At 40.3% G+C, this 72,089-nt stretch overlaps 1 protein-coding gene across 2 annotated transcripts; it reads left to right on the top strand.

Annotated features, from left to right (window-relative positions):
• Positions 1–13,908: 13,908 nt before the first annotated feature.
• Positions 13,909–56,935, top strand: NECTIN3 (nectin cell adhesion molecule 3). 2 transcript variants are annotated; one of them, XM_081859726.1, is made up of 8 exons: positions 13,909–14,218; positions 23,609–23,947; positions 31,809–32,105; positions 33,211–33,328; positions 36,739–36,890; positions 47,669–47,807; positions 49,557–49,641; positions 55,187–56,935. In XM_081859726.1, exons 1-8 carry the CDS (start codon positions 14,044–14,046, stop codon positions 55,358–55,360), a joined length of 1,479 nt encoding a protein of 492 aa, XP_081715852.1. In that variant the 5' UTR covers positions 13,909–14,043; the 3' UTR covers positions 55,361–56,935. The 2 variants fall into 2 exon arrangements, with proteins under 2 accessions (XP_081715852.1, XP_081715851.1); XM_081859725.1 differs by lacking the exons at positions 47,669–47,807; positions 49,557–49,641; positions 55,187–56,935 and adding an exon at positions 42,309–45,132 and having other exon boundaries at positions 13,917–14,218.
• Positions 56,936–72,089: the final 15,154 nt, after the last annotated feature.

Raw genomic sequence — 72,089 nt, forward strand, 5'->3', positions numbered from 1 at the left:
CCTCCTTCTTTTGGTGAAAAACTAGCTTGCTTCTCCCTTTCTGTGTTTTACTATCTCACCCCCCTAAGCAAGAAAACTTCCTGCAGATACCCACGCCTGCAATTTACTCCTTGCAGAGTGTGGATATCAATATGCTTTCTATTCTGCCTTTTGTGTGCACGCCCAAAGGGCAAGACATGAGATGCAACAGAGTCATGCAGTAACAGAGATGATAGCATAAAATTACAGGCTGCTCATGGCTCAAATATCCTCAAGAACAGTTAGAATTATGAGTAATGTAGCCTTCAGATTATATCTGTAGAGTTTTAGAGCTGGGTTTATAACAAGTTTCCCCAACCTGGTTTCCAACAGGTGTTGTGCAGCAGAGATGGGGAACCTGTGATCCACCAGTTGTTGTTGGACTACAACTCCCATCATCCATGACCGTTGGCTAGTGCAGAGGTCAACATGGTGCCCTCCAGATGTTACTAACTACAACTCCCATAATGTATTATTATTATTAAAAATTATATGCCGCTTTGCTTTTAAAGGGAAATACCCAAGTAGTTTCCAAGAATGAGCATTAGCCCAACAACATATGAATGCCACTACATTGGCTACCCCTGCTCTAGAGGGCCTCAGATTCCCCATCCTTGCTATATAGAAAGTTTTCATCTTCCATTTCTAATGTTGGATGCTCCCACCTTGCATTTTTAAACTTCGGTAATTTTTCTTAAATTTTGCTGAAAGGAGCAGTTAATACAGTTGTGCCCATGTGTAAGCCATGGGAAATGATGATAATCACTATATTGTTTCTTCGAAGTTCCCACCTTTTTATTGTATTGCTGATTTTATGATGAGTGCTTAAAATAGGGTAAAATCTAAAATATAGGCATTCAGTGCCTCTCTAATCCCAAACCTCTAGCGTTTCCACTGCCATTAACATTCCTTTTCCTCTTTTAATGTCTTTGCTTGTTCACATCTTAGCTTTTCTGTGAGCACCAGTTATGGTAGCATGATCGTGGGTTCCATCTGAGGGCTTTTCAGGGTTATATATATCAGTTCTGAGTATTGAGACTATGGTGACATTTGAATCATATTTGAGTCTTGAGAATATGGTGACATTTTAGATGGAAACAGGACTCATTGCTTGCCATACCACTTTAATGAGTTACAATGAAGTGTTGTGGATCAGTGGTTGCCAACTTTTTTATTTTTGCAAGTACAGCGGTACCTTGGGTTACAGATGCTTCAGGTTACAGACGCTTCAGGTTACAGACTCCGCTAACCCAGAAATAGTACCTCGGGTTAAGAACTTTGCTTCAGGATGAGAACAGAAATTGTGCAGCGGCAGCGCAGCAGCAGCGGGAGGCCCCATTAGCTAAAGTGGTACCTCAGGTTAAGAACAGTTTCAGGTTAAGAACGGACCTCCAAAATGAATTAAGTTCTTTACCCGAGGTACCACTGTATCACTTTCTTTGTATGAGAGAGTGTCACACTAGTGTGCACTACATTGCTTATCAAGCCACCTTTCCTTGAGAAACTCCCTAACTTACTGACATGCAGGCCCAAGTGTACAAACAGTGCTTCCCCCTAAGAAACAAAATGCTGGAACTCACTGCTCCACTCGCCAACCCATACGCTGACGCCATCTTGAAACCAAAATCACGTGACACCAACTTACAGAAAGATTCAGATTGTTTCCCCTTCTCATTGCCTTCGCTCATTAGCGGGCAGCAAAGTGTTCATGTGCTGTTCTGGGCTGCTGTTTCATACCCTCGTTTCTTTGCGCGAAGCTTCCCAAGCAGTGTTACTTGGTGGGCACACCATGCGGCACAGATTTCCCGCATTGCACATGGCCATGGCAGCAGCCAGCAAGCACCACCTTCCCCTTCTGGCCTGCACCCGGCATCAGCCTGGCCTGTGTTACACAGGCGCCCTCCAAGGGGCAAGTCTCGATGCATTTCTGCATCACGAGGCAGCTGGAGTGCCCCTTCCACCCTACTGCTGTGCATGTGTCGCTCTTTGGCTAAAGCCAACCACTCGGAGGCTGTGGCTTTTGTAAACAAGTAGCACTATCACCATCAGGAAGCTGACCCACAGTGGCACCCACCTGAGATGCGCCAGAACTGCATTTTGGCACATCCAGTCAGAAAAAAAGCCCTGCCTACAAGTAATCTGCTGTTATCCAAGCCTTTCGCAGTGTCCATCCATGATGTAGGATATTCAGTGTAGACCCTTCAAACCAATGTCTCTGGAATGAATACTTTGTCATTTGAAGGAGTCTGCCAATACAAGTTTGGGTAGCAGAGCTTCCAAAGATCTCTTGCTGAAACCTTAAGAGCTTCAGCCAATCTAAGGGAGCAATACTGAACTAGATGAACCAGTGTAATTCAGCTGATGCAGCATGTAAAAGTTCAGTGCAGTGGGAAATCAATGCACGTAGGATACCCATCAGCATGCAGAAGTCTGCCCAGGACATTCCTTCCGTAAATGTGGGTTTCCCCACCCACAATCCTTTCTGCAGCCCTATCCCCCACTTGCCCTCTTTATTCTCCCCATATCCCAAATCATTATTTGTTCTCTGTATCACCAAAGGTCTCTCTGAACCCTATATCAACCCCACCTCCCTCTTTCCACCTTTTCTTACTCTACTGGTTTCTCTCTCCCACTTCCTCTCTTATCTATGCTGCTTGCGGAATTCAGTGGCAACCACACGCAAGGCTTTCGGTCTCCCAGTAATGTGAAGGAACATCAGCCATGGTGAGCTATGCATGGACTGGGGGGCAGCAACAGGCTGGGGGAAAATAGTACTAAGTCCACTACTCACTTCCGTGGTGAGGAAGAACAATGGAGAAGGTGGTGTTCTCCCATGCACACTTTGAAGAACTGAGATTCCCACAAAGTGGTGGGAAAGGACTACATATTATGAATTCTGGAGGCCACAAATGGTCCTGTTGGAAGTTGCAGTTGGTCCACAGGTCTTGCCTTTTGCAGGGCTGTTCCAGACAGCATCAAACAATAGATATTCACTGGGCGAGGAAAAAAGGGGAGATTTAAATTTGATTTACTTATCAATAGTCTGGCAAATCATCTTGTTCTTTCTAAGATCAGGTAAATCTGTGGCTTGGGAACTAATTCCCAACATTCCACTTTCACATAATCATAATAATCATAGAAAGCTTTGAAAAGAACGAATGGTATATAATATATTCCATAGTGGAATACAAGGTTCGTATTTGCACAAAATATTCATGAATGTTGCCAAATAAACTCATATTTAGTGAGAATGTGCCAACCATGAGATTGTTTTGTCTTATAAATCACAAACGGTCCCCAAGCAGAAGCAAAGTCAGATGGGTCCACATCATCCCTAGTGACACGTATTTTATGAGTCAGTTTTTTTGAAATGGCAACGAACATGACTTTTTAAAACCATAGGCCCATAGATCTTAGCTATTACCATTGCAAATTATGATTACAGCAAGCCAGGAAAAAGAAAAGGTAATCTCTGTGTGGTGGGGGGGGGGGAGGGCAGCTGAATAGTGTAGAATAGTGTGACATCTGAACTGAATTGTTAGCATGATTAACACAATGGGTGAAAACCTCAAGATGTATACCCCAGAGTAGTGGAAATCTGCACACACCATTTATGTGATATGTTAAGCACTGTACAGTCCTTGTCGTAACTAACTAATAAATGTTCCAGGTTCTTCTAACACAGCAGTAGCACTGATGTTTAACTCTTGTTGAGTGTAAGAACGCAAGCTGGGTTATAGACACTTTAAGAGCCATTGCTAGGTTAGAGTTGTGGCATTTTCCAATTCCAAATAGAGACATAATAATCTCATAATATTACACTCCCAAACAATGTCTTGCTGTCTTGCCTTTATAGCCTTGTTCTTAACTCTTAATAGATATGCACATGCACGAACAAGAAAACATATCTACATATTTAATACTTTTGTATAAATAGGTGCATATCATTAACTGAAATTAATGCCTGTAGCCTTTTCATGTATAAAACAGTCACGGTGTAAGGTATAGTCACACTGTACATCATTTCTAAAGCCTTGCACATGCTTCACACATATTTGGAAGAAATGCCTGTGGAGATTGCTGCAGTCCTGCAAAGCTGTGCGCTTGTGTTTCTAGTTCACATGGAATTATTACCTGCACAGTCACGAGGATGCTCAAGCCAGAGGATAATCACACTGAACAAATTCAGTAGTACTACTCCATCTGTAATTCCTGATTGGAATCCAGAATTTATTCCTCACTCCCCATTGGTTGGCCAGGGAAGGAAAAACCTGCAGGCAAAACAACCCATCACCTGAAATGTACAAAAGAGGGAAAGAGATAGAACCTACTCGCATGAGACGCAGGCCTTTGACCAGGACTTGTAATCTCAGTAACAGTTGCTGAGATCAGACTGCATCTACAGGAAGACAGAGAACATGGAAACCTACCTTATACCATCAGACCATTGGTCCCTCAAGCTAGGTACTGTCTACACCAGGGTTCCCCAAACTTGGGTCTCCAGCTGTTTTTGGACTACAACTCCCATCCTCCCTAGCTAGCTGGACCAGTGCTCAGGGATCATGGGAACTGTAGTCCAAAAATAGCTGGAGATCCAAGTTTGGGAAACCCTGGTCTCCACACTGACTGGCAGTGGCTCTTCAGGGTTTCAGATAAGAATCTTTCCCAGACCCACCTGAAGATGACAGGGATTGACTCTGAGATAGTTTGCATGGAAAATCCACTAAATTAAGATCCTTCATACACAAGTTCTGTGGAAGAGAGCCCTCTTTGGGTTCTACAAAAGAAACCTCTTAAGGAGTCTAATTCTTCCTTTTGGTCCTTGCATTGCCTTTCACACCACCATTTGACATGCCCCCTTTAAACAACAGTCTTAAAACAGTTTGACATGGTCAACAGAGCACCTGTTCATAGGTAGATTTATTTGCAGACAGGCACCCAAGCCACTGCTTCAAGCACCCCATTTGTACTTGTATCTTTCCCCTCATTTCTGTTCTGTTCTAATATTTACATATGCAAACTTGAAGCATTCATAGATGAATTTGCTTGGGAGAAGTGCATGTTAAATCTCTCTCTCTCTCTCTGGCTTATCAGTTAACCACGGGGTGTATGCTTCTATGGTGTTTTGAATAAGATTACTGTGTATGGTAAAAGATATGCAGGTAGTATCTAGCACTGTATTATACTTATCTGTGTTAATTTTTTCTGCTTTCTCAATACGGAGTATTCCTCTCTTTCTTATTTCTTCTTCTGCTGCTATATGACCTTTTTCATGTACGAAGTATGAATTATTGTGTTGCAGTCTGTTATAATTCTTTCACAGTCTTCTCTCTCTTTCTCTATATATAGAGAGAGTTCGCCAGAGGCAAAAGGAAGTTATAAGTTCTTTGTTTCTTTTTAATAAGTCACTTATATTACAAAACTGAAGTGAGTACCAAAGTCATTTTGAAGCAATATTTAACCATCACTCCAAAGCCATCAAAGTGAGAAAATCAGTTAAGGCTGATGCTCTAACTTGAATTCACAGTGAAAGAAAATAAACACCAGATGCTTGGGGGGTGGACGTGATATACAGAATTAAAATTATACACACTATTACACAACAACTACTGCTGTGTTGATCCCAGAAGATAGAATGTTGACTTGCTCAAATGGAAATGAACAAACACCAAGTATCGTAATGAAATACATAATAATGAGGGTTATCACCAAAGCATTCGCAAGGGCAAAGTCGTAGCTGAACCCAAAACAAAAGTTTATGAAATAATCACAGCATCAAAGGGGCCTGAGAAGAGGGGTGCCCTGTTCCTATTTGTAAGCATAAATGGGGTTGCTGGTGGAAGAGTACTATAACAGAAGCCAACAGGTGACAGCTCACTTTGGAAATGCTGATACCCTACTGGGGCAGGAGAGGAAAGGGGATCAGGCGTGGGTTGTTTGGCTGTAAGTTATGGCCAACTGGACCGTCTCTCCACCTGTTCCTCCACCAGCATCCCATCATACTAAACTGTTCTTGAAGAGTAGATAAGAAAATAATTTAAAATACAATATGTGCAGTAAGTTGCAATACCATTATCAATTCAGTGATTACAGTTTATTCAAAATAGTCATTTCCCCAAAGGGAAGAAAATGACTGTCTAAATGGCTTGGATAATAAGACTATGATTCCATAAATTTACAGCCACTGAACTCACCTGTCCTCTGAGGTGGGAGAGATCTTTCACTTTATGTTGGGACCTGTTCCAAGTTCTCTGCTACGTGCGGAAAAGAGACCAGAAGGGTCAGTCTCTTACTTCATCCTGTAGTCCAGTGACCCTTGGAAACAGTGAGAATCTCTGTTGATGCTTCCATGTGTCTCCCAAAGCAGACAGGAAGTGAGACTGAAGCCTCCTTGTTATCCTCCACTCCCCTGTCCTCTGCGGATACCAAAGAGTTAGAAGAAAGGCAGGATTTGTCTCTCACACCCAGCGTAAAGGGACAGAACACTCCCATGTCCACATTCTCTGCAGTGCTTGAGAGAACTTGGGGAAGGGGAGAGGTTTCTGACTTTGAGATGGCACATAGGAGCAGTGATTCCCAGAAAGAGTGATGTGGTTGCTACCGGTCATTTGGCAGCTACATTTGTAGACCCCTGCCATATCGCTAATTCTCTACTGTACTCTAAATGCATGTATAGTACAATCTTATAGGGACACGGGTGGTGCTGTGGTCTAAACCACTGAGCCTCTTGGGCTTGCCGATCAGAAGGTTGGCGGTTCAAATCCCTGCGACCGGGTGAGCTCCCATTGCTCTTTCTCAGCTCCTGCCAACCTAGCAGTTCGAAAGCACACCAGTGCAAGCAGATAAATAGGTACCACTGTGGCAGGAAGGTAAACAGCGTTTCTGTGCACTCTGGTTTCCGTCACAGTGTTCTGTTGCACCAGAAGCGGTTTAACCATGCTGCCCATGACTCGGAAAGCCGTCTGTGGACAAATACCAGCTCCCTCGGCCTGAAAGCAAGATGAGCACCGCAGCCGCATAGTCGCCTTTGACTGGGCTTAACCGTCCAGGGATCCTTTACCTTTTACCTTACAATCTTGTACTTTCCTACTGAGTTTTACTGATTTTCCATAAGGTTTTTCCCCCAGATTGCAGCTCTTAGAGTGGCTTTACAAGAATAAACCTTTAAAATACCAAACCCTAAAGTATGCCTGTTATACAATCCCAGCATAAGACTAACGACCTGGATAAACGAAAGGGAGTTTGCGTGCTTATGAGAAAGAAAATAACAGATACGGCATCAAGCCACATTTTGCAGGAGAGGATGGCACAAGTGAACCAGCTCTGTCTTTGGCCACTATCTGTTATGGTGGTGGCCTGACCAGAGTCTCAGAAGCCTAAGTGTTCTTGCAGCGGAATGGATGATGTTGCCTTAGGTTGGGAATAGGCATCTGTTCCAGTGTTCCTTAGTAGGTTGCTCAAAGCCTGGCTAAAATAAAATATATTTTGCAAATTTGGAAACTGCAAACATACAAGAATAGGGAAGAAATAACAAAGTTTGACTAGCTTTTGCTCACAATTTAACTTCACTGCCATCCTAAAGTTAAATCTGTCCCAGAAACATTCTCTGTGCTCTTATAAATATGTGTTTTTCTCACAATTCTTAACAGAATATTATTTAGTGACAAAATTAATTACGTATTTGAAGGCTTCTTTAAGTCACATCACAGAGGCCCCATTCAGATTGTATGGCTTCCAGCATAGGTGCAGAATTATGGCAGCTAACAGATTGAGGTTGAATCCTGACAAGACAGAAGTACTGTTTTGGGGGGACAGGAGACGGGCGGGTGTGGAGGACTCCCTGGTCCTGAATGGGGTAACTGTGCCCCTGAAGGACCAGGTGCGCAGCCTGGGAGTCATTCTGGACTCACAGCTGTCCATGGAGGCACAGGTCAATTCTGTGCCCAGAGCAGCTGTTTATCAGCTCCACCTGGTACGCAGGCTGAGACCCTACCTGCCCGCAGACTGTCTCACCAGAGTGGTGCATGCTCTAGTTATCTCCCGCTTGGACTACTGCAATTGGCTCTATGTGGGGCTACCTTTGAAGGTGACCCAGAAACTACAACTAATCCAGAATGCGGCAGCTGGGAGCAGCCGCCAAGACCATATAACACCGGTCTTGAAAGACCTACACTGGCTCCCAGTACGTTTCTGAGCACAATTCAAAGTGTTGGTGCTGACCTTTATAGCCCTAAACGGCCTCGGCCCAGTATACCTGAAGGAGTGTCTCCACCTTCATCGTTCTGACCGGACACTGAGGTCCAGCACCGAGGGCCTTCTGGCGGTTCCCTTGCTGTGAGAAGCCAAGTTACAGGGAACCAGGCAGAGGGCCTTCTCGGTAGTGGCACCCACCCTGTGGAACACCCTCCCACCAGATGTCAAAGAGAAAAATAACTACCAAACTTTTAGAAGACATCTGAAGGCAGCCCTGTTTAAGGAAGCTTTTAATGTTTAATAGGTTATTGTATTTTAGTGTTTTGTTGGAAGCCACCCAGAGTGGCCGGGGAAATCCAGCCAGATGGGCGGGGTATAAATAAATTATTATTATTATTATTATTATTATTATTATTATACTTAAAAGTTCTTCCATGTAAAAAAACAAAACCCCACAGACCACCCCCCTATGCCACATTCATAGAAATTAGTACACTAGGGAGAAAAACAGACAGCTTGGCAATTTTCAAGGGTTAGTCATATGCTAAAGAAATAGCATCCACACCTGCAGTTGGAACAGGTATAGTCTCAACACACCTGTATCATTTTATTGTTCTGAATATGTAGACTGACTCTTACAATAATAGGTTATTTAAGAGAAAAGGAACAAACTACCGTAACTTTGGCAGCTGAAAAACCCTAGACCTTGATTCATAAAACCTTAATTTAATGTGTGTGTGTTTTCTATAAGCTGCCTTGGAAGAGCTTTTAGCTTTGAGAGGCGGCCAACAAATAGCTCTGAAACATTTTTAGATTTGAACTGGATTCAAAATCCATACCTGTGTGTCTATGGGATGTATACTTTCAGTTCTACCAGGAGCTACGGGGTAGGAGAAAAGGCCAACTAATAGCTGCGGTGTATTCCAATTTACAGCTACCCCATGGCCTGTAACTTATGTTATACATCCTGAAATCACTGAGAACTCCCCAGCACTTCACACTGCAGACTCTTCTTCGAGCTCTCTACCTTTTGCTCTTCAAGCACAGCATGTTCCAAACAGGAAGGAAGGAATAATGCAGTTTGGCCTAAAGCTGCTCCTGCTAGGAGGTGCTTTTTCTTTGCCTGCCTACGGATCCTTTATGTTCTTTGCTCCATTTCAAGTCAGGATTTTGACAGAATTGTCGGAAGTAGCAGAATCTGGCTAAGACAAAGGCCACTCCTTCATCAGCCACATCAAGGTCTACCTAGTCTGGCACCTTGTTCCTAGCTAGATGTTTCCGAGAAGCTCAAAAACAGGTTTTAAAAACAAAGAAAGAAACCAGCATCCCTCTGGCATTGCTTGTCCTCAGCATCTGATATTGACTATTTGCTACTTTTGCCTTGCAGGCTTCATTTAAAACCCATGGCTGATAGCCACAATAAATCCATTATCCACATATTTGTTTAATACCAGGTGTTAAGGATACAATCCAAAGTACATTTACTAGGAAATATAGGGCTGTGCACACATTACCATTTATGCTACCTCTAGTATTTGAAGCAGTGGACACACAATATTCGCCACAATCCATATCTATCCTTAGTTTCTTGAGGAATACTGCTGTTGGATGCGTTTCCCCTCACATCAGCTTCCATCCAATTTGAAAACATATTCTTATTCTTTATTGAATTTAGATACTGCCCTATACCCAGATGTATCAGGGCGGTTCACAGAACAAAATCAATACAAATCCACAAAATTCATAATCAGAATAAAAACAACAAACCAATAACCCTGTCAAAACCCCCCACATTTTTAAAGGGCATAGAATGTTAATAGGATCAACCAAAGGCCTGGTTGAAAAGGAATGTTTTTGCCTGGCACTTAAAGGTGTATAATGAAGGCACTAGGCGAACTTCCCTGGGGAGAGCATTCCACAGACGGGGAGCCACTGCAGAGAAGGCCCATTCTAGTGTTGCCACGCTCCAGACCTCTCAAGGAAGCACACGAAGGAGGGCCTCAGAAAATGATCTCAGGGACCAGGTAGGTTCATATGGAAAGAGGCGGTCCTTGAGGTATTGCGGTCCTGAGCCATTTAAGGCTTTAAAGGTCAAAACCAGCACTGTGAATTGGGCCTGAAAACTAATTGGTAGCCAGTGCAGTCAGACCAAGATTGGTGTAATATGCTCATGGCCACTGAATTCTGTACTAGCTGAAATTTCCAAACTGTCTTCAAAGGCAGCCCTATGTATAACACATTACAGTAATCTAACCTTGAGGTTACCAGAGCATAGACAACAGTAGTTAGGCCATCCCTGTCCAGATAGGGACATAGCTGCGCCACCAGCTGAAGCTGATGGAAGGCACTCAGAGCCACTGAGGCCACCTGAGCCTCGAGCAACAGCAAAGGATCCAGGAGTACCCCCAAGCTACGACTCTGCTCCTTCAGAGGAAGTGTAACCCCATCAAGAGCAGGCGATCTCTCCCCCATCTGGTCTAGGGAACCACCCACTAACAGCGCCTCAGTCTAATCTGGACTGAGTTTCAGTTTGCTGGCTCTCATCCAGTCCATTACCGAGGTAAGACACTGGTCCAGCACTTCCACTGTCTCATCTGCAGATGTAAAGGAGAAAGAGAGCTGAGTGTCATCAACATACTGCTGACAACGTACTCCAAACCTCCAGATAACCCCACTCAATGGTTTCATATAGACATTAAACAATGTAGGGGATAGGACTGAGCCTTGCAGAACCCCACATTGAAGGTTCCATGGGGCGGAAAAGCATTCCCCAAGCAGCACTCTCTGGGAATGAAATTCCACCGCAAAGTGGTGCCAACCATTTAGGCAACATTCACTTCATAGGGAAGCTGAGGCAGCCCTTGCACATGTGCAGAAGAAAGCTTCATGAATAGGATTTGGGGGCTTACAGATGGGGTGAAACCAAACAGGTAATGCATATCAGGTGAAAGCATCCCTGCCTCCTATCTGGTGTGAACAGTAACATGCAAATGGAACTTGAAACACAACAGGGGGGAAACAACTTTGCTGCATTGTAAACTGGGATGCAGGTGGCGCTGTGGGTTAAACCACAGAGCCTAGGGCTTGCTGATCAGAAGGTTGATCAGAAGTGCATGTATAGTACAATCTTATAGGGATGTGGGTGGCGCTGTGGTCTAAACCACTGAGCCTCTTCGGCTTTCCGATCAGGAGGTTGGGGGTTCAAATCCCCGCGACAGGGTGAGCTCCCATTGCTCAGTCCCTGCTCCTGCCCACCTAGCAGTTTGAAAGCACATCAGAGTGCATGTAGATAAATAGGTACCGCTCCGATGGGAAGGTAAACGGCATTTCTGTGCGCTGCTCTGGTTCGCCAGAAGCAGCTTAGTCATACTGGCCACATGTACGCCGGCTCCCTTGGCCAATAAAGCAAGATGGGCGCCGCAACCCCAGAGTCGTCCATGACTGGACCTAATGGTCAGGGGTCCCTTTACCTTTAAGCTGTTAATGTGTGCATAGTCATAATTGAATCAATGGGACTTACTAAGTAAAGGTGCTTGGATTTGGGCAGTAAATGACAGAGAAAACATGCTTTGTGACCTGTTTGTTCCTTTAAAAATGAGAAAGTTTGCCAAGTTGCACAGAGACTTGATAATAAGAATATCAAACTATGTAGACAGTGATACCCAATAAGCAGAAATCCCAATATTGAATCACATTTGTGAAAACACACTTATTTAGCATCCTCAACAGGTAGTTTGTGTTCAGTTTAAAAGATTGTATATGAAAACAGAAAAATTACACAATTCAAAAATTGATTTTGTTAACTCTCTCAGTTAATTTGCTCTTCAGGATAATAAAGCTAAGCAAGTTCACATAATTGGAAACTTAATTCTTATTTACTCTAACATGATTTACAAACCATGCTTTTACAAAGTACCATTCAGATTCTCTTAATGTGTAGTACATACATATATACACTATTCTCAAACTTCTCTTCATCCTTGCTGAAGTAACATCCCCTCAACAACTGTGTTTCAATGACAGTTTTCTTCAAATGCTCTGACTGAGATGCTGAACCATTTTATTGGAGCCAAAAGAACCTCCCCAGATGAAGAGAGTATTGCAAAATCAGGTTCTTAATATCTGCAAGCATCTCCATCCCACACTCAAGATCTGTTCATAAACATCCTTCTGCCTTCCCTTCATCTCCAAAACCATTATTTGCTAAAGAGATCTGATTGGCTAAGAGGATTGGGAACATGATACCCTGCTTTTCACTGGTGCCAGTTCTAATCTGTTTCCACAGTGCAGCAAGGAATGAAGTTTACGCCCATCCCACATCTTCAATGGACTGTGCAAAATGAGTTTTGTTGCAGTTTTATTGGCAGAGGGCAAATGCCCACATCCTAGAAATGACCACAGAAACGGGCAGTAGTAGTTGGGATGCAGGTTACAGAAGGAGAAAGCTTCCGTACCTTCTGTCACTTTCAGAAAAAGGCTGCAATAGATGGACAGGGAAGTAAAGGAAAGCTTGCACTGTCACTACCTTCATTAACCCCCATCTCCCCGCACGCTTTGAACGGATGCAGAAGGTGCAACTGCTGCAATTGTCAAGCCCGTATCTTTCACCAGCAATTAAATCTGCTGATAAACAAGCATTTAATTTTCCAGTAACTGGTTGCCACATCTAACTTTGTCAGGTAGCCTGTAACCTTTCCTCCTTCATTCCGGGTCACATGTCCATTTCCATTCACGTCCGAAAACTCTAATTCCAAACTACTTTTTCCTTTCGTGGTTGCTGATTTTATTTTATTTTTTAAGCGGCAAATGGGGCGGGGAACGAGGGAGGACCAGAAGGTGAACCTACTGGTGTTAACAGTCTCCTGCTGCGTCGTTAAGCGCTCCTGAACTCAGGTGATTATTTGGAGCCATGCCACGGTTGGAAGAAGAAGATGATGAGGATGAAGAAGAGTGTCGGGTATTTGCTTGCTCGCTGACGGTCGTTTGCAAGACAACCCTGTCGCCTTTCCGTCTCTTGCTGTGCTCCTGGTGCTTCTTCCAGCTGGTCGGAGGAGGAAGAGGATTCTCGGAGGGTCCTAGCGTGGAAGGAGAAAGAGCGGGGCTGGCAACGGTTTGCGGACGGAAAACCAGCAAGCCTGTATTTTTCACCAGGCACGAAGGACTTAATAACCACCCAGAGTAAAACTGGCAGACGAGTCAAAGGAAGGTAGAGAAGGGGAAATCATGGAGAGCAAAAGGAAACTCAATCGTGGTTAGAAGCAAAGAAAAAGAAAGAAATGCTACAGAGGAAAGGGGGGTGGGTAGGGAAAAAAATAGAAATGAAAGTATAAAAAACAGAGTGAGAAACACTGATTATCTCTCTCTGCCCCGCCCCCCGCCTCTAAAACCCCCCTCCTAATTTGCAAGTAGGGAAGGGGAGGGGGAGGAGCGGCATGTACCACTAATTCTCAAAGAGAGGGGGAGGGAGCCATTGTGACATACCCTCCGCTCCCACCTTCCCGCTCCCGGGTGCCCTGCTTTCTCGTTGGAGGCGTCGAGTCGTTGAGACCGGGGACGTCCCGTCAGAGAAAGGCCTTCAGGGAAAGAGAAGCACAAAGGAGGGGAGGGACCCGCGCTCTCAACGCCCCTCCCCTGACGGTCGGAATGGTCCGTCCCGTTCCTTCGGTGGGAGGAGGAGGAGGAGGAGGGGCAGCGGGCGCGACGCCTCCCCGCGCAGCGACACACGGACCCGGCGCTGCGAAGGGAAGGAGGCGGAGGAGGAGGCTGCGCTGCCGAGCCGTAGCGGCGGCGGTTGCTGCTGCTGCTGCTGCTGCTGAGAACGGAGCCCCCAGCATGGCCGGGTCCATTGTGGCGGCGGACGCTCCGCCAGCTCCTCCCGGCCGCCGCCGCCGCCGCCGCTGCTCGTCCTCTTCCCCTCCATCTCGGCTCGGTTGCCGCCGCCGCCCGGCTGCGCCCGCCCTGCCCGGCTTGCTCTCGCTGGGCTTGCTCCTCTCCCGCGTCTGCTGCGGTGAGTCGCCGCCGAAACTTTTCTCTTTTTTTCCCGCGAAGGGGGCGGCGGCTCCTCTCCGGACCAAACCAGTTCCCTCTCCCCCTCCGTCGTCCGAGCGCGGGGCGCGAAGGGGCCGCCGCTGTGGGAGGGACGGAGGTTGAGAAAGAGCGAGCGAGCGAGGGAGGGAGAAGTGGCGGGCGGGACTAAGGGGAAACTTTTCCCTCAGCCGCTAGTCGGGAGAAGTTGCGTGTCCGGTGGAGGCGAGGTGGGCCAAGCCGGAGGCGAGAGACCCCGGCCGGAGGCGCAGGGGCGGCGGGAGGAGGGGGAGTGCCTCGCGTGTTTTCTCTTCATGAGGGGAAATGGAGGAACCCACCTCGGGGGTCCTTCCCTCCCCCACCCCTTTTTCAACATTTCGCGAGGGGAGGGGGGCTGGAGGGTGAGCTTATTCGGTGTGGGGGGGGCGGTTGCTGCTTCTGGGTGTGGCGCTCGAGGGGGGCTTCTTGTGAAGGGGGGGGGGCGCGAAGCCGGGCAAGAGTTGGGGGGCGTCGAAGAGCAAGCGATGTGTGCGAGGGTGTGTCTTGTCTGCCGCTCCTGTTCCTCTGCTGGGATAAATACACATACACAGAGGCTTTCCGAGCCCGTGGCTGCGCTAGCACGATCAACCTCGCCATCCGTTACAGAGGCGGGAGGTTCCCCCCGCTTCCCCGACTTGTCTCCGGCCGGCGGGAGCCTCGAAGGCCCGCCGCTCTTTTTAATAGTTTGTGTGTATTTGTGCGTTGCCAACCCCGCGCATCTGCTATTCCGGGAGCGCTCCTCTGCCCGGCGGAGAGAGTGAGCGTGTGTGTCCCGCCGCCTTGTTGTGTTTTGTTGTCGGCGCTGTTGCTGGGAGTTGGAGCTGTTGGGATTCCACTTGTCACTTGGAGCCGCCGCCGCCGCCGCCGAAACCGTTACGTCCGGCATTCTGGGAGCTGCGCTGGCTGGAAGCTGCTCTCGCTCGTCTCCGTTCTGTCTCGGCTGATGACGGGGCAGCCGTGATTTGTGGGCAGGACAGGCCGATGCCATGATGTAGCTGGCCGCCGCCCTTTTAAATGCACCCCCTCCGGGTCTCTCTCTCTCTCCCATCCCATCCCGTCTTAGGGAAGCCCCTGACTTCAAAAACAACTGGTGTGCTTTGCCGGAATTGGCCAATAGCCAGTTTGATGGTGAGCAGCAGGTGCTGAAGCAAATGTGAATCTGTGGGGATGGCTTATCTTGGAACCACTCCTTTCAGGGACTGTTTGTAGAATCCTAGAGTTGGAAAGGGAGCACAGGGGTCATCTAGTCCAACCCCTGTAGAGTACTCTATAAGGAGAGTCAAATCAGCTGAGTGCTCCACTCATTACACAGCCACAGCCATTAACAGAGTCTTCCAGACTCTGATATACACCTGAAGATAATTGTAGGGTGGTGCAACAGATGCTTGTGGATTTACCAGAAAAGTGGTGCGTTTCATCCATGTATATACATCACTTCATGTCTACCTTAGTTTGTGCAAAAGCCAGAAATCCTATAGACCTCTGACTACTATACTTTCAATGCTAGTTTAATACATGCTTTTTAAAATTATCTTTTATTTGCAGGTGAGGTGCTTAATAGCTATTTGAGATAATTTGCTCCTAGAAGATCCACACTTTGTCCCTAAATTCCTCCTGGCTGCTTTCAAAGAAGGTGTTTAATGTTTGGCTCTAAACATTTCCAGGTGCTAGATATGATTGTAAACAATTATATTCACCTTCTTCAGTGTTATGGTATGCCACCATTTCTGCATGATATCTCAGTGAAAATTCCATTAAAGACAGCAGGTTTCAGTTGATTTGATCTTTTTTAACTTAGAATTATAGAGTTGGAAGGGACTCTGAGGGTCATCTAGTCCAACCCCCAGCAGTGCAGGAGTCACAACTAAAGCAACCGTGACAGATGGCCATCCAAGCTCTGTTTAAAAACTTCCAAGGAAGGAGAGTCCTCCACTTTCCGAGGGAGTCCGTTCCACTGTTGGAACAGCTGCTATTGTTAGGAAGTCCTTCCTGATGTTTCGTCGGAATCTACTTTCTTGTAACTTGAAGTCATTGGTTTGGGTCCTACCCTGTGGAACAGGATAAAACAAGCTTGCTCCATCCTCCATGTGACAGCCCTTTAACTATTGGAAGATGGCTATCATATCTCCTCTCAGTCTCTTCCTTTCCAAGCTAAACATACCCAGCTCCCTTGATGGTTCCTCATAAGGCTTGGTTTCGGACCCTTGATCATCTTGAGCACCCTTCTCTGCACACGTTTCAGCTTGACAGTCAATATCTTCTTAAATTGTGGCACCAAGAATTGGACACAGTACTCCAGGTGTGGTCTGAACAAGGCAAAATAAGAGCAGTACTATGACTTCCATTGATCTGGACAATATACTTCTGTTGGTGCAGCGTAGAATAGCATTGACTTTTTCTGCTGCTGCATCACACTCTTGATGCATGTTAAGATTGTGGTCAACTAAGACACAGATCATTTTCAGGTATGTGTGCTATACAATCACCTGCATCCCTTTTTCTCATTCTAGATAGTATTACTAGTCATCACAGCTTTTTCCAAAATTGAAAGCTGAGGAGTTGGCTTATTTACAGCTCTTCATCTGAAGATTTTTAAATCTTCAACAAAAGGTCTAATGTAATGAGGTATTCAAGTTCAGCTATATAAGTAAACATGAAATATTTACAAATCACCATAATATTACAACATTAATCGGAAAAATTAACACACACTGGCTCATCCTCCTTGAATCTGTATTTAAGACTATCTGTGAATTAGAGGTTGGTAATGTGACATTTTTAGTCCTTTAGCAGGTACCAAGAGTGATAAGTTGTTCAATATCAAAATATTAATAACGTAACTATCATTTTAAGTTGTGCACATCTTTGAATTTTGTGGTGGTGTTCTTGGCTCAAAACTTACCAAAAGTGTTTTGAAATGTGTATTTTAGAAGAAAGTATGTTTAGAAATTCATACACTGAGGTAAAATACACTTATGTATGTTGTGATAAAATAGGAACATATAGCTGAACTCATCTGCACAGATTCCCCCTCCCCAATTCAGTGATAGACAGCATAGACTCCTGAAATGCATTTCAGTCATGAAGGGAATGGAGCTGGGCTGGATAAGGACCTGCTGAGTCCTAAGCTGATCCAGGTACTGGCCCAGCTGGCAGTGGATCATATATGTCTGCTGTGTCAGCCTGGAGATGCTGCAGTGACAGTCAGCATTCTTAATTGAATTCATGAGGACTGCAACGTTGTTGTGCCTAAGATACTGAGATGTGAACCATCTTGTCTGGGGTTTAGATCTTGTCTCTACCATGAACTCAGTAGATGACCTTAAGCAAACAACTCTTGGCCTTGGTCCCCATCTGGTATGTGGCTCTAGTAAAACTTGCCTACATTGCAACCGTCTTGTAAATACCACTGACAAGAATATATGTATGTAGTACTCTGAACACACTAAGTAAATCCTAAGTTAGTATTTGTCCCAGACATATGCTTTAAGTTCCTTGAAGAAACCTAGCTATTGAATCTGTAATGTTTTGAATTACATATTGGAGATGATGAGGCATTAAACACTGAAGAATCGGGGAAAGCCAAATTCAGATTTTTGAGGTATTTTAGTAAAAGATTTACTTAGTGAAAATTCTCTGCAGACCATGGCATGTGGCCAAATGTAGTTCTTGTTGAATGAATCCTTGTCATATCTGTCAAGGTACTTAGAATATTTCAGTAAAAAATTAAGAGAGCCATATTCTACAGGATCTTCCTCTCTTCCTTTATATTGGCAGCACTGAATATTTTAATGATGGGCATGAAAATGAAACTAGTTTCATGTCTATAATTTTCAGGAAGAACTTTGTTCTTTCCTATCATACTTTTTAATCCTGGAAAGTCTTTCATATATTTATCAACACAAATTAGTCTAAGGACTCATCAGTAGCTCCAGGTATTTTTGAATGATACTGATTCCTTCCAATCAAAATTTTTGGCCCAGTGTTGAAATGGAACCTACTTTGGTTGCCCTAGTGGACCGCTTGTGCTGGGAAATAAGAAAAGAGAATGTAAACTTGTTGATTTTCCTGGAGCTCTCAGTGACAGTTGATGGCATCTCATAGGATTTGTGTAGGAGGGGACTTTTTTCTATACATGGTTCCACTGATTTCTGGGGTTCTTGCTGCAGAAGGTGATGCTGGGGGACTGCAGATCTGCCACTGAGGTGCAGCAGAGAGGATCTTGTTTCCCATGCATTTCAGTATCTATATGAAATGGCTGAGTTAGTCCAGAGACACTTTGCTGAGCAGTGTGTTGGTAACACCTAGCTTTTTATCTCTTCTTTACCTTGGAGGCTAAGGAGGCAAGGAATCTTGAAAGTTTGAGTGTGAGACTTGATAGGATGTAAAAAAAATGAAACTTAATCCAGACAAGATGAAACTGTAGTTGAGTGGGATATTTTTCTAAATCTGGATTTAGGTGATACAGATTGTTCTGGACATGGTTACACTCCCCCTCAAGGATTGGGTTCATAGTTTGGGCTGTTCCGTGACCATCATATTTGTCCTGGAGGCTCAGGTGACATCAGGACATAGGAGTTCCTTTTACTAGCTTCAGCAGGCACATTAGCTGTGATAAAAGTAAAGGTAAAGGTACCCCTGCCCGTACAGGCCAGTCTTGCCAGACTCTAGGGTTGTGCGCTCATCTCACTCTATAGGCCGGGAGCCAGCGCTGTCCGCAGACACTTCCGGGTCACGTGGCCAGCGTGACAAGCTGCATCTGGCGAGCCAGCGCAGCACACGGAACGCCGTTTACCTTCCCGCTGGTAAGCGGTCCCTATTTATCTACTTGCACCCGGGGGTGCTTTCGAACTGCTAGGTTGGCAGGCGCTGGGACCGAACGACGGGAGCGCACCCCGCCGCAGGGATTCGAACCACCGACCATGCGATTGGCAAGTCCTAGGCGCTGAGGTTTTACCCACAGCGCCACCCGCGTCCCTATTAGCTGTGATACTTCCTGGCTAAGTCGAACCTCACCCATCAATAATGCCCTAGTAACCTACAGATTATTGCAGAAATGTGTGATAAAAACAAAAACGTGATACAAAATGCTAGTGCCTAGCCTGGGTTGTGTGATTAGAACAGATGGTTGGAGTCTTGTATTATCTGTGCTTTGTTTCTAGGCTTAAGGTGCTGGTTTTAACTTTTAGAGCCCAACATGGCATTGTGACAGGGTGTCTTAAGGACCATTTTCTTTATTTGCCATCACTCTGTTCAACACCTGGGCCTTTGTGCCAGATGCCATTGCCAAATAAAGTCCAGTAGGCATCTACTAAAAGCAAGATCTTTGATAAGGGCTACCGTATAGAATGCCCACCCCAGAGATTTGCTGGGTCCTGTTTCTGTACTCCTGGCTGTAAACCTCCTTTCAGTAAGCTGCAGCTTGTTGTGGCTTGTTTATCTGATGTGCTTTTCCCGCTTTGTACTTCTTGTTGTATCATATATTGGTTTTATTTTGTGAGCGGCTTTGATTTTTATTCCTGATAAGGTGGGATATACATTATTAAAATAAACAGATATATCTGGAGTTTTTGGCTGTCAACCAAAGCTGCTGCAGGATAATAATTTTGGTGCTTATTTTATTTAAATGATTTATTATATCCTGCTTTTAAAATAAATTATTAAGCAGTTTGCTAGAATGAAATATGTATGCTAACATTATAATGCATACATATATAATATATGTATACAAATTTAGCATTAATATCAGAATGAAACAGGTGGTACCATTAAAGTAACAATTATAAACTGCCTTCTAGAATTTATTTTAAAGGTTTCAGCATCTTTCTCCAAATAGAAAGGGAGGATGTTCTGTATTACATTGAGTGAGAATTTCACCATTTCCATGCCACCACCAAGAAAGCCCCATTCTTGCACTCCTCCACACTGAATATATACAAAAGGCAATCCAAAGAGTACAGCCTACAGTAGAGATCCTAACATCAGGCAGGCTCATATAAGTGTGTGAAGATATTTAACTGTGTCAGAGTTTAATACCTTAACTTTAGATTGATTCTGGAAACAAATAAGTAACCAGTATAACTGCTGTAGGATTGCTGCGCTATGCTCTGACCATCTCCCCATATTTTGCACCTTGTGAGAGGCAGCCTTGTGAGAGAAGAGCTGTAATAGTTTGGTCTGGGCGTAGCTGGTGCACAGGCCAAATCTGCCTCTTCTAGACAGAACCATAGATTGTAAAAGTTGCTACTGGACACCAGCACCACCTGGGCATCCAGGAACAAAGAAAGGTGCTTCTATATCCAGTACATGGCATAGTTAATAATTTCAGGGGGATCACAACCTAATCTGAGACAGGATGTACAGCTCTTTGCAGACTAGCAGAACTTCCAGCAGCAATTCTCTGGATTAAATTTAAGTTTGTTCACGGAAGTTGAGCTGGGCAGGATGTGGTAGATAGTTTTCCCTTGCTAGCTGAAAATATGGCAGGACTTGAAATGATGTGGCAAAGTTAGCAGCCATCACATTGATAACCTTACCCAGCTTCTAGTGGTGATGAAAGCAAGGGAGGTAACTGTTGTGGGAGGCTACTTTAAGTTGGAAAAGTCTGAGATAATTGGGTTTCCCCCTCTTAGCTTTCCCCAAAGGCAAAGAGAGTTCAAATTTGAACACTCCAGGAAAGAGCCTGTGGGGAAGAGTATTAGGAGATGACAGGAGATAACTGTGACCACAAGAGGGCAATCCTGTCTAGGCAATCTGGTTTAGAGAGTTGGGGGTTTGTTAAAACGCTGGAAGGCAAATAGTTAAATAAATAAAAACAGCTGACTGTTGATGGTTAAGGGATTTGGGCTTGCACTTTGAGAGTGGCTATATAATAGCTATTCTGCATTGGCCTTCTTGCTTACCAAAACTACTTCTGCACACTGACTCAGAGGTTTGCATCCCCATCCAGCCATGAAGCTCACTAAGGTGACCTGGGGGCAGACACAGCCTCTTAGTCTAACCTACCTCACAGGGTTTTTGTGAGGAGCTCCTTGAAAGAAATGTGGTACTGTATATAAATGAATTCAAGTAGAGCCTGAATGCTGAACCTGGTTCCTTCACATGGAGTACAACTCAATCTAAACAAGAGAGTGTTACTCAATCTAAAGTCAGGTTGTATACCCAAACATCAGTCAGGTTTATCATAGCTAACATAACTTTTGTCTTGTATGAATTAGGTAAGTTTTTGTTGCTTTGGCCCATATCTTTTTCTTCACAGTTTTAGAACTTCTCTCCATCAAATTCCTGGAAGACTATAACAGAGTGAGCAAGATGTGCCATGGTCATACTGACCTCTTCCATTAGTTTAATTAGGGTTGCCATGTTTCAAAAAATGGTTGAGATTTTTATTTTTGCCAAAGTTGCTGAGGTCAGTATGTAGTATGTAGGTCAGTAACAAAGATAAGAACCCTGGTACCTGGCTGGAAGGCACATTGGAAGGGATAATTGGTCTCTTCATTTAGAAACTTGCGCAACAGGGTCACCATTACTTGTGTGACAAACTTAGATTCCCATATGGGAGCTAATTGTTATAAATAATAGTCTAACCTCTGCTTCCTTCAGATTTAGATTGAAGGATTCATTTCAAGGATACATGAAGAAAAACTATTCTTCTAGTTGACCTAATAAACGAATAGGGTTCATCTTTTTAATACTGTGTAGTAATGATGCTCCCTGTATATATGCAATGATTCTAGCAAGTTGATAGTCATTTCTTAGTTGCCAGACCAGGTTTTCAGTTGCTATGGTGATTTTCCAGCATTCAATTCTCTGGTAGATGAAGTCAGTGTTACTCAGCTTTATATTTTAAACTTCGTTCTCTCAATTTTAAAGTGTTTCCGACCACAGTCATGTAAATGATTTCATATTTCAGATCACAAAATGTTGCTTCCATTGAGATGAACTTAAAGGCTCTTGTTCAAAATATGGCTTGAGGATTGTGAACGTTATCTTTAAGTTACTTTGCAGACATATAGTGAATTTTTTTGAGTTAAATGCTGTTAAGCATGAATGCATTTTGCTTTTAAGAACTACTTGGGATGGAAGTTGGCATGATCATGCAAGTCTCTTTCAGTTTCAGTGGAGAAGTTTAGTGTCCTGTCTTATCAAGTGGTGCAAGAAGATGTAAACTTTCTGGTACCTCTTGTTATAACATCCCTGCTTTATTCAAACCTTTGCTGCTGTTTTAAATGACCACTTTCCTCCCTTCTCATGCCTATGGTGTAGACACTGGTATTGTACAATCTGCTTTCTCACCCTGACTTCAAACAAATCTAGAATTGTGATGAGGCACTACAAATCTTCCAGTGGGGCTTTGTGTGCACATGTGTGTGTGTGATAAGAAATTACAACTCTACTATGTACATCAAATAATTCCATATCAATAGTTATGTAAGGGAACATAAACAGTACGGGCACTTAAAATCATTTCAAATTAGATCTAATGTTGTCTTGAAATTTTGTGTTCTAGTAGTTATTAGATTTATGAAAGAATGGGATTTATAATCAGCTCAGCTCTCTTTATGTGATACAGAGTATGTTAATTTTGTTAGAAAAGATATAATCCATATTTTTGTACACTACTGGTGTACATTAGATCTGGTATAACCAGAGATTTTCAGTTAATTGCTATTTCTAGCTTTGCTGCTGCAAATAATGTCATCATAATCTCAACATCTATCTCATTCAAAGCACCTTTTATGCAGGCAGAAAACATGGGTTCAAAGCTGTATTGTATCAATTGCTATCATTTAAGCCACAGTTTAGTGGTATGTGGATGAGCCTCAGCAACTACCTTTCTCTTGCAACTTGGTGGGGATTAGTACTTTTGCCAAATTTACCTCTGGTTTCAAAGAATCACAGATTAGCATTATATGCAAACCAAGAAACAAACAATGGGGAAGGGTGCCCAGGGGAGGAATGCATTGCAGCAGAGAGGGAGAAAATCCATTGTGCAAGCCAAAGTCTGTTGCATGAGCAGAGCAGATCTTCCCTGAACACAGAAGTAGTCTGCAAATGTGTGTAGGTACCAGTATCCCAGGAAAGTATGGTAATGTTCAAATTTATGTCATCTGTACTAAACTTTTTATTGTAATATATCAAGCAAATCATTGCTAAAATTCCGGATAAAGGTGGTAATTTTGCTATGAGAAATTGCAATTAATAGCAGCTAAACTTTCACAGTGGTAAAATACATATGGACTCCATGATAACAGAACAAATTTTCACACAAGAATAATGTGTGATGCAGAATGACTCATATTTTGTTCTCTTTCTGCTTTTTCCCCACCTTCAGGTGCCTTAGCTGGACCAAAAGTTGATCCACGTGTGAGAGCAGTATGGGGGAAGAGTGTTACACTGAAATGCATAATTGATATAAATGAAACATTAACACAAATTACATGGGAGAAAATGCATGGAAAGACTCCACAGACTATTGCTGTACATCATCCTGATTATGGATTTTCCGTTCAAGGAGAATATCAAGGAAGAGTATTTCTTAAGAATGCCTCACTTACAGATGCATCAATCATCCTAACAAATATTACCTTCTCTGATTCTGGAGAATATGTATGCAAAGCAGCTACATTTCCTCTAGGAAGTTCCCAGTCATCAACAACTGTAACTGTGTTGGGTATGCTTATTTTTTATTTATTTTGTAGACATTCTACCTACATGTTTGAAGATCAGTATTAAAACTGGAGTTTGCTATATGTGTTTCAGCACAAGAATTGTCACTTTTGTTTCTTGAAAGTCCTTGCTTTGTTTAGAAAATCAACTAAAGCAGTGGAGATTCAACCTGGTAAAACGTTTATCTTCTTGGTCTTTTGGCTATTTCATACCTCACTGTGTTTCAGTTAAGGTGGATTTTTTATTCCATTGATTAAAGTTTATGCTCCTTGTAAGCCACATTGGAATCATTCTTGAAAAAATACTGTATAATATATACCTAAATATATCTAGATAAACTGGTTCAGCATTATGAAAATGGTAATGGCCAATGAGGTTTCCTGAAAGACCATTTGATTACCATTCCTGTCTGCCCCTACAGTAGAAAGCTGCAGAAGAGGGCATTGCATGGGAGCTGTGGACCAATAATAGTTTCAGTATACAGTGGTACCTTGGGATGAGTAGAACGTAACACGTGACTGTGTGGGTTGCGTTTCGCCGCTTCTGCGCATGTGCATGATGTCATTTTGAGCGTCTGCGCATGCGCGAGTGGTGAAACCCAGAAGTAACACACTCCATTACTTCCGGGTTGCCGCAGAGCGCAACCCAAAAATACTTAACATGAAGCTACTTCAACCTGAGGTGTGACTGTATGTACTGTTTCCATGTATATTTGCTTCCATGTATACTAGCTATCTCAAAACACTTTACGTCAAATCTAATGGGCTTTGTTCATTAATTTTAAACTGGTTTCATGGCCTCTGACTGATTTTTTGTTTGTTTGTTTATAATTATTGCCTCTTAGTTTTTATTTTTAATTCTGTTTTACTGTATTATAGTTCAGCTCATTGACTTGGAATACCTCAGAATGAAGGGCTGTTTAGACATTTTTAAAATATATAAATACTTCTACCCCCTTGGTAACAAATTGTCTACTGAGCTGATGATTTGCCATTACTTGGTGATATTTTCACACATTCTCACTAGGGGGAACGTGACCTTGTAGCTTCTTCAATGAATAGAGAAAATATGTTTTATTATCTGACGGATTTGTCTAGAATAGTTTTAGTTAGCTAGGTATTCCCTTGATTTAGGTTTGAATGCTATTGTCTGGAAATGGAACATTCAGTTGGATTGTATTACAAAATTCTGCGAAGTTGCAGCAATTAGTATTGTAGCTTAGGAACATAAGAAGCTGCTTTATACCATGTCAAACTATTCTTCTATTTAGCTTAGTATTGTAACTGTGCTGTGTGATAACTAACTTTAGCCCCTGAAATCTCTCTACATGCCCTCTCTTAAAATAACTGTTGGACAATTTCCTTGTACTGTCCTTCCCATATTTATTAGTTGCTTAATTAGATTCCAGCTTTCCCTAAGTTGGGATTCAAGGTGACTTACAACATTTTAAAAGACAATAAACAAAAAAACCTATAAATTAACTAAAACAAACTAGTTAAAAACAAATAATTAAGACACATCAGAACACATTAAGAACCAGGAATTACGGTAAAATACATTTTGTCCTGACAGTAGACTATTGATCAGCATCATCTGTGCCTTAAGTTTTCAAAGGCCTGTCTTAGTAGGAAGGACTTATCCTGCTGATGGATAACAAAGATGGAGCAGCCACAGAAAAGACTGTGTCATGTGCCACCAGACCAATGCTTTTAATGTTGATGGAGCTCAGAGGAAGCTATCACTTGAGGATTTTAGTACATAGGCAGTTTCATATAAGGAGGTTTTTCAGGTAGCCTGGGCCCAAAAGTTGCATAGGCTCTTGACAAGGTTGCTGGTGGCGAAGTTAGAAGTGTGTCCTTGTTGTTTTTTAAGTCCTTAACAAGATTTTTTTTCTTTGTTTACAGAATGTTATAAAATATAAGGAATTGGTTCTAGCAGTTCTTGTAATTTGTTCTGGTAAAATATGCTTCTCCTTGAGAAGGTGCTTGATCTTAATCAAAATGAAGCATCCTCATCCTATGCTTCCTTTTTTACCTTTGTGCACAGCAACAAAATGTTTTTTTCTCTCTCTTTTAGAAAGCTTAATTCTTGGCAATAAATGTGGCCTTCACAAAATAGCCACAGCATTCTACATAATGCTGTATACCCTCTTAGCATTGTTGTTGTAACATTTGTGATGCATGGTTTGCTGTTTGATGCCTGCCTCCACCAGTAGATTCTTATATTGATCAGAGGACAACACATTTCTGAAATGACCCAGAACATAGAATATGTTCCTATTGCGTGCACTTATGCTGCCACAGGAACTTTCCCTGGTGACTACGACATCAACAGTTGTTGGTGTGTTTGGAAAACATTAAGACTTGCTCTGCAGTGTGAATAGGCAGAACCTGCATGGTTTCTATCAATATTATTTTAAATGTTAACTTTAGTATTTTGCAAACATGGGGAGATTATTTATTTGTGTTTAATCCCTTTGTTTGCAAATGTTGAAATTTAAATCATTATTTCTGGTAAGCTAAAGCAAGCTGGATGAAGCTGTGATATGGGATATCCTTTGTTATAAGATTAGAATTTAGAAGGCATTTTCCAAAATAGGGGTGAAATGAAACAGCTTAGATAAAACAGTGGTCTTCTAGGAGGAGTCCACAGCAAGTGTTAATAAGGTTCACATTCTATGCAGCTTCAGATGTATAGTAAGTTGGATCTTGGTTTCTGCATTTTACAGGTTTTTCCTTTAGATTGTAATAAAATGCCCTGCCTTTAATTCTGATCCTATTAATGAAGGCATTTTCATAGAAGAAAAATAATGCTCAGTACAATTTAAATACTGGAAATTCTCATTCTGTTCCTTTCACTGGTCCTATTCCCAAGTGCTAATTCCCACACCCTGTACCCTTACCCACCATCTTTGTGAGATAAGGAAGGGACACGCTTTTTAAAGTTTATACCTCCTTGATGTGGTATGTTTCTGTAATAATGTATCACACCCAAGGGCAATTTCTTACAAGTATTAGATTAGACAATGATGGTTATTATTTCATGTAACTTGGCTGCAACCCTTCAAAAGCAGATTGACTTGAGAGTTAGGTCTGACCCCCGCCTGGATTTATCGTAAAATATTAGTCTCTAAACCCATTATATCAGTGAAGATCCACATGAGACAGTCTCCAAGTTAAGACTTGGCAGGGCAGACAGTAGTCCTAGTTCCATGTAAATCTATGTAAGGGAAAATGTCTAGTTGTCCCAAGGTACATTGCAAATAAGTACTTCATTTAGACATTCTTACTTTGCTCAAGGAGGAAATAATATCAGGGTGAGGTTGTGAATTTTAATAGTGGTTTCCAAAGAAAATAGCTGCTGTGGACAAGTCTTCAGACCATTTTCTGCCTATTATTGGTTGATATGACCTCTTGGAACATTGCAAAGAAGTGCTTCACCCCCTACATGAAGCAGAGTCTATCAGTCTATGATCTACTCTATCATTTTTCCAGTTACTGAAAATAAGTAATAAATGGCCCATCTCTTCTTAAGCCCTTTACTCGCCCCATCATTCATTTTGGAAAGACATTGACTAAATTTTCAATTAGTTTCCATTACTAAGTTGACCATACTTATTTCAAAGTTTTCAAATCTTCTCCCCCAGTAATCCTTCAGGTTTAGTCAGTTGATTTATTAATATTGAAAATAGATTAGTTACTTTGATCTTTATGTTTGTCTTTCTCAAAATCCAACTTCATGTGCTTCTTTATTCAGTATTCAACTTAAAGTCTTTTTTCTTAATCCTGTATCAGTTCTGAATCTAATGTTCCTAATTTTATCTTTCCTAGTTTCTCTTATCACACCGAATTTATCAACAACTCTTATCTATGTAGCATAATGTTTAGATTAACGTATTTAGAACAAAAAGGGTAGAAAAATTATTATTTTTCCATAGAGCATAATATATAAGGCATTGCACACAAGTGCTCATAAAACTTGTATTGGACAAAATTTATTGTGATTGGAACAAACCTAGGCAAGTTGTGGTTTTCACTCTCCTCTCTGCAGTCTTCTCATGTGCAGCTGCAAAGAATTAAGCTTCATTTTCTGTTCTTGATTAAACCTAATTTACGTTGCACACATCTGACAAATTTAGGTTCATCTTAAATAATGGGTTATGAAGCTGCTTACCTACAGTGTGGACATAGCCCTATACTGTGGTTAATCCAAAATTCAAAACCAAAGCAGAAAAGCGCTGGCAGAAAAGAAGAGGGAGTGGACAAGGTTCATCTATGGCAAGTTGAGAAATGGTGTCAAGTACTCTTTCTCTGAAATACTCGTGGCTTGTTTTTTGTCCTTAAAATGCAAATGAGTTAAAATGGAAGAATGGCTGCAAGTTTCCTCTCTTGGAACTGTTGGGTAGTTGATTCTAAGATGGAAACTTGCCCTTTGTGCTTTATTTCCTATGGGGCGGTGTGGCAGGAAGAGGCTGCGGAAGAGGAGAGGGAAGCAGGGATGTTAGCCAACTGTATTACTAGCACTAGGAAAGATCAATAAGTGGTCCACTGAAACGTCCAGCAATTTTCAGGTGAAAATTGTTTGGAAATCCCTGCTGTTTAGGATTGAGCAGCATGCGACAAGCACTGTCACTTGACTGGGACCATCATTTTGTTCTCAGATATCTAGTAGTGTGAAGAAAGACTTGTGGTTTAACTAGCATGACTGAGAAATTACCTAAAACAGCAGTTATTCAGTGCCCAGAGTGTAAAGGACAATATTTTCTTGCTTAAGTAGTTTACTGTAGGCTAAGAATTTCTGCTACTTCATGAGAACTTATCTTTCAGTCTTTCTCTGCAACAATAAATGTTAGAAACCCATATTTAATCTTTGCAGTAGTAATTCACAGGAAGCCAAATATTAACATACATGGATGGGTTAACCTATGTGTTAACCTGTTCCACCCCCACTGATATTGACAGTAGCAGAAAGAAAAACTCCAGTGAACACAGTGCTGGGGAGGGTGCACTGCTATGATGGTGGTGTAAACCATTCCCTCCCTGGTTGTTGCGTTGATCATTAGAATGGGGTGTGCCTGTTTCTGTGCCTTGTGTGTTTGTGACCTGTATGCATGGTGGAGAGGGAGGAGTGTACCCACAATCACTGCTTTGTAGTAGCTTTCTATACAGTATATTTATGAAACACAGACTATCTAGAACATCCTGAGTATTCTATCATAATTTTAACTATTGATGTAGATAACAAAATAAATTTAAATGGCGCCATACTTCATGGTCTAAGCAAAAAAAGTAGTATTATCTAACTTTGTTTCAGAATTAGCATGTGCAAATAGCCTTTTCCCAAATTTCTTACAGTTACCCCTTCATTGCAGCCACCTGAACAACAACATTGCATTCTGGGGCAAAGTGTTCAGTGGGGATGGGGGTGGAAGCAAGGCTTACTACTGACTGTGTAAACTTTCCTCTCTGGTTCAAATCTTTACTTTTAAATGTATACCCCATTCTTTCAGTGGAAGCTCGGGAGGGCTTACAACAAAGGAAAATAACTATTCTGTTAAATCGACCATTTAAAAATGGATGTTTGGTTGAACTTCCTAAAATGAGGTCTACTGCATAAAAAATAAAGTGCTTGGTAAAACTGAAAAGGGCTAACCTTCTGGCAGAAAGCACAAAGGGAGTGGGGGCGGAGGGTGGCAAACAAATCTCATCGGGCAAGTTATTCCACAGTCTGATAGCTATGGAATATGATCTCTCTCACCTCAATCATGCTTCTGCTACAGGCAGACTTGGGAGAAAGGCCTGTCCACAAAAATCTTAGGAACAGTGTAGGCTGGTAAGGAAGGTATCTTGGACCCACACAGTTTAGGACTAAAGGTAAGCACCAAGACTTTGAATGCTACCTGGAAACAAATTAACAACTAGTGTGCAGCTGTTGGGTAAACACTCACAAATACCCTTCCTGTATTATCGACCAACTGAAGTTTCTTAAAATTCTTTCAGGTAGCCTTGTGTAAAAGTACATCTGTTCAGGAATGGACGCATCACTATTTGCATTCAGATGCAAAGCTGGAAACAGGAGTACCCCCAAATTGCAACACCAATTTTCGGGGGCAGGAGTTACTCTCCAATCCAGAATAGACTGTATCCCGGGGGGGGGGGTCTAACTAGGAGCATTGTTGTCTTGATTCTGGGCATCAACAATTTTTCTAATGTCTGATGAAAATAAGAATAAGTGTACCCTTAAATTGCACGCTGTTGACAAAATGTTCTAAATCCCTAAATCCAGAAGCTCCATGTAGATTTTGAAATAGCATGGAGGACCAGACTAAACCCTTAGGTACACTATTGGCCAATAGCCAAGGCATAGTATAAGAGTCCTCTAGTTTTATTTGAATGAACTGTGGAACTTGCTATGAATAAACTATGGAACTGTAACAGAACTCTGCATGTCTTGACTCTGGCAATAGGTTTAATTGCTTAAGTGGGCAGTAACAGTTTGTCTTTATTAATGTTAATATTTATCTTCAGATATTCCCATTGGAATGTACTATATCCTCATATTTCTTATAAATGTGACATTTATTCAATTCAAGGTGGCTCTACTGATCTGATTAGGAACTGAGCTATTATAATACTGTGTCTAATTACCTTGGCAGAAGAAAGCCCTATTGAACTGTACAGAATAGGTTTGCACTGCTCACCTACTTGTTGTTTATTGGCTGACTAATTATTCAGGTAGGCAGTGATGGACTACGTGGTGTCCTGCCCTATTCAATTAGTACGTCTGAGAAGAATTATCACAATAAGTCAAGTAGAGCACTTTTTTTTTGAAATAAAATTGCCGATAACTTCAAATAAATGTAATGCTAGTTACCATAACAATGTATAGAAAAAAGAAGCTATGTGAAAGGTATTCACTATCAGGCTGGAAGCCCTTCCAGAAGCTATTTAGGAAGATTATTGATATAGTAATTGGCAGTATTTATATATGTCTGTGTTGAATATCTGGAGGTGGTTGGAGGATGGATGGCGGTTAATGGATTGAGGTTGAATCCCAACAAGACAGAAGTACTGTTTCTGGGGGGCAGAGGGTGGGCAGGTGTGGGGAATTCCCTGGTCCTGAATGGGGTAACTGTGCCTCTGAAGGACCAAGTGTGTGGCCTTGTGGTCATTTTGGACTCACAGCTGTCTGTGGAACCACAGGTCATTTCTGTGTCCAAGACGACTGTTCACCAGCTTCAGCTGGTGTGCCGCCTGAGACCCCACCTGTCTGCCCACTGCCTCACCATAGTGGTAGATATCCTGTTTATCTCCTGCTTGGACTACTGCAATTTGCTCTATGTGGGCCTACCTTTGAAGGTGACTTCAGAAACTACAACTAATCCGGAATATGGCCGCTAGACTGGTGACTGGGAGTGGCCGCTAGGACCATATAGCACTGGTCCTTAAAGACCTACAAGGTGTTGGTGTTGACCTTAGAAGCTATTAACAGCTTTGGCCCTTCATATCGCCAGGAGTCTCCACCCTCCATTGTTCAGCCCAGACACTGAGGTTCAGCTCTGAGGGGCTTCTGGCGGTTCCCTCGCTGTGAAAAGTGACGTTACAGGGAATAAGGCTGAGGGCGTTCTTGGTAGTCACACCTGTCCTGTGGAATACCCATCAGATGTCAAAAGGATACATAATTATACAGCCTTCTGTAGACATCTGAAGCCAGCCCTATATCAGGAAGCTTCTAATGTGTGATGTTCTCTTGGGTGGTGGTGTTGTTTCTGTATATTATGTTGGAAGCTGCCCAGAGTTGCTGGGGCAACCCAGTCAGATGGGCGGGGTACAAAAAATAAATTATTCTTATGTATTTTTCTGTAGTTGAACCAGTCGTGAGCCTTAAAAAGGGACCAAATGCTTTAATTGATGGTGCCAATCAGACACTTGCCGCAATTTGCACAGCAGCCACCGGAAAACCAGCTGCAGAGGTTCTCTGGGAAGGTAGTCTTGGTGAAATGGAATCCACTTCAACTTCATATCCCAATGAAACTGTGACAGTGGAGAGTAAATACAAAGTGGTCCCCACAAGATTTGCTAGAGGAAGGCATATAACATGTGTTGTGAAACATCCAGCCTTGGAAAAGGAGATTAGAATGGTGTATGTGCTTGACATTCAATGTAAGTAAGTTGCAATATGTTCTCTGTCCTCTAAAAACATTTCATATTGCAAGTGATAGGATATTTTGTTGATATCAAATATCTCCAGGCTTTTAATACCTTTAAATGGTTCTAAATAGCCTTTGACTTAGACCTTACCCTTTAAAAATAAAAGCCCTGGATTGGGAACAAGGAAGAAAGTTGACATATGTTTCCTCTCTCAAGTCATTCTACCTTGAGAAGTAGCTAGTAGCTAGCAATTGCTCTTTTCCATATTCTGATTTGGGTCCCATTCCAAGGTAACTTGTGATTTATTGTTCGGCCATATTTATAATGTGGCTTCTCCCAGAAATATCTTGATCAGATTGCTTAAATGGTCAGGACCATTGCACAGCACATTTGAATTATTCCATAGTAACATCTTAATCTTGTCGTTACTGGCTATATATAGTCAAATAGGAAATAATTATGTATTTCACACTCTTACTTGGGTCTTTGAAGTACCAAAACTTCAAGTTACATATAGACTTAAGAGTTTATATGTAACTTGAAGTTTTGGTACTTCAGAGACCCAAAATAAGAGTGTGAAATACATACTGTGTTAACTTTAAGCTACAGGGTGCCCTGGAATAACAGCAGTTATCTGGGGTGGGGGATCAATTCAGGGGGTGCATGGCAACCATATTCTAATTAAATTCCAGGTTAACTGAAATTGATAACCTGCAGGATAGTTACCACTACTTAATGCTTATTTATTAGAATATGTTCCTGACAAATACATTTTGAAGTTGTATATATGATCTGTGCAGATAAAGTGCAATAAATAGTATCTAATTTAGATGATGTTAAATGTATTGAGAATGTTAAGATGGTTTCTTAACAGCCCTCTGACTGACAATTTCACTTAAGACTGTTCCTTAATGGAATCAAATGTATTATGTCCAAATTCTATTGACGGTGCAGGTTGACAATGATGGCAAGCAGGCAGAAGGTGAAATCTGGGTAGGTTAGGTATTCATTAGAAGCTAAGAAAATAATTTAGATGGGGGCTGTTTAAAGTTGCTAGATTCTACAAAGTCTTACTTGATTGTTTTCCATAGTAGCTTATGTTTATATATGTTTGTAGATTCCCCCGAGGTTACAGTGACTGGGTATGATGGAAACTGGTATATCGGAAGAGAGAATGTTTTACTCAGGTGTAATGCTGATGCAAATCCACTGCCAATGGAGTTTACATGGAGTCGGTAAGTTCTTGTTTAATTCTGGCATTCTTAAAAATGTAAAATATTTTTCAATTCTGTATCTTAATTTCTTAAATATATATCAGTCTGTGAACACTATGTTGCAAATAGTTAATTTAAATTGCAAAGTTATGGAATTAATTACCATCCAATGTGGTAGTAGCACTTAGCATACGTGACTTCTTTAAAGGATAAGGCCAATCCAAGGAAAATAGGTTATTCAATGGCTATTAACCATAACAGTTCCAAATGTTCATCTTGAGTGGCAATATACCTCTAATTTACCAGATGCTTGGAGCAAACAGAGCGTGGCTGTTTGAATCTTCCAGAAGTACAGTGGTACCTCTGGTTGTGGACGGGATCTGTTCCAGAGCTCTGGTCAGATCCTGAGGTTTCCACAACCAGAGGGAGCGCTTCTGCGAATGCGTGCACAGTGAAACCCAGTAAAAAACTTCCAGGTTTGCCGCGTTCGCATCCTGAAGGTTATGCAACCAGAGGGAGGTGTGCGTATCCAGAGGTACCACTGTATCTGACTGGTCACTTGGGTGGGGGGTCAGAATTGTAGATTAGATGGTTCCTTGGTCTGTTCTAGCAAGAGAAATATTTTAAGCAGCATATTTGTCACAACTCAAAGCTTTCAGGGAGAATGCAACACTGGTTTTCACAGAAAAAAACCATCTCCTGCATATGCTAACAGTGTAAGAGAAAGACACAATTTGAATTATTTATGAATAAAATAGTATGCTTTATTGTTAAGTAGTAATACATTGCCACATTGAATTTATCAACAAACATAACAGGCTTCAGTATAAACTGTAGAATAGTTTTTTTGCAGAATGATCTATTGATTTTATGTATAGCAGGTTTGGAGATTAGATGGCTTTTTGAATTTCTGCAAAGCTGCTAGTATTTTGTTGGGGGATTGCCAGTCATGATTAATGTTAAACACAAATGTTGCAATTGATTAACTTTGGGTGACAGTTATACTTGATTCAGAAGTAATCTATGATCTATTATATTCATGGTATAAATATACAGAGTAAAAGGTTGAATAACAGAGTAAAAGGTTGAATAACATTTTAAAAAGTTGCATCATGTCCATAACTAGTTAATAGCTGCCTTGTATCATTTTAAAGATAATTTTATTTTAATGTCATTTTATGTATAATCAATTGAAATGTAGTTTCCATCTTAATTTGCTGGCTCTGCAAATTATTTGAAGTTAAAATGCTCTCTGAAACTACAGTCAGTATATTTGTAGTAATGAAATCACCACTACAATTCAGTTCCAAATATAGCACAATGGAAGATTTCTTTCTTCTTTTTTTAAAGGTCCAAACGTGTCCTATTAGAGGAATTGAGTTTGGATGTTAGTAGTAGCGACCTATACATTTTCAATTCTTCTGCCCCTGATTTTGAAGCCATTCAAACCATTCTTTTGAAACTTGAAGCACCTTGTATTTTCATTGTCACTTTGGAGGATAACTGGCTTAAAAGCTCCCCTTTGGGCAGCTCTAGGGACCCTGTTGCAGAAAAATAACAGTTCTTTGACCACCCCCCTTCAACTTTGGATCACAACAACACCAATCTTAAGTTGAAAAACACTGTCCATAACTGAAGATAGAAGATGAAGTGATATAAGTATTTAAAATCAACACTGATCAGGAGCATAGCATGTTATTTTTTCCTTGTGACCAGGCATTTGCCCTTTTCCTTTATGTTAGGCTGAGGCTGTGTACACACCATACATTTAAAGCATATGGCTTTCCCCATAGTTTTCCCTCGCAGTTACAGTTCCTGGCAACCTTAACAAACTCCACTTCCTAGGATTATTTTGGGGAAATAATGCACTTTAAATATATGGTGTATACACAGGCTCACATTAATGGAGACCAGGTCTAGTTTAGTAGTTGAATTAAGTGATGATATGCCACCTTTGTGTAGCGCTTGCATGCAACGAGAAGAAAATATAATTAAATGCTCTTGAGAAGCCTTAATTTCTTCCTCTGTTGCATTGTGGGCAAGGTACTTTATTACTGAAGATGATAGAGCTTCATATCCTGTAATCCTGCTGCAGTTGATCTTATTACATAACCGTTAAACATTGTTAACAAGACATTTAACATTTTTACTGTTGTAGTAGTTTGGTTTGAATTAAAATGTTAGTGCTTCTGCTTTGTAGCAAAATTCTGCTTATGTTCTGTTTATATTCATGGTGTTTACATGAATATATACAAATGTGAACAGGTAACTTAAATGGGGGTGGGAGTGGGCGGTCCTTGGGAGCAACTAGTTAGGAGATTTAGAATGCTCTGTTCTCTCCTCTCCCTCAGTTTTGTCTGTGTGCCATGTATGAAGCAAATAAAGGATTTACACTTCTGTGCTGAACTTGCCAAAGATATGCATGTATACTTATAGAATAATTAACTCAGACTGATTGAGTTGTGATGCTGCATTGGAAGTATTGTGAGAAATTTAAATAGCACCCCACATCCACTCACCATTGCCATCTGATAAGCTGCTGGCTTGCTGATATAGGAAAAGGGCTCATCAAATGGCACTTTGCTGAAGGCTCTCCCAATTCTGGAGCCAACCCTAGATGAGAGAAAAGCAGCTTTGTAGCTAATATAACTAGCATGGAGGTACTGAGTAACACTGATGAGTTTTCTGCAGAGGTTCAGATGAGGAGCTACATACATGTATTCTGTACAGCATAAAAAGTAACTAAACAATTTCCTAGTCATTTAGATTATGATTTATGTAATATTATATGAATGAATTATATTAATATTAATATTATATGACTTAATTGTGTGATGTGAAATGATTGACCAGAATTTAATATACATTATTTGGAATGGGCATAAGGCTAAATTGGTGTATGGACACCTAATGCTCAGCTCAGCACCCTGAGAAGAGAATTGTTTTAATACCAAATTTGACATTGCACACATCTCACCAATATTTTAAAGTCTCAATGTTTGTGGCAATGTCTGCTGGCAATGTTTGTGGCAAAGTCAGTACAGAAGTTGAGCAGAATTTCAGGATGTCGAAACATGACAATTGAAATCCTTGTATATTTCTTTGTATGTCTTCATGATTCTCACAGTTGCCTAACATGGAACTCTGTTTTGGAAACCGAGGGAAGAGTGTGTTACAGAAACCTAAGGCTGTTCAGTGGTTCTATATTAGTTTTAGAATACATGAACAAAATTACTGCTGAACTCCTTCAGTTCTCATATTAAATATAATTGTGAAATTCAGTTTTTTTATTCCTCTTACTTTGAGATACTCTGCACATTAACTTATTTGCTTCTAGAGAAGGAGAACCTCTTAGCTATTTAAGAGGTTAAATAGCTATTTGAATAAAATATTAGATTTGGGACACTCAAAAATGCCTCTTTGTGATTCAGGTTGGATCGACATTGGCCTGAAGGTTTACAGCCTTTAAACAATACTCTGCATTTCAACAGTCCATTGACATATAATTATACTGGAACTTATGTTTGTACAGTGGCTAATCCACTTGGTCAAAAAAGTGATCAAAAGACTATCTACATACTAGGTAAGTCACTGGGTGTTTTTTTCTTCAGTATTTGAACAAACTTCTTAATGAGAGGTCAGCAATATAATGGTCATAGTGTGTTATTTATTGTTTCATTTTAACTATTAGCTTGAGAGAACATCATCCAGTTTGCTTAAAGTTCCTTGTAAGAACATTTCTATTGCATGGGATGTATATTATATAAGCAAAAATATAGGGATGTATCTGCACACAACGCTGACAGAAATAATGGTTGGCTTTATAGTAGCTGGAGCGACAGGACTTTGGATTAGCCTTAGGAACGCAAGTGGGCTGTAAGTGGGCAAATATTTGCCCTCCTGTAAAGATGATTGACATGACATAATCTAGTATGATCTTCAAAAGCAAACCAGCACTTTTCTTTACTGTTGACACAGCTGTGGTTGAAATCAGGAGTTGGGGAAATGAAGTTTTAAGTAGGAGTTTTAAATGTACTTAACAATAATTTAAGGTAGTGTTTCTTGTACTGTGGGCTGGGGATTGCCAGTGGGCGTAGCCTTGGCACAACAGCCCATCTAGTGCCTCCTTACTTTTCTGCCCCCTGGTCTTTCTGTAACTGAGACCAGCAGCTCACTGCATGAACATGTTTAGATGTAAATGATGGTTAGAGAATGAAGCTGTGGCACACACAAAAAGGGGAAGGAGAAGAATGGGTGGGCTGACAGCCTGGCTGTATGTGAGAAGGAGGAGAGAGAACAGGAAGAAGGGAGGCAAAAGGAATGGACAGATGGAGAGAGAAGCCTTCTGGGAACTTCATTTCAACAGTGCTTGCATCCCATTCCTCTTGTTCCCCACACAGTCTCCTACCGAGTGATGATGACCTCCTGTCTAATTTGTGGCAGTAGAAGAGCAACCTTTCATTGACATAGAATGAGAACCGGAGAGCCTGTTTGTGTGTGCATGGCCACAGGAGGGTGGGAGAGCAGGTGGGCCTAAGAGACCAGGGAACTGAAGAGTTTTTTTTGTGGGGAGGGATGTAAGAAGTAGAGTCCTTCAAAAATCAGTTTTGCTATGTGTGCTTTTAAATTTGTTCACAACTGACCTGGAATTAAGTTAGGGTAAACAGTGAGGTAGCCAGATTTACTGATGATACCAAAGGGTTCAAGGAAGTTAAGGGAAAAATAAATTGTGAGAAGCCACAAAAAAGGATAAATTCTTACCGTGTGAACATGATTTATGAAAAGATCTATACTTTGAAGTGCTGAAAAATAGATGATAGACCTGCAACAGTCGCATTGTTCATTCTTTTAAAAGCAAACTTGATATGAACATTCAATTACAGTAGAAAAAAAAAATGAAAACTTGTTAAAGTTAGGGTTAAATTTTATCCTTTATATAAGGATTTCCTGCAGTCTGACATTTACTCTTGAGCTTCTCAAGAAGCAGATATATGTTATTATGTTTTATGTACAATACAATATCTAAGTCCATAATGGGACATTATTTGTATGTTTGGTTATTTATTTATTTATTGCTCAAGGTAGCATACATAATTCTACCCATTTTATCCTCATAATACCCCTGTGAGGTAAGTTAAGCTTTAAGTTAGTGAGTGACCAGCCCAAGGACCTCCAGTGATCTTATTGGCTGACTGAGAATTTAAACCCTGGTCTCCACAGGCCCTAGTTTGGCAAACAAACCACTACACCACGCTGGCTATCTTGTTCTAAATATTACAGTCAGCATCCTATACAACATATATCAGCATCTATTGCATTTAACAGAACATCTTCACTTTCGGGTGTTTAAGAGATAAATGTAGTTACTTTGCCCTGAAAACATCCAATCTTACATGTTCAAATTCACATTAGTCATTAATATTCCAACTTCATAAGCTATATGTTCACTATTTTCTGAGCTTAATGCCTGGCATTTGGATTTTGTACTCCAGTACATGCAAACCTCTTTTTTTCAAACAGTTGTATTTTGGCAGGTCACACTTTTGCACATTCACAGGTTGCTGGATCAAGCATGGTCTCAGGTACTGACAGACCACGCAGTGTCTTGTGTAAGACTTAGGCTAACCCAAGCTATTTTGGAGGTTATTGGCCTGAGCTGAAGCATTTGACAGTGTCTTATGCCTAAACAAAGCATTAAACGTACAGACACAAATCTATGCCATCTCATAGATGTCACTCTTCTAAAGGTGTGGGTTTATGATTTGTAGCAAGTCAAAGCTGCTTATGGGAGTGCACACCCACTATTGTTTATTGATTTCTACAGTGGCATGGTGGTGCCATGCTTGGAAGTGATTTGCACCCAAATGAAGTGTTGAATCATGCATGTTATATCTATATGTAAATTCCTATTGATTATTCACATACATTTTTTTCCTATTGATCAATCGTTCCTATTAAGTTTTGGGTCTTTTTGCTGCTTATTTAATTTAGGCAACAGTTAAGCTATAAGTGTTTGTATTTGAACAGAAGTCATGTGTAATAATGCATGGGTTCTCATTATATGAAGTTTTGAATTTGAAATGTGTTAAAGTTAAAGGGGTTGGGACCATGGAAAGTCCTGTATCAGCAGGGATTGAAGGAGAAGACTGAAGGAAAGGAGTTGGCTTGTAAGGAATAGAAAGGAGAAGAGTCTCTGAAGGAAGTTTATAGGGAAGCAGCTGTTGAAAGCAAATTCCAGACGGGTAGCAGTCTGCTACAACAAAACCAGTCTTGTACACATTTAGAGACAAACAGATTTATTTTGGCATAGGTTTCATAAAATAAAACTCATCCGATGCACCAGGTGTCATCCTTGGTTGGTAGATATACCTGTCAGCTTGTAATGGGTAGAAAGAAAAATAATAATCAACAGTGGGGCCGAAAAGCCATGAAGGAAGGTCGAGGGAGGGGTACTGTACATAGACTTACTTTCCTCTATTCTTCCCACTCCTCAATTTATCTGCCGTCTTACTGGGACAGTCTGAGCAGCCCACAAGCTTCAGGTCCCATCATTCCTCTGCCCTCTAGCATCTAATTCTGATGTGACCTTGAAAGAGGGAGGGACTAAAGGAAGAAGAGGAAGCCACCAAGCCCCTTCCATTGCCACAGCTTTGGCTAGTTTTGCATGCCTTGGCCTGGGATCATGAAAAAACTCAACAGCCACTCCCTCAACAATGCTCCCTGTCTCTCAAGTAGTGTGGACAGAAGGTCCTCTGATTGCCTACTCAGGCCCATGGTGTGCTGCAAATAAATTCTGTTGACTGGATTGGTATACTGTAGAACAGGTGTGGGGTGGAAGAGGAGGAGGAGGAGGAAGAGGAGGAAAAAGCTCCCTGACATCACCCTGATCAAAAGGCAACCTGATTTTGAAGACAACAATTTCAGCATGTTTCCAGATTTCCCCCTTTTCTTTTTTTCTTTTTAGCCTGGTGATACTTCTGTTTCGGAAAATGATAGAAACTAATTAAATCTTTTTCACCTACTTCATACAGGATCAGAGAACTTTATTCACTCCTTTTTAAACTAAACATCATTACTCTAGATCAGGGGTTTCCAAACTGTGGTCCATATAAGAAAAAGTAGCAATTAAAATATGATTGGAAATTATACAGCATTTAGCACAGTGCATTACAGTTGCTACAACAAGCGGGGTGGGGGTGGGGGGAGAGATCATGAAGTTGTCTACCAAGACACTCAGCAATTTTCAAGTAGTCCGTTGGAAGAAAAGTTTGGGAACCACTGTTCAAGATCCCTGTGTTCATCTATGTAGTATCCCCATTTTACAAATTCCTCTCCTTTCTCTTGTTCATTTAATGTACTTAATATATGCATAAAGAATTAAACAGTTCACTGATGAAAGTGAGTGAATTATGTTACTTAATGACAAGTGGCATAATAGTAGTAGCATAGATCTAATGTTAGTAGAATTTTTTGAGAAAATTGGTTTGTTATTCAAGCATGTCAAAAAAGGCTATAAAGATTATATTATGAAAGTTACTGTTCATGGTATTTTAGGATTTAAGTGAATTATTCAGTGTATAGCCAGCTAAAATTTAATAATAATAATAATAATAATAATAATAATAATAATAATAATAATAATTAAAATTACTTAGATTGTATTTCAGCCTTCTAGATTTTGTCTACTAAATTAGCATACACAGCTAATTATTTATTTGAAGAAGTAGTCTAAAAGTTAACAATAACATTTCATGAATAGCCTCCTCCAGTGGGCTATTAGTTTTTAAAATAGTTTTAAAAATAATTAAATATTCTAAACTGTCTCCTATCCTTTTTTATATCACCTAGAATCCACTTGATAAATGTGAAGTATATTAATACTATTATATTTAGGATCCAAAGAACACTACTTTATGTATGTCTTAGGGTTTGGGCATGATGAGTAGAATTTTTTTGTTTCCTCTGACATATCCATGGGCCATATCACAAGCAGCTTATGCAACTCAACACAATTTCAAGATCATTGCCATGTGAGACTGAAAAGGGACCCACTGTTTGTTATTCACAGCTTCAGGCTGTCTTGGGTACATAGAACAACTTTTGTTTCTTTAAGCAATTTCCCTATCATCCACATACAACAATTTCCAGTACCCAAATGTAGTCTTAAACACATCTTGCATAGTCAACCCTTAACAAACCTGAGCAATACTGATGCCAAGTAAAGATTGTATGTGTTATTTGAGCTTTTAAGTACCCATACCACAACAGAATAAACCTGCAAATTTAGGTGTCAAATATTAGAAGGTTCATTAGGTGCTTTTCATAGAAACTGAATGAATCATAGAATTGTAGACTTGGAAAGGAACCCTGAGGGTCAATTTTGAAATAAGAAACAAATTTATTATGCTTTGATTTGTTCCACAAGTCCTTTGTTTTTTTTAGAAGGTTCCTATTTTGATTAAAATGTTTCTTTAGTACTAATGAGAATTTTGGAAGCATTGAAGTGCACAACAGACTTTTTAATGCTGCTATCTTTTAAAATCTTGTAACTATCAAATTGAATCCTACCACTACATACATGGTCAGGGGAAATGAAAATAATGAAGAACTAACTTCAGCATGCAGCTTATAGTTTTTCATTCTCTAACAAAACTATATATAATACATTATTTCTTTCATTCTTAACTCTGCCTTGGAATATAAGAAAAGGTTGACTTTTCAGCTGATGGCATTGATCCATGTTTGCTCTAAAACAGCATGGAAAAAATTGTTGATGATATTGTTAGAGTAAACTATTTTTTCATACTTCAGTAAGCTGGTCCAGAAGTTAAGTCTGCTCCCTCTACCCAGAGTAATGAAATTAAATGAAGAATGAAAAACTATGTTGAAGTACACTTACTTACTCATCAACTGTGCTTTCTTATCAGCTCTTAACTTAATTTAGTTTGCATTGACATTCTCTGCCTTTTCTGTGTCTTGTGTATCTCTGCTCTTTCATTAGATCCTCCTACTACTACCACTTCACCACCCACGATTCCATGGCTTCCTTCAACTGATGGCATCACAGGTTTAGCAACTCAGCCAAAACTAAAGCTTTTTCCAACATCACCATGGCCAGCAATGCAGGAAGACAATTGGGGCACTATCATCGGTAGTGCAGTGGGTGGGGCTCTTTTCCTGATATTTGTATGTGTCTTGGCTGGAGTTATCTTGTATAGGAGAAGGAGGACGTTCCGTGGTGACTACTTCGCTAAGAACTACATTCCACCATCAGATATGCAAAAGGAGTCCCAAATAGATACCCTCCAGGTAGAGGATGTGGATTCTTACCCTGACAGTGTGAAAAAGGAAATAAAACATCCTGTGAACAGTCACATAACTAAAGACTACTTGGGAGAATCTGAAAAAACAGACTGGAACAAAGTAGACACTATTAACAGGTACCAGGACAGGTATGAAAGACCAATGGATTACTATGAAGGTGGAACACTGGGAATGAAATACTTAGGTGAAGAATGTTATGAAGAAAATGAAGATGACTTAGTTTCACATGTAGATGGCTCTGTAATATCTCGAAAGGAGTGGTATGTCTAAAGACAACCTTCAGGTCTTGACTATACATAAAGCTCCTTCATTAGCTGATCACTTTCAGATTGTTTATACTTTTTCTTGAGGAATAGGTTTTTGAAGTTGATTTTCAAGCTTTTTATATTCTAACTTGACAATTGAAATGTAAAAACCTCATTTAAATGTATTGAAGCTGCTTTATTATTTTTTTCAATGCTGTACTACTGTCTTTCACAAGATATGAATTTTAATATAGTGCTTTATTTGGCCTATAGCACAAGATAACCAAGTGCTAAGTGGAAAAAGAGATTGTTATAAAAAGTTTGAAATGAAGCAGCTGTCTTTGCTTGTGACTACAAATTTATGATCAAGACTTACCTTGATAGTACTTTTTGATCCATAATTCTAGTAAACAGTAACATGAAACTGATTTAAGTACAGAGCTGATCTAAGGTACACTTTGTTTACAAAAAAATTTATGACATGAAATATTCTGATGGCACAGTTTTTTCAAAGCTTTATTTTTAGGTTTTCTGCACAGAATTTAATACCTCTACATTTTTGAGCCTTGCCATTTAGATACTGTAGTAGGTGGTACCTTTTACAGATGACTTGTTGCACTGAACCTGTTGCAATAGACTTTTCAATGAATAAAGTCTTGCAGCATAACAGGAACTCTATATTTTTACACTGCATTTTATTTCCAAGCACTGGGATGTAAGATTCCAATCACTTCAGTTGTGGTTCCAGACTCATCCTTTCCAGAAGATCTATTAAATGTTATTTCGATACAATACAAACAGTTTACCCTACCTAAATGAAAAAAGTAATGTTCAGGAAATATTAGGTTTCCATAACATTAATTAAGCACAGAGCTACAAATGCATTGAGTTGAAACCCAGATGCAACTTCTGTATTTGAATGAAGATGCATTTTAAGAAATAAACTTTTGGCTTTTCACAGAATTTGATGGTACAAGAAGTATTTGGACTGTCTGAAGAAATGTTGGCTAAAAAGCAGGGAAGCATTAAATGCAGGAGCAAATTTAGACTTTGTAAGCATTTGTCACTATGGCATTTTTTGAAAGAGAAGGATGAAACACTTTGGCTTAAACAGAAAATATACTAGCATGGTATATTTCATATGAGGCATTTTGAGACATTTATGCTGCTTGAAAAGAATTGGAGTAGTGCAGTAAAATTACTATTAAAGTAAATTATTACTTAATAGATGGGAGAAACAAATATATGTAAGGAGGGATTTTCTCTGAAGGACATAGGAAATAGAGGCAACTGTGTTGTTGAAAAATACATCTCACATATAGGCTTTAGAATACCTTGTTGGTTGTGTAAAGAATATAGCACAACCAATAGGAGCCCATCATACTTGCTTAGAAGCAAATGCCATTGAAAATCTTATGTTCAAACATGCTCAAAACTGAAAAGGTAGATGAGTGTTTGCTTCAATAGAAACTTCTTTAAAACATTTGCATATGAAGAATTAGATGAATTTGGTAGCATGTGTACAGACAATATTAATGCTTTTTAGCTTCCCAGTAAAAACCTTGGAAGTAATATGAACACGTTACATAATGACTTGCAGTATTTTAGAGCTTTTCAGTCAGTACAGTATCTGTATTAAGGTGCAGTTTTGACAGCACACTGTGACTTGGTTGCTATGTCTTCAGAAATGTGACTGCAGTTGAGTATAAATACATGAAACAGGTTTTCTACGCGTCTCTATCACATTGATAATTTAAGTGGTAACACTATTTTACTTTACCAAAGTATGTCTTCAATACATTTGGAAGTAAAATTATTAAACCATGCTTGCCTGTGAACTCAAGTGAGTTTCAATAATTGTTTCATGGATCTGATCCATCAATGGCTGAAGTTCTTACTTCAGTTAGCTTTTGATCAGGCCACAAGGTAGCAGGTCCTAATTTGTGCGTGTGGTTTTTTTTTAAAGCTAGCTCATGGTCTTGGGAACATCTCCATTGTAATGCCATACTTTTCTGTAAGCCCTCTAGAAAGCTTTCTTGTAACACTCAAATTTAGAAGCAAGTACCTAATATTCTGTGTTTTCAATATAAATTTGTTAAAATTTGATCAAGAGCTTTACAGTTTAAAATGAAGAGGTTCATACTAGGTTTAAGATGTTCAGTGTTGCAGTGTTTTTACCTAATGTATGTTTGGTGTAAATACAGAATTGATTGTAAGTATGAATAGTTGTGTGAAATAAATCTTTTGTTAAATTAATTTCTTGAATGCAGGTCATATTCACAAATGATGGAAAGGCATATAAAACGTAATAGAGGTTAGATTTGTGGTGAGGAAACAGGTAGACTAGAAAATGAGAGCTGAATACAGAAAAAACTGTTGAATTAGTACTTCTATATAGCATCTGAAATACTTAACTATATTGGTAAAAGTGTTCATAGATTACTTACTAGTCAACATAGCTGTCCTTGATGACAGATTGTATATTTTGTACTCCATAGTCTAGGTAAATTGCAGAAAAAGCTGTAAGGTTACACTTAATTTTTAGCTGCAGAAAGTTTGGTCTTGTGTTTTGCTTGAAGTTGCCAAATTATTTTACTCTATCAACTATGGAGAAAAGTTGATAACAATAAACACAAGACTTGAGTTGGTCTTGCCTTCAGATGACTCTACGCATATAAGAATCCCCAAACAAATAGAATCCATACACAGGACAAATATGGATTGTGCCCAGTGTATTTTGTAGTACTATTTCTCAGCATGTCCAGAAAACATTTGCTGCTGTAGCCACAACATGCCTTTAGTGTTTATATAGAAAGTAGCTATCATTGAGATGATCCTTGTTTAAAATCAGATGAGCCAGCACAAGTTGATTTCCAGAATGAATGAAAAACGATTGCAGCATAGCATAAACAGTTTGAGTTTTGTGAGTTGTATCAGCTGGGAGACAACCTAATACATAGCTATGTATGTATGCTTTGTAATGAAGATTGTATGCTTGTGTGATGAAAGCATATGTGCCTATTTTGTCAATGCTGCTAAATATATGTATACTTTGGTGTAATCATGTTCGTTGGATTAATAGCTTGGGAGTCATTATGCAGTAGCAAACTTCCAGACACTCATTCTTTGCCAGTTGGTTGTTGCGCATTCCATTCTTCCTGAGAAGAGCTGATTTTGCAGCTTGCTAATGATTCCCAGGCAGTCTCCCATTCACGCAGTTTTCAGAGTCAATACTATGTAGCATCAGTAGAATTGCATTGTGTGCCTTCAGACCATTCTTTGGGCTGCTAAGTCAAAGAACTCAGTTGATAGTATTCTGCAGTTTGCAAATTACATCCAGTGTGTAATAAATCACAAGTCCTCATGAATATGGATGTTGAGTATGAGAAGTACTGATTGTTCAGTTGGGAAATAGATTGGAAAGGGAAGGTGTGTACCAGATAAGGGCAGATCATACCTACTACTCATATTTGCCATGAATGAACAGGCTTTCTTGGGTAGGGGAAATGCAGTAGTGTGGCCCAAGTGAGCTTAAGTTAGACCCCCTGAAAGCAGTGGCCTTTTTTAGTTTTTGCTTTGGTTAGCCTTGGTTTCAATAAAACATTGTCTTATATAGCTTGTCCCTGTATACATTTGTTGATGCAGGTGCAGATCTTTCCTCCAAGATGAAAAAAAAAAAAAAAGCAGTTTGGGGGTGACAGTGTGAAAATTCTTATATGGGAATGAATTAAGAAGTACCCCACCTGTACCTTCTGCTTTGGATTTCATCCTCCACAGCCACATTTTGCAAAAGGAAAAACATAGGGACAGACTATACACCGTGTGTAGTTGAGACATGTATAAGTAATATTTTAGTAAAAATATAAGTAAAAATAATGCTAAAGATATTTTCAAATACTTCTGAAATATTTAAGCAATGATTTGCACATACAGTACAGGTAACACATTTCATTTAACAGAGTAACTGGGCAACTAATTAACTTGCCACTAAAGGGTAACACTCTTATTGACCTACCACTGTGGTCCACTTCTGCTATGATGAGTCAATTGTGAACATTTCTAATGTACCTGGTACAGTTCCTGGTTTTCAACATGTCATTGAAAAAAGTTACAGGCCTTCAGATTTTTAGAGATTTTGTTTGTGTTTTAAGTAAAATAAAACAATGTCTACTGATTTCTACAAAAAAAGATACAGCTAGCACATTTGATAGTAAAATTAGATAACTTCAGATATCGTTGTTTTGTCCTATCTCAGGGATATAGAATAAGCAAAGTTGCTTTGGTAAGTATAACTTCAGTAGCTTACGCTTTTGCATTCTTAAAGTATTAGATAACTGTTTCTAAACCAGACGGAACTTTCAGTATAACTGCCATTTATTTTTGTATGTTGTTCCTATGCACAGTCTAAAAACAAATGGTTCTGTTTGTAGATTGAAATACAAAAGTTTGCTATGCGAAAAATTACTTTTCTGGACATTGTTAAAGGCATCTGTCTCAAATACTTAACGCCTTGTGAGTTAAGAATTGAAAATCATTTTCATGTCAACATATTTTGATTCCTCTTTTTTCATCTTTAAAAGTTTAAGACTGTATGTTCAAATTCTGCCTTCAGCAATCATTTTTTAATATTGCATAGCTGTTTATGACCCGCATGCAGTGGAAATAAATTGTAGATTCCACAACATGTTTAACTCAGAGGCAGCTAACTTTATTTCTTTTTCCTGAATTTGAGGAGTTTTGATAGCATGACTCATTGCTTGAAAATCATAATGCATGCTGAATTACATTTCAGATGTTCCATTTAAGCAGTCGTCATCAGTAGCTGTAGCTGGGGCTGTAATAGGAGCAGTACTTGCTCTCTTTATCATTACCATCTTTGTGACAGTACTACTGACTCCCAGAAAGAAAAGGCCCACTTACATGGACAAAATGTAAGTTTTTTGTTTGTTTCTAAGCTGATATCCTTGCTTTCTAAAAAGCTTGAAGTGTTTACTCTCCCTTTTCTCATGCTATACCATTCTATTCCGTTTTAAGGCACGGTCCCTGTAGCGCTAATACAAAATGTCAGCATACACTACTCAAAAATATATACCTAGTCTAAGAACTTTACACTAGCACAAATTAAAAATTCTTTGTGTTTCTAATGTGTTTATTTTATTTTTATTTAGAAAGATCTGTAGACTTCTTAATCACAAAACTCTGTAACCAGTATACATTATATACTTATTGAAAAAGCACAGCTAAGATGATGCCATCTGCAGTGATATCAGCAAAGACTAATTATCTGTTATTTGTAAAGTTTGGCTTTTATGTTTCTGTTGAATATGTTGGTGGTGGGTGGGTGGAACCCCTAAAATAATATTGTTTACCTGCCTCTATTCGTTGTACACCTAGACGTACAATAAAGGTGTTGTTAGGTTTAAGAAATCATAGTGCTTCCCTTTTAATTTCTCAATAGTCTCTTACTGGCTATTCAAAATCTAGCATCTTTCTGACTTTCTTTATAGATATTCTATTGGCTTTTAGCTTTAATTAAAAAAGAAAAAAAGAATGAGTCTCGGTTTCCTGCTGAGTAGGTATGGGTGTGGGAGAGATAAATAATATGATCTAGAAATCATTCATAGTTCTACTCCAGACTGAACTTAATTCACCTTCAGTTCATCCAGCAATGTTAAGCACTACTTTCAGAGATTTTGTAAACTAGTTCTGTGAACTTCATTCAGCTGACCTGAGGGTCATAGTAGATAGCTCATTGAAGATATTGAGTGAGTGTGCTAGCGATCATTAGGAAAGGAATAAAACTACCAATATCCAAATGCCATTATAGAAATCTCTGGTGCGGCTACATCTGGAATACTGTGTACAGTTTGGGTCACCTCACCTCAAAATGCATATTGAAGAGTTGGAAAAGGTTCAGAAAAAGGGCAACCAAATATCAAGGGGATGGAAAGATACCCTTATGAGGAAAGATTGCAGCCTTTGGAACTTCTTGGTTAAGAGAAAAGGCGAATAAGAGGTGACATGATAGAAGGTTGTAAAATCAGACATGGCATGGAGAAAGTTGCAAGCGAAAAGCTCCCCCAGTTCCCAAACATAAGACTAGAACTCCTCAACATTCAATGTAGCTGAATGTTGAAAGATTCAGGACAGGTAAAATAAAGTACCTTTTCCATAGTTAAACTATGGAATTCTCTCCCCCAAGTAGCAGTGATCGCCACCAACCTGGATAGCTTTTAAAGAGAATTATACAAATTCAGGGAGAATAAGGCTGCCAATGACTACTAGCCAAGATGGCTATACTCCAGGGTTGGAGGCAGCAATGCTTCTGGAAACCAGTAACAGGAAATTGTAGGAGGGGAGAGTGCTCTTGTGCAGTCTTCCCAGGTGCATCTGTTTGGTCACTGGGCTAGATGGGCTACTGGACTGATCCAGCAGGGCTGTTCTTATATGATGTGCTCTGTTTCTCTTTATACAGGTAATGCTTGACAAATCTATTGAGTTATTCAAACCAATGCCATTTAAGAATTTGTCGCAAGTGGGATACTTGCAATTTTATATTAATGGCATTTCCTATTATATGACCAAGGAAGTTTCCATTTTACTTGTTTACAGCTGTAATCTACACTTGATTCAATTATTTCTCCAATAGTGGTGACTAAACTCCAAGTTTTCCAATGCAGGATTGATCTTCCACCAACACACAAGCCTCCGTCTTCATATGAAGAAAGAGCTCGTTCCTTGTCTCAGAAAGAAATAATTCTTCCAGTAAGTTATTGATGAAGCATACTTCCAAAGTAAAAGGATCTTTTAATATTGCTTAATACAAATTGATCTATAGAAGATATTCAGTTGACATAAGACATTATTTTGTTACTCAGTTGATATAGTATATTTCTGCCAGCCAGACTTCTAAGTAATTACACTAATCTATTTAATTCCCATATGACGGTTTAATCAGGTTCTTGAACCTCAAAAGACTGTTATGGGTTTATCCCAAGCTGGAGTCCTCTTTGAGAACGAACCTCAGATTGCATTATATATCTGAGTAAATGTATGTGTGTCTTGTCAAGTCTGAAGGGTGCACGCTCATGAACCTCATTACATGTCCCTTTTAAAATACTTGGAAGTGAGTGTTGAATGAATTGCAGGTAGTAAATCTTCTGCAACCCCATCCCAAGAGTTTTACTAAGACTCATGGCAAGAGTGGCAGCAAATATTTAGGGGTGGGCAGGGGAAGGTGGGAGAAATACTTGTTCAGTCAACTTTATTATTAAAGGTAAAGGTAAAGGGACCCCGGACCGTTAGGTCCAGTCATGGCTGACTCTGGAGTTGCAGCGCTCATCTCGCTTTACTGGCCGAGGGAGCTGGTGTATAGCTTCTGGGTCATGTGGCCAGCATGACTAAGCTGCTTCTGGTGAACCAGAACAGCACACGGAAATGCCTTTTACCTTCCCGCCGGAGCAGTACCTATTTATCTACTTGCACTTTGACATGCTTTCAAACTGTTAGGTTGGCAGGAGCAGGGACCGAGCAACAGGAGCTGACCCCGTTGTGCGGATTCGAACTGCTGACCTTCCGATCGGCAAGCCCTAGACTCGGCGGTTTAGACCACAGCGCCACCGGCGTCCTTCAACTTTATTATAAGCCCACACAAAAGTTATTTTAATTTCACCCCCATTCAAAGGAATGCTTACCCACTACCCACTGAAAGTAATGAAGAAGTCTAGGCCACATACTTTGATTCCGTGTAATGCATAATGGATTTCTGTACCACATTAATTGGCTTTTCAGGAGTCCACATTCTGTATTGTTATTTAGCCACCCAAATCTACTGTTAGGTTCTTCTATGGCTATAGAAACCAACAGGATCGGAGGAATGCAGCCACTCCAGAAAAAGCTAGAGTTAGCCTTAACAATATGAGGCAGTAATCTTTCTAGCCTACGCAGTCAATGACATGGTCACCATTGCATTCTGACTAAGAAAATCTATCAAAGGCATGCAAGTTTCTGGTCACTGAAGCTTTCAGTATAAGATTGTGTGAATCCTTGTGTTCCCCAACTAGCAGTTGAAGCCCCTGAAATACTGATGTGAAAGAATATTGTGAGCAAAACGAGGTTTGGGGTCAAGCTGCCTGGTTAAAAGTTCTAGACATCATCTAATAGTGACTAAATACAGTCTAGCCAGGCCCCCAGCACACACCATTCAGACGTAATCGTGCAGTATTGTAGAACTGAATAGTGTTTGTTTAGTACACTATGAAGCAAAAAACGTTTGGCTTACATTATAAAATATCAAAGGAAGTAGAATAAACCCAGACAAAATATGACTACCAATCCAGAAAGCAGTATGACTCCATCAGAATCAGGTGATGTTCTAATGTTTGGCTAGCAAATCTCAGAAGAGACTGGCATTGTTAAGCTTTGGCATCCACTTGTAATGAAAGCTGATTGCTGATTGGTTTGCATTAACTATTGGCTTTGCATTAACTATTGGCTTTGCATTAACTATTGCGAATTCATTGCATCCAAAACTACAGCTAAAATAATTTTGCATATTGGAATCTTTACAGAATGCAAAGCTGCTTCACTATAGTTGCCCTATAGTTGCCCAAAATTATGTAAGGATGAGCTGCAAGCAAGATACTCGTGTTTGCTTTCTGTGTTAAAGATTAAGCCAGTGTTGGGTTGAGGTTGAGGTAGGGGGTTGGTATTCATTTCTGAGGTTTGGAGATAATTTGTGTGCAAGTACCGTAGAACTTTAAAAAAAAAAAAATCCTTCTCAATTCTTCTAAAATCAAAGTGCTTATGAAATTCTATTTGTTTTCTATATTATTTTGTGGAATGATAGCAGGTGATAAGAAGACATAAATGCATTCTTACTGTGTACATTGCTGTGGCTGCATGTGATTTTGGTATAAGGCACATTCATACCTATCTTAAGTCAAGATGTTTTCCTTAATTTTTTAAAAAATATTTAGTGCCTTTCATCAAACTTCCATAGAAACAACAAAATAATACTATGCAAACAGAAAACAATACAGCAGTAACTAAAAGCACAGCAGAGTGATTGTTAATTTCAAAATTCAACTGATACAAAACAAATACTTGACTTTCTGGACAGCCAGCAAGGATGATACTCTTCACTTGGGGCAGAAGTTCTCTTAATACTGGGTTGCCTACAGAAATGGCCCTGCATTGTGGGGAGGCTAGACCTTCCCTACAACATGGATGAATCTGTGGCAGGTCCTCAGCATTAGCTCTTAAGTGTCAGGAAGATCTTGTTTCTTGAAGCATGTAGTGACTGCCCCAACACTGGTCATCACAGCAATCTCAGTAAGTTTGGCACCCAGCAAAACTCCCGATGTGCAAGTGGACTGGAGTGCTGCTACTGTCGTGCCTGCTACTTCTTCACTGGCCACAGCTGGTGCAAACATTTCAGCAGCAAAAGATTATGCCACAGATCGTCTACTGATGAATCCTTCTGCTCGTAGCACTGCTGAGACAGAAACCACAGTGCCTACTCTCAGACCTTCCCCACTTTTCCACATTGATCAGTCGTCTTTGAGTCTTAGGATCCACATGTTTGCAGTGCCTTAGAATCTGCTTCTAGCCTTTCTCTCTTTTTTTTATATAATAATTTTTTATTAAATTTTTAAACAATAAACAACGTACATGAAAACATATTACATTTCATTCTCATCTTTGGACTTCCTCACAACTCTTGTTCCTGCACTCTAAACACATAAATTTTCTAGCAAATTATTTACTTATTTCAATTTATATTATGTAATTGTCCAATATTAAGTCTCAAATTTTAGAATTTAAATCACTCTTATTCTTTAAATCTTAATTCTAGGATAATATTTATCCAAAATTTGTCTTATCTCTCCTTTGCATTTATACCTATATTCCTTATAACTAATTTATTGGAGCCATATCATTACGAATCTTACATCTTTCTTAACATTCATATAATTTACAATGTTTTTGTAAATAGTCCTTAAATTTCTTCCAATCCTCCTCCACCAGTTCCTCTCCGAGGTCTCGGATTCTGCCAGTCATCTCTGCCAGTTCCATATAGTCCATCAGTTGCACCTGCCAATCTTCCAGTGTGGGCAAATCTTGAGTTTTCCAGCATTTGGCGATGAGTATCCTTGCTGCTGTTGTAGCATACATAAAAAAAGTTCGATCCTTCTTTTGCACACTCTGGCCGACAATGCCTAAAAGAAAGGCCTCTGGTTTCTTAGGGAAGGTATACTTAAATACCTTTTTCAACTCATTATATATCATTTCCCAGAAAGCCTTCACTCTAGGGCAAGTCCACCAGATGTGGAAGAATGTTCCTTCAGCTTCTTCCAACATTTATTAACACTTCCAACATTTATTAACAGACACATGGTATATCTTTGCAAGCTTGACTGGAGTCATGTACCACCTATATATCATTTTCATAATGTTTTCTTTCAAGGCATTACATGCCGTAAATCTCAAACCTGTGGTCCATAACTTTTCCCAGTCAGCAAATATAATGTTATGCCCTATGTCCTGTGCCCATTTTATCATAGCTGATTTGACCGTTTCATCCTGTGTATTCCATTTTAGCAGCAAGTTATACATTCTTGAAAGTATCTTAGAGCTGGGTTCTAACAGTTCTGTTTCTAACTTTGATTTTTCCACCTGGAATCCTAACTTTTTATCTGACTTAAAAGCTTCTTTAATCTGAGCATAATGTAACCAATCTCACACTTTACCCTTTAGTTTCTCCAAACTCTGCAACCTCCAATTGTCTCCATCTTTTTCTATTATTTCCCAATATTTCGGCCATTTGGCCTCCATATTGAGTCTTTTCGGGGCCTTAGCCTCCATTGGTGATAACCACCTTGGGGCTGCTTCTAGCCTTTCTCCCTTCTAGGCAGCAAACAGTTGCCTGGTGTCCCAAACTGGGTGGAATGCAAGGTGCTGTAAGTTTTTATAAACCTGAGTTTTGAATGAGAAGGAGGACATGGAGCCAGAAGAAAAGAAAATACCCTGTTTCTGAATAACCGTTTCATATTTCTGCCTCCAATGCAAAGTGTTGGTTTTGACCTTTAGGGCCCTAGCTTGGATTCAGGGTACTTGGAGGATAGCCACTCCCAACATGTACCTGCCTTAGACAGCATCAGCATCTTCAGAAGCTCTTCTCCAGGTGCCCCAATCAGGTGAAATGTGTCAAATATTTACCAGTGGAAGTGCCTTTTCAGTAGTGGTGCCCCAGTTATGTAATGTCCTCTCCACACTTTGCACAGTATCGCAACCTCTCCTGTGCTGAACAGCCTGGTAGTTAGGAGTGGTTCCCAGAATGCTGGATTCCTCACCTCTAACCAAGGGCAAACAAGATAGTATGCATAAACTCAACCTTCTGCAACTCAGCCTTTCCCCTGAAAAACACTCAAGGAAGAGGTCACGTGGACTGAATCAAGCAGAGGGAGCAGGTGCCACACATTCTTCACTGTTGGGTTTTTGCTTCAGATGACCCCTTGGTAAAAAATTGTCACTACTATATCACTTGGGACGTGGGTGGCGCTGTGGGTTAAACCACAGAGCCTAGGACTTGCCGATCACCCCGCGACAGGATGAGCTCCCGTTGCTCGGTCCCTGCTCCTGCCAACCTAGCAGTTCGAAAGCGCGTCAAAGTGCAAGTAGATAAATAGGTAGCGCTCCAGCGGGAAGATAAACGGCATTTTCGTGCGCTGCTCTGGTTCACCAGAAGCAGCTTAGTCATGCTGGCCACGTGACCCGGAAGTTGTACGCCAGCTCCCTCGGCCAATAAAGCGAGATGAGCGCCACAACCCCAGAGTCAGTCATGACTGGACCTAATGGTAGTAAAGTACCTAATGGTACCTTTACTATATCACTTAGTATGGAAGATTATGTCCATATGCAGAATAAATGTGAGCCTTAAATGAAGCTTTTCAACCATTAAATAACACTAAGTTTTGAAGAATACTGTAAAAGGGAGAATAGGCCTTCATTCAATATTTGTTTTTCTTTTACTGAGCTGTCTTAATACTGTTTTAAATTGCATGTTGACAAATATTAATGGTACTGAATGTGCATTGTATTGAAGAAAGTGTAAGTTACAGAAAGTCCATATCATTATACTATAAATTAAGTAATTGTATTTATTTATTATTTAGGATTCCACAGCAATTAATATGTCTAGTTTGAGTATTGTCATTCAAGGACATACCTTTTAAGAAGAAAGCAATATGATGAAGAAGCCAGATAGATTTTTGTATCATACTTTAATCATCTATTTTGTTTTTTTTAGAAGATGGTAAACTGCAGGCAGAGCTATGAAGAAGAAAATTCCTTGGCTCATGATAGCCATCAGCAAATGTGCCCAGCTTTCAAGCAAACAAATTGCAAAGACTGGAGCAGCAAGAAGCATCCTGAGCCAGACAATAGAAGAGTGTATATCAATCCCAGGGAACATTATGTTTGACTTCTCACCTGTAAATTGATGATCAAAAGTAATAAGACTTTTCTAATAACTGTTTTATATCATATGGATTTCTAGATTATATGATTTAGGTTCAGTGAATGCTTTGCCTTCTCTTATTGTGGAAAAATGAGGCAAAGGAAATGGAAATAGTAGTAAAACTCAAATTTGTAGGGAACAGTGTTTCTTAATGCTTTACTACAGTAATCTGTCTACCACAGATTTCTGTGTATTTTGAAATTTCTATGTATTTTTATTCAACTTGGATGAGGGTATAATGGTGAAATTAGAACCAATTTTTCTTAGCTATTCCTCTGAATTGTTTCTACCTAACTAACCCTATAATATTTACTGCTGTGAGTTTGTCCAATCTCCCCCACTCTGCAGCTTCATTGGCTGCTGCTTTTTGGAGTATGGAAAGTTGCATTGCAATGACATTGCATCATGTGTTTTGTAATCTTAGATATTACTGGAAGGGAGAAGAGAAGGCATGGGGTCTTGCATTTGGCTACAGCCATGAATGCTTGTAACAGTAAAAACCAAGTGCTCATTTACTGGTTCGTTGCCTTATAGGAAATGCTGGAAGGTGTTGCCTACTTCATAAATGGACGGTTTTGCTATTGTCCTGGGTTAATGCTAGCCTAAATCGTTACCTTGCCATTTAAAACAGTGGAGCACAAATTTTCAGGATTCACTTTCATACCAGTGATTCTTACCTAAATCAGATTATTTTAGTCATTCGCTTAATCAGGCATACCAGAAGTAAAAATTGGAGTATTGAAAAGGTAAAGAGTGACTTCATGTACTACAGAAAGAGAAATAAAAATAACGTAGCAAAAATAATGGATAAGCTGTTTGTTTTTGTTCCATTATTTACATGAGTGTAGAAAACAATTTAACAGGGAACCCAGTTGGATGCAGTTTCTTCTGAATTTCCCATATTTAGTATTTTTAAGCTAATTTCTTTGGCCCAATTATGTGTAATCCCATAGCCATAAAGGGCTCCTACGTTCAGTCTTTTCATTTACATTGCAAGATGCATCAACCAGTTACTTTGCTGCTTTGTTCTCAAATGTAGTAAAAGGTTGGCTTCACCTAATGTGTCTTATTTAGACCTGCAAAAAAGTGGGGAGGTCCTATCATGCTGCCAATAACAGGCCAGTGGGAGGTGTAGATAGTTCTACAAGCCTACATTTCATTGGTTTTCATCCTTATTATGCGGAACAATGTTAAAGGTTCCATGGGGTTTATAGAAATGCAAATAGGCCTTTGAACAGAGTTTCAAGTTTATTGCTGAAGGTAAGTAGCAAAATAAATGGCAAGTAACCTTGAAATGCTAATTATGTACTAAGATGTAGCTTTTATGTAAAAAGCCTGGCTAAGTCAATTGTGCCTGTACAAAACAAATGCATTTCAGTTCTATATGTAAAGAGGTGTAGCTTGATTTAGGTGCACGTTTGCCTACATGATTTTGTGTTTTGAGCACAGAGCTTAGAAAAATGGATGAGGTATGTATAGGGAGATTAGTGAATTTAGAGCAGAAGATAAAGTTTCAATAAAGATGAATTTGATACACTGTTTAAGGTCTTGTGTTGAAACACTAAACACATATTCATATTTTTGTTGCTTAAAAATGTATAAGTGGTTTTGCATTTTAAACACAAACTTTGTTTTTAATACTTATATATGTGCCAATGTCAGTTTGAAGAAATGTGAAAGTAGAAAATTTGCATTGAACTATTCTAAACATGCCTGGGTGGATAGAAGAAGTTGTTTCATTTATTTCTGCATAGTAAGCAAAATAAATTGGACCCAAGCAGGATGAGTGGATTGGGCATTGGTTTTATGTATGTTCCCACCCCCATATAGAGATTCATTAAGATCTGGTCTAAATCTCTGTGATTTGCCACCTGAGAGGTCTATTTCAAGACGCCCTCCTCACTGGGTCCCCTCTTTCAAATTTAACTGAACGTGTAGGCATGACAGAAAGGAATTTACAGAATTTGCCACTAGGCATTTTTTTGAAAATATGCAGCAGTATCTGTGGCAAGAACCATGGAAAGTGTAGTTCCTGTGGTTCTTGCCATAGGCATTAACTTGCATTCTCATAGCACTGCTTAGGGCCCAATAGATTCAATACTGTGAGTGGTTCCAACCATTACCAGGTAGTTGCAGATAGGTAGCCGTGTTGGTCTGCCATAGTCAAAACAAAATAAAAAAATTCCTTCCAGTAGCACCTTAAAGACCAACTAAGTTCTAGGTTAGTTCTTCAGATAACTACTATCTGAAGAAGTGTGCATGCACACGAAAGCTCATACCTAGAACTAACTTAGTTGGTCTTTAAGGTGCTACTGGAAGGAATTTTTTTTATTTTATTACCAGGTAGGTTTGCAAAAGAGCAGTGGCAATGGCACTTCTGGTAGGGTGACAGCCCTCACTGGGCTCAGTCCAAGTCATGGGTTGTATTGAAATACCTGGAAACAGAATCGTATAATTGGGGTCCCAAAGGTCATCTACTCCAACTGTCTCCAGGTACAGAAAATTTACTATGACAGCAGTGGCCACTTATCGGTGATAAGTGGCTGTCCAGCTTCTGCTTTAAAAACCTCTAACAGGAAAATCTACCACCTTCCAATGCATTCTATTCCATTGTCAGATAGCTTGTAACACTTAGAAGTTCTTTGTAGTGTTTATCCCATTTCCTTTTTCTTGTAATTTTTCTGGTGGTTCCCTTGCTGCGAGAAGCCAAGTTTCAGGGAGTCAGGCAGAGGGCCTTCTTGGTAGTGGCACCCGCCCTGTGGAACGCCCTCCCACCAGATGTCAAAGAGAAAAACAACTACCAGACTTTTAGAAGGCATTTGAAGGCAACCCTGTTTAGGGAAGCTTTTTAACAGACTATTATATTTTAATATTTTGTTGGCAGCCGCCCAGAGTGGCTGGGGAAACCCTGGCAGATGGGTGGGGTATAAATATATCATCATCATCATCATTTCAGAATCAACAGCAGTTGAAGCAGAGTATCCCTTTCTGTCCCCACTGCCTTCTAAATTTATCAAAACATGTTTATAGTATGTTCTTTTCCTTTCGTCATCAGCTGCTTCAGAGGCCTGTTTTCAGGTAGAAAGGTAGGGCTCTTTTAAAAAAAATATGTTATTTCAATTGTTCTGGCAATAGGAATATTACTTTTTATATATCATGAGAATTCCATTTCATTCTTCAATATAGTGTTTTATCTGGTTCACTTATTTAGGGCAAAGCAACGTACTGTGGATTTTTTTTTAAAAAAACAGCTCCATGAAATAGTTCTTATAGTTAAGTATTTGAGTATTAAAAATCTGAAACACTAAAGCGTTGAGCCAGTAGAAGTTACACATTGGTGGAATTTTTGCAGAAAGTCATTCACCTCAACTCTTGAATTTACTAATTTATAATTGATACTGAGCTTAGAATTCAGTTGCAATTGAAGGTACTACAAAACATTTATCAACATAATTTGTTTTTTCCTACCCGTAACTTTGAAAGCAAACTTGTAAATTGCATGCTTACAACCAGTTCTTCTCTAGGTTAAAGATAGCTATTGGAAAGCTATAGCTAACTTCTGTCATCATAGTGGTGTGTCCTTCCTCAAGGCCATGCTAAAATATATTTCCAAATGCTTTCTTTATTGCGGAAGCATATCTTAGTCTGTTACCAATACTAGTTTCGGTTTTCTGTCCTTATAAAAATTCCCTACTAAACGGATTTGCTTGATGTCACTCTTGAATTGCAAAGTGGAGTATATGTGTGTTTAAAATGTATATAAGGGCAACTTTCAGCATACGTATCAGCTGATAGTTAAGGCTTGACTCCTTTTATTTTTTTAAAAAAAGTTCATCGTAAAGTGAGCTGTCTGTAGCCCATTAAAATGTTAATGAAAGCTTCCTCTTCACTTGAGCATACTTGCTTTATAGTGGTTGGAAGGTAGCAACTTCTATGGGCTACTGAAGATCCTGCCACATCACTTGTTAATCGTTATGAAGATCATTAATGAGAAATGGGTTAAGAATAATTCTGAACTTATTTTGCAGGAAATACTATACTGGCAGCATTAAGAAAAATATACCAAGGCTAACTCTGAATTGAAGCTGTGAACTATCCATCAGAGTGAACTGTTTATCTGCTGCAGCTCAGCAGATGAGGCAGCATGGAGTGTTGTGTTTTCCTCAATGCAGACTCCCAGCAGATAAACATTTCTGTCTGAAGGTGCTGCTGTCATCTAACCACTTTGGTTATGTTGGTCATCTTGTGATGAAATATAGACTGCATTATCCAAAGTAGCTTTCTATAAAGCCCGGTACGGCCTAGGACCCTCGTACCTACGGGACCGCCTCTCCTGATATGTCCCACAGAGGAACTTACGGTCTGCAAATAAAAACATCCTGAAGATCCCAGGCCACAGAGAGGTTAGGCCGGCCTCAACTAGAGCCAGGGCTTTCTCGGCCACGGCTCCAATCTGGTGGAACGCTCTGTCACAAGAGACTAGGGCCCTGCGGGACCTGACATCTTTCCGCAGGGCCTGCAAGACAGAGCTGTTCCACCAGGCCTTTGGTCAGGGCGCAGCCTGACCCCCTCCTCTGGCAATCTGCACAGAAATTTGCTTAATGGTTGCCACCAATTTGATTTTAATTAATTTTTATAATGAAATGTTTTTAGAACGTTGGATTATTTTGATTGTTGTTAGCCGCCCTGAGCCCAGCTTTGGCTGGGGAGGGCGGGACATAAATAAAAATTATTATTATTATTATTATTATTATTATTATTGGTCATTTCTCCTGGTTCTTCCAGGTTTGGACTGAAACTTTTTGTTGCATTGGTTTTACACTTTTAAGGATGGGATGGACTGGACTCAGGAAATAGGTTGTTGTTGTTTTACCAGGTGTGGCCAGTATGGTGCCCTCCAGTGGTAAGGTAAAGGGACCCCTGACAATTAAGTCCAGTCACGAACAACTCTGGGGTTGCAGCACTCGCTTTACTGGCTGAGGGAGCCAGCGTACAGCTTCCGGGTCATGTGGCCAGCATGACTAAGCTGCTTCTGGCGAACCAGAGCAGTGCACGGAAATGGGCCAAAACAAACAAGATGAATTTTAATAGGGAGAAATGTAAAGTATTGCACTTGGGCAAAAAAAAATGAGAGGCACAAATACAAGATGGGTGACACCTGGCTTGAGAGCAGTACATGTGAAAAGGATCTAGGAGTCTTGGTTGACCACAAACTTGACATGAGCCAACAGTGTGACGCGGCAGCTAAAAAAGCCAATGCAATTCTGGGCTGCATCAATAGGAGTATTGCATCTAGATCAAGGGAAGTAATAGTGCCACTGTATTCTGCTCTGGTCAGACCTCACCTGGAGTACTGTGTCCAGTTCTGGGCACCACAGTTCAAGAAGGACACTGACAAACTGGAACGTGTCCAGAGGAGGGCAACCAAAATGGTCAAAGGCCTGGAAACAATGCCTTATGAGGAACGGCTAAGGGAGCTGGGCATGTTTAGCCTGGAGAAGAGGAGGTTAAGGGGTGATATGATAGCCATGTTCAAATATATAAAAGGATGTCACTTAGAGGAGGGAGAAAGGTTGTTTTCTGCTGCTCCAGAGAAGCGGACACGGAGCAATGGTTCCAAACTACAAGAAAAAAGATTCCACCTAAACATTAGGAAGAACTTCCTGACAGTAAGAGCTGTTCGACAGTGGAATTTGCTGCCAAGGAGTGTGGTGGAGTCTCCTTCTTTGGAGGTCTTTAAGCAGAGGCTTGACGACCATATGTCAGGAGTGCTCTGATGGTGTTTCCTGCTTGGCAGGGGGTTGGACTCGATGGCCCTTGTGGTCTCTTCCAACTCTATGATTCTATGATTCTATGAAATGCCGTTTACCTTCCCACCGGAGCAGTACCTATTCATCTACTTGCACATCATGCTTTCAAACTGCTAGGTTGGCAGGAGCAGGGACCAAGCAACGGGAGCTCACCCCGTCGTGGGGTTTCGAACTGCCGACCTTCCAAACGTCAAGCCCTAGGCTCTGTGGTGTAACTCACAGCGCCACCTGCATCCCGTTGCCCTCCAGTGGTAGATCCATGCTATTGGCAATGCCAGTTGGGGTTGATGGAAGTTCTAGTATAGCAACATCTTATTGGTCCCTCATTAGTTACGCCTGCTATAGAGTTCATGGCAACCTGGGGAAATGTCAGTACTTGCTTAACACTGGATAGTTCAGATAAGATGCTGACGAGGACCAGACAACAATTCAGGCATCCTGCCTTAGGAAAAGCATTGAAATGACAAATCATCTAATAGTATGCAAAAATATTTTCATCGTATTACTAGGGCTTTCCAAAACCTAGAGTTTTCCAGATGCATGTACAGTCGTTTTTATTACATTTCCGTGTGAGATGGTAATGCAGTTTAACTTTTCAAAAGCATGTCAGATTTTTTTTTCCAGTCTTGTTTACCCAAGCCCAGAGAATTGCGTTCTGCATTGGTGGTCATGTTACAGAACTAAATCAATTTCAGACTCTGAATATAAACTGTCTACTCCTACCTTTTGCATAGGACTAGCAATTGAGATATCACTATGTGTTTTCTGCTTGTGCCCAGACTAAGTTCTGGATTATTCAGCCATGGACAATCTGGTTCTCAAGGAGATGGGTGAAATATGTTGACAGTCGCTACACTTAACTGTATAAAGGAAATCAAAACCTGATTAAAATTTAGCAGTCTTCAGTATTTGCCTGTATGAAATGCTTCAATTCATGATAAGGGAAGAAGAAACCAAATAATATTTGTTGCTGCATTCTAGAAAACCTTAGCTCAACTATAATTTCCCTACACTTGGAACAGTGTTTCTATAATGTTATTTGCCTGCTGTATCCCAATTCTCATGGTAAAATTCAGCGATGCAACATGACATAATATTGTTTTATCAAGTGGAGACATATCTACAAGTAGCTAACAGAACTGTAGAACAAACAGCCTTACATTTTTGGGTTACTGTATGGTGTAGCGAGATCTCACTTGGTCTACAAAATGTGAATCACTCTGCCAAATACACTTAAGTCTACCCACTAACAGGAACTCCCTATACAATTTAAACTCTCAGGTGTTCACAATACCTGAACAAGCCTATGGTGTCTTTTTGCTCATTGTGGGCAGTTTGCTTCCTTATCTTTTTTTTAGAAGGCTATTCTAGAAAATGAATTGATGGTGGGTGAGTGGTGCCCCCCCCCAGTCCCTGGACAGGTGATTTTGCTTAAATGTACCATACAACTGGAGTAGTGTAGCTAATTATTACCATTATTATTATATATTAAATTTGAATACTGCCCTTCACCCAAAGATCACATGGTTCACAACATAAAAATACAGTTCATCGTTGAAGTTGCTTCTCTGCCTTCATAGAAATGAATTTTGAGTAATGCACGCCAGTGGCGGGTGTGACCAGAGGAAAAAAGTGAACAGAATAATGAGAGAGACTCTTAGCTTTTTGCACACTAGGCTGCATTCCAGCCATTCAAAAGTCAGAGGCTATTTCTGTGGATTCAGTATGCACATTTAGCTGCCAGTCAAGTAATGAGAGTGTAGAAAAATTACATGGCATACATGCATGTGCATATCAACTGGTAATTTTTTTTATAATTTGAATAAACCAGAGAAGTACTTAATAGCATAGAGAATCTTGATATGCAGTCCAGGTGCTTTCAAGACGATGTTCTTTCCTCAGACCAGAGTGAAAAGGGATCCCTCCCTGTTGCGTGCTAGCGGAGAGCATACCCAAATATAGAACAAAACATTCTGCAATATTTTTGCTGCCCTGACTCTTTGACATTAACAATTGTGCAATGGATTGACTTCATAATCACCACATGCCCTGCAGCTTGGAGCCAGGGATGCAGCAGGGGGCCCAGATGGTTACCCAATGTGATCACGAATTGGATATGCTGCCACTCTTCATAGGAAGCAGAAGAGTGCCAGCACTGGGTAGTTGTATTCCAAACTGTCCCCATTTTTGTTCTACATACTTCCCCCTTCATTTTCAGCATCAAACTTGCTTCTAGTTTCTACAAGCAAACAGGTCACCTCGTTCCTGCCCAGACAATGAAATTTCAAAAAGGATAGAAAAAGTGTTTTTTTACTCCCTTTCCGAATATTCCCAGATTAACCATGGGTTTTTTTAACCTACTTCCAGAATCTTTTGGTGGCTCAGTTCAAGTCATGGATTGTATTGAAAGAACTGGTTGCTGCAGCCTATATTGTTACCGTTATCATTGCTTATTAAATTTGTATACCAACCTTTATCCGTAGATCTCAGGGAGGTTCATAATATTATTATATGTTTAGGGAAGCTTTTAATGTTTGATGCATTACTGTATTTTAATATTTTGTTGGAAGCCGCCCATAGTGGCTGGGGAAGCCCAGCCAGATGAGCGGGGTATAATATAATTATAATATAATATAATATAATATAATATAATATAATATAATATAATATAATATAATATAATATAATATAATATAATATAATATAATATAATATAATATAATATAATATAATATAATATAAATTTGTACAGATGAAGCCCCAAGGTAAACAGCATCTGTTGGTTACTGTCGGTTGTACTGGAATAAGGGAACCTTTCATTGGGAAGAACCAATAAAAATGTGGAATTCACAGTAAGATGTGATGATTAGAGACAGGAGGTAGTGCTAATTGAACTGTGGCCTTTTTGTTAAACCGATTCTCTAATAAGCTGGCAGCTCCAGGGTTTTGAGGTTAGTTTGGCCCTTGCATTTTCCAACAAGTTTACAGTTAGGCTACAAGCACTATAATCCTCTGGCACTGAATGGGACACTTCATCCCTTTGCAAATATTAGGTTGGGAGGTTCCAATCAAAATTATCAGTATCAAGGTGTTTGAGGTTTTAAAAATTGCATTCATCATCCTGTCCATTGACTAAGACTCAGCTAATGTTCTTTGTCTTCCTTTGCATGTTCCAGGAATGGACATTGCATTAAAATAAAACTGATGAAGCATTAAGATCTTAGGAATTATTACAATTTGTCAATTGGTTTTTCCTTCCTTTGAAAATATATTTATCTTGTGATTAATTCCCTACAATCAAACTTCATATTTACTGGCTCACAGATTTTGCACTACATATCCTTTTACAATTTTATTTATTCGTTCAAAAACCTATATCAGCTTTTCACCATTTGGTTCTCCAAGCAGCTTATGACAATAGCGTATGCACAACATACAGAATCCAAAACATAAGCCTCCAAAATTAAAAACCTCAAGTGTTTAAGAACTCCAGAAAAAAAGAAAAATATGAAAAGCATTAAGTGTTCAAAGGCCTTGGGGAAAAACCATTCTGAACAGGCACCTGAAACTCAGTAGGGAATGTTGCTTGCTTAACTTCTTGGTGGAGGGAGTTCCATAGATATGAGCTCACAACACTGAAGACATGATTCCTCAATGACATCTGTTGTGCTTTTGGCTCTTGGGGAACCAAATGATCTGAGTGACCAACTTGGGGTGTCTAGGATAAAACCATCATGGCATAATGCCAGGGAGGTGTGGGAATCTACCCTCCTCCTCTCTCCCACTCCAAGAAGAAAAACATGGATATCTATTTGGTGGTGGTTGTTCTGGAATGCCTTATACATTATGATGATGGATAGAAGGTGGTGCTAAATGACCTCTGACCTTTTGTGATTTCCTAGATAAACTTGAGGTTCTTAATCTGAATTTGACATAGTAGCTCTATTAATGACTGTTCTGTCATAGTTCAGTTGCCCTGTGCATCTTTCACTGCCTTTCGTAATAAATCAAAGGCTATCTGTAAACCTGATAATTAATGGAGTTGTAACTGCAGTCAACTGAGGTGTGCTTAATCTTGGAGCTCTTTGGTTACTCCCCAAGCTTTTATCAAATTGCAACGAATTTCTCAGTTCAGTCTAGGAGCAACATATTTATTGCCAAGGCATAGAACACGATTGGGCTATGGCTAGAGAGGGAAGGATGGGGAGAGGATTGTAGTGCTCAGCTCTCCATAATGCGGCTGCACATTACGGTGTCATTTGTTAATACCAGATGTATAAGAAGGATGTTGACAAGTTGGAACATGGGCAGAGGAGGGCTACCAGGATGATCAAGCCCTTGAAGGGGCTTGAGCCCCCAATGGCACAGGTGGTTCCATGAGTGCCTCCAGACTGCACTTCTGATCTTCAGAGATGGGCCAAAATGACACCCACCATTTCCCCTCCCCACGTGCCCCAGAATAGCCTTTCCTAACCTGGTGCCCTTCCAGATGGAAAACATCTGGAAGGGTACCCTAGAATGATGCCACATTTGAGACACCATGGAAGAAATAAAAAGGCACCTGGGCTGCCAAAAGAACTCTTGCTGCCACAGAGGCCGTGGCTACAAGGAAAAGGAAGATGCTCCCTTGCTGCTGGTTGGTGAGCTGCCTTGGATCCCGACACCAAGCTTTGCACATCTTCCCTGAAGTAATCATTGCTCTCTTCTTTCAGAGGCTTAAAATATGACTGTCCCCCGCCCTAATTCAGCTGGGGGAAAAATATGTTCAGTCCTTTGTATAAATATTGTAGATCTTGGGGATGCAATTACCCATCCTTTGCATCTGAGTCATAAGAGATTACTTCAGCTGCCGGTTGTGTTATTCTGAAAGCAAAGCTTAAAGTATCTGCCTCTCTAGTGCCTCAGATGTAGCTATCATCTGCCCCATTACATGCTATTATCTTGGTGGGGAAGCATTTGTGCATTGTAGCTACACATCCTGCAGGGCTTCTATTTTCATTAAACCAAAGGCATAATTTGCAAACAATGGCACTTTTAATAATAATAACAATGGTGATTATGTTATGGTTCCTTCTTTGTGCCAACAATTTAAAGGGCGAGACTTTTTTGCAATACTGCTTGCAGGAGTGACTGCGGGGGCTGTTTCTGCATTTCATCATTTACTACTACACCACTGTTTGTATGTGTGATTAGAAGTTGCACCGATAGGCATTTTAAACAGCCATGTATCTTTGAGATGCTGGAAAAACATTGGAAAGAAACCAGATGCACATCTGTAATCTCTAGGCATTAGGGGCTCCTGATCCCAGCTTCCTGCAAAACATCTACGTAGCTACTGTTGAAGTCAGAATCCTGCACTAGACAGAACACCTGCAGGTTCCAGCAATACAATTGCGGCTCACTCTTATACCATGGAGATAATCCAGACCCTTGCTACTTTCTTTCTTCCCCTTTTGTCAGCTGCATAAGACTTAGATGAGCTGAATGCCACTCTTAAGATTTGAAAGAAAGAAAGAAAGAAAGAAAGAAAGAAAGAAAGAGAAAGAAAGAAAGAAAGAAAGAAAGAAAGAAAGAAAGAAAGAAAGAAAGAAAGAAAGAATTGAATCTGACAGATGTATCCATCTCAGGGGCTGAATGGAGGGCACACAAGAGAAGGAGAGATGGGAATCTGTTAATGAGACCCATTGGTTAAATCTAGTCCTGACAATTTATTTGGATTTTTAAAAACCCAATAAGATTTAGTGAAATCAAATGATGGAACCGCTACTTGATTTGGTGGTACCCAGAGTTAGGTGCTATGGTGGATCAAATCTGGATTTCAGGGGTAAATATATAAAGATGGTAGCATTTTTTTTTCTCCTGTGACCAAATTTCTTAATCCTGATTGGCATATTTAGAATCCAAATGTTTGAATACCTAATGGGATTTGCCTTGTTGGGATTTGAAGTGCACAACTAACGTTTATTTTACGGGTGATTCTTGCACATTTGATACTGTACTGAGAACAGGAGTTCAATCCAGGATGCTTAGTAAACACCACCACTGGTCATAAATAACACATAAGTACTTATCCAGCATCATCGGTCACTATAGATGAGGGGCTGAAAATGAATATGTGGAATGTTTGGATTTCTTGAAGCACAGAGTATCTTGGTCAGTTACACAGTAGATATCCAGGCACCCTATAAAATGGAAGGATTGTGTTTTATGGAAAGTGGGGAGGGATATTATATTTTAGTTTATGCTCAACTAAAAAGCGGTATCTGAAGAAGTGTGCATGCACACGAAAGCTTATACCAAGAACAAACTCAGTTGATCTCTAAGGTGCTACTGGACAATTTTTTTTATATATTTGAAAAGTAGTCAACCTTTCTTTCCACTCACTTGGCTGCCCAGTTCCAGACGGTTGTATCGTCCCCCAGTGTGCTGCTTCCCCTCACAACATGCGGTGGCATCGCTTGTCTTCCCACTGACTGGTACTGTAATTAACCTGGCTCTAATTACATGCAATAGCTGTTTGCACAGGGAGGCTGTATAATTAAAACACAGAGGCATCGAGATTAAATTAATTCCACTAGAATCAACAGAACTATCCTGCAGGGAGGAACCCGTTTTCCTTGCAGTCTCTGCAACATGAGCTGTTACGGACCCACTCCACCTCAGTATCCTGGCTGTCTATAACCAAGCACACTCATTGATCAATATAAGTACAAGACCTTTTCATACTTACTTTCTTCTTTACCTGGTTCCCTAGAGTAACTGCCTCTGATCTTACTTATGTGGTGACTTTAATTATTTTGCTTCCATCTCATTTGTGTTCTGTAATTTAATCTTCATCTAATTACTTACCATTTGCTTTTTTTTTTCCTGTCCTGCCCTTCGTGCTGGTAGTGACCTATGCTGAGGTTTAGCCATAATCACCTGTGTAGTCTGCACGTAACAGCATTTTAATTTTATTTATATATTTATTTACTGGCGCGCACGCACACACACACGTGTGTGTGTGTGTGTGTGTGTAATGTCTTTGCCACCTTTGTGTTTTAAAAGACAATGAATGTAATGGAAATTAAAAGCCAGTGCGGAATTAACCAAAACGTCAATTTAAAAGGCAGCATATATGCAGCAGCAATCAGAAAGCCCATTTTTCAAAGCGGCACTGCAAAAATCCTACCAGAAAATGTACAAGGAAATCGCGGGGAAATACTTCCCAAGTCCTACAACGTTTTTCTCTGCCTTTTAAGTCTTTTATCTCCCTGGATTGTGGGTGGTTTTCCGATCGATAACTATATCCCACATGATGATAGTTCCAGGTTCAGATATACCATGATTCATGAAGCTAGGATTGATTGTGAGGGAAGAAGGCTTCTCCACTTAGGTGCCATTTTGATGCACTGTATTAAGGCAGAGTTTGGCCTGCTCTGACATCATCATGAAATCTGTCTTCCGAAAAGTTTAAAATAAAGCATTTTTCATGACCCATTTCAATCAGGTCAAAACAATTTACAAAACATAAAGCAGGGTCAAGGATTGTTAGAAGTAAAGCATCTACTATTGCATAATCAATTGGAGTAATTGAGCGGGCTATTAAAAGCTAGCTCGCTGGCAATTTCAAAGGAATACACATCTTCCTTGCAGCTTCCCGGCTACCCTTTTCCTCCCTCCCAACACAAAAGTTATTACTATAACCACGAAGGAGAATGTGGTGCAGATGGGGGAGTTGAACTTGTGGGGAACTGGGGAAGAGAGGGCCATCCCAGCGCTCATTCTTGACTCCATAAACCAGGGATCGGCAACCTAAGGCCCGTGGGCCTTATCTAACCGGTCCATGAGACCCCTGCTGCCCCCTCTCTTACTGGCGTGGGTTGATGGTGCCTGTGCACATACACACAGGCGCTCCGACCCAGAAGAGCGCGCATGCACACATACTCCAGCCCATCCTCCGACAGACGAAGCGTCCACCGGCCCATCCTCGGATCAGGTTGCCAACCTCTCATAGACAATGGCTTTTGAAGTCTGAAATGATTGTCCACATCAGGCCTGCCTTGGTTTAAAATAAGCAATAGAGAACTGTGTCTCTTCTGACAATAGCCATTACAGTAGTACCTCAAATTACAAACGCCTCAGGTTGCAAACGCTTCAGGTTACAAACTCCACTAACCTGGAAGAGTTACCTTGAGTTGAGAACTTTGCCCCAGGATGAGAATGGAAATCGTGTGCCGGCGGTGCAGCAGCAGCAAGGGACCCCATTAGCAAAAGCACGTCTCTAGTTAAGAACAGTTTTAGGTTAAGAACGGACCTCCGAATGAATTAAGTTTGTAACTAGAGGTACCACTGTACTAACGATACACTGTCAGTAAAATACAGAAGTAGGTACACCCACAGTTGGCTGCAGGAGGTGATGGTATAGTCTAGCCTCCCCCTATCTGGTGTTCCCTACATGTTGTGGACTAAAACTTCCATCTGCTCATAAGCAGGTCTGGACTGCCTAGAGCTGAAAGGAATTGCAGAGAACCATTTTGGAGAAGGCTGGCATATCCCATTCAGTAACATGGTTCTTGATTTGCCTTGTGTTTAATCCAGATAAGAGTTCCGCAGAACTTGAAGGCATGTTCCTTGCATACCATCCATTTTTTTCAGACCCAAAATTGGGATGCACATCTTCTGGGATGTGCTCCTAGGAGAGTCATGTGGCCCCTGCTTCATTCTCGCCCCGAAAAAAAAGCCTTTTGGCGTGGGGTGAGATTTTGCATGGCATTCAGAAGCACACATTTTTGACTGCTGCACAAGATCGTCCCCCCCTCCCCCAAAGAAAGGGCTTCTTCAGAGCAATATCACAATGTGAGAGTGCGCAAAAGTGTCAAAACACTATTAATGATAAAAACTGGTTTTAAGAATAACTGTATTAAAATAATCCCCAAGCAATTAATTAATTAATTGTTTGTTGATTAAATTAAGAGAACTGTTGGACTTTTCCCTCTTCACAAACTAATCAGGGGTGGGGAGAGAGAATGTTCTGCTCCATATGCAGAAGAAAAGAGCAGAAAAAAAAATGAAGACTTGCTTCTCTGTAGAGCAAACAGGACTAACGTAATCTGTTTTTGAAGTACCGTATGTTTTTGAGAAGAAAAATTCCTGAACGTATTTTGTCTCCAGTTTGGTTGGTTGCATGATCAATGGGTGAATCTGAGATTAAAGTGAGTTGAAAAGGGATCAGCAACTCTGGGAGCTTGGACTCCTTTGTGTTCCATGTATGTCAAACAACAGTAAAAATTGGGGTGGTTTTTTTAAAAAACCTAACAAGCATCCTGCACTCTGCTCCCAACACCACCCTGTGGAATACTGAAGATAGAAGATCACTCACAGAGACTTGCTGCGTGGTTTAGAACCTAGATCATCCAGGGTCCAAGATTGCACAGGCAGCCTCCATGAACCTTGTAGGGTGACGGAAATGGCAAGAAGGGGTTTTTGCATGTTCAACCAAACTCTCCCTGCTATTGTGTGCATTTTCCTTGTGAGCAGAGTGTACAGGATGCCTGTATACACCACATAGGTGCATGTCAATGACCAAACACAGAGACCAAATATCTATGGCTTCATCAGCTCTAAAAGCCTTTGACTTCGTTGATGGGGATTGTGGTCCCAGGGCAATAAGGATTTCTGTGTCTTCCATGTAGACATCGTCCTGGCTGTCTTGGTGATACCTTTATAGAAAGATGTGGTATTCCTTGATGGATTTTCATTTTCTAAAAAAACCTCTCTTTTTTTGTCTGTTTGCCCTTCCACATTCCTCAGACATTTCATCTGAGAATTTATCCTTATGTTTATTTCAAATTTAATTTTAGGAGAACTCTTGTGGCAATGTAATGGTATGCACATGTCCCTTAGAAATCTTAGTAGATATTTTGAAACCCTCTTGCCCCTCAACAGCCAACCCCTCAGTGTACTCACCAACCTTCACACTTTTTGCTTTTCATGGAATTTAATCTGCATAACACAAAGTCACGCAGATAGAGAAGCTACGCTTAAAACTACTTATACCATGAAATCTTGCAGCAATTTGCTGAAAGCACAAGACTTGAATAGATACTAGACTCACTGGGCATAATTTAGCCCTTAGCTAGAATGATGGCTTTGGAAAATGTGTAAAAATATATATATTGAAAGGCATCACCTTTTAAAAAATGATCAGGCAGTGCAGCAGGTCTACAGATCTAGGCAATCTTATGTAAATGTTTTAAGATGCAACCATAGACATTCAGTTTTCAAAAGTATGTTTGCCAAATGTGCTTCCATTCTCACTGAATTAAAGATGGCATAGCTGTCCAGTGGTCACCCCTGATTTGCATAAATTTGAATCAAAGTCCGTAGGAAAATGTTTCTGAAAATTGAAGCATTCATAGAAGGGCCCCGTGAAAATTGATAGCCTTTGGATGACAAGGACCAGCTCATATTCCCCCCTCACCACAAGACAAACAGTTTGTCATTAGTTCTAAATCAGCTCAGAAATGAGTTTGCACTGATCTTCTATCCCTGACCTGGAGTGACAGCCTTTCCAGATTATCCTTTTTACTACTGCATCGCTTGTTTGCAAGGAATCCAAATGGATTTTTTTCGAGGTAACCCTTTTGTTGTTGAGATGTCATCCTTTTCCAACAAATGACAGCATTTTGTCTCTATGTGAGGCGGTGGTTGGAGATCACTCAATTTTGCTCCCAGCTAGTACATCAATTGCGACTGAGACTGAGACTGAGGGCTCTACAGAATGTGGTTCACAGGTGGCCTAGGTTCAGCACTGGAGCAAACAATCCCCTTCTTATCTTTAAACAGTAAATAGGGCATGCAGCTAGTTATCCTGCAACATGGCTAGATGCTCACAGAAGAAC

This window comes from Podarcis erhardii (assembly GCF_964252035.2).
Source record: "Podarcis erhardii genome assembly, chromosome: 4".
NCBI classification, from domain to species: domain Eukaryota; kingdom Metazoa; phylum Chordata; class Lepidosauria; order Squamata; family Lacertidae; genus Podarcis; species Podarcis erhardii.

What these genes read in the sequence shown, in the direction of transcription:
- NECTIN3 (XM_081859725.1), top strand. Translation starts at nt 14,044, where the DNA reads ATGGCCGGGTCCATTGTGGCGGCGGACGCTCCGCCAGCTCCTCCCGGC. An exon ending in AACAACTGTAACTGTGTTGG is followed by an intron (nt 23,948 to 31,808) that starts GTATGCTTATTT and finishes ATTTTTCTGTAG; the next exon opens with TTGAACCAGTCGTGAGCCTT. An exon ending in GTATGTGCTTGACATTCAAT is followed by an intron (nt 32,106 to 33,210) that starts GTAAGTAAGTTG and finishes ATATGTTTGTAG; the next exon opens with ATTCCCCCGAGGTTACAGTG.